At 38.1% G+C, this 69259-nt stretch overlaps 11 protein-coding genes across 18 annotated transcripts in view; 6 read left to right on the top strand and 5 right to left on the bottom strand.

Moving 5' to 3' along the window:
- Tpst (tyrosylprotein sulfotransferase) overlaps positions 1–16154 on the bottom strand; it is a 72567-nt gene extending 56413 nt beyond the window's left edge. For both annotated transcript variants that reach the window (XM_089083019.1, XM_089083021.1), the window contains exon 1: positions 15806–16154. The gene's annotated coding sequence lies outside the window, so the exon portion shown is untranslated. The remainder of the gene's footprint in view (positions 1–15805) is intronic.
- Positions 16155–17029: 875 nt separating this feature from the next.
- Positions 17030–20947, top strand: LOC105432757 (gephyrin-like). 2 transcript variants are annotated; one of them, XM_089083364.1, is made up of 12 exons: positions 17030–17207; positions 17461–17612; positions 17687–17877; positions 17942–18113; positions 18232–18297; positions 18362–18634; positions 18719–18791; positions 18865–18976; positions 19065–19340; positions 19522–19655; positions 19746–19933; positions 20001–20947. In XM_089083364.1, exons 1-12 carry the CDS (start codon positions 17180–17182, stop codon positions 20268–20270), a joined length of 1935 nt encoding a protein of 644 aa, XP_088939490.1. In that variant the 5' UTR covers positions 17030–17179; the 3' UTR covers positions 20271–20947. The 2 variants fall into 2 exon arrangements, with proteins under 2 accessions (XP_088939490.1, XP_088939491.1); XM_089083365.1 differs by lacking the exon at positions 17030–17207 and having other exon boundaries at positions 17480–17612; positions 17781–17877.
- Positions 20948–21136: 189 nt separating this feature from the next.
- Positions 21137–25211, top strand: LOC105432716 (gephyrin-like). The gene is made up of 12 exons (XM_011647646.2): positions 21137–21764; positions 22148–22287; positions 22372–22559; positions 22636–22825; positions 22906–22989; positions 23062–23331; positions 23430–23496; positions 23568–23679; positions 23767–24042; positions 24200–24330; positions 24415–24608; positions 24677–25211. The coding sequence occupies exons 1-12, from the start codon at positions 21737–21739 to the stop codon at positions 24950–24952; spliced, it is 1956 nt and encodes a 651-aa protein (XP_011645948.2). The 5' UTR covers positions 21137–21736; the 3' UTR covers positions 24953–25211.
- Positions 25212–26351: 1140 nt separating this feature from the next.
- LOC105432717 (gephyrin-like) lies at positions 26352–30131 on the top strand. Its single transcript, XM_011647647.3, has 12 exons — positions 26352–26597; positions 26872–26990; positions 27071–27276; positions 27351–27540; positions 27621–27686; positions 27774–28052; positions 28116–28182; positions 28260–28380; positions 28513–28788; positions 28879–29012; positions 29094–29284; positions 29362–30131. Exons 1-12 carry the CDS (start codon positions 26570–26572, stop codon positions 29617–29619), a joined length of 1935 nt encoding a protein of 644 aa, XP_011645949.3. The 5' UTR covers positions 26352–26569; the 3' UTR covers positions 29620–30131.
- Positions 30132–30748: 617 nt separating this feature from the next.
- On the top strand, positions 30749–35180 carry rb (adaptor related protein complex 3 subunit ruby). The gene is made up of 10 exons (XM_011647650.3): positions 30749–31053; positions 31241–31316; positions 31401–31982; positions 32058–32351; positions 32454–32721; positions 32801–33505; positions 33569–33877; positions 33956–34227; positions 34316–34680; positions 34792–35180. Exons 1-10 carry the CDS (start codon positions 30920–30922, stop codon positions 34937–34939), a joined length of 3153 nt encoding a protein of 1050 aa, XP_011645952.2. The 5' UTR covers positions 30749–30919; the 3' UTR covers positions 34940–35180.
- Positions 34892–36335, bottom strand: LOC105432719 (soluble lamin-associated protein of 75 kDa-like). The gene is made up of 4 exons (XM_011647649.3): positions 36196–36335; positions 35606–35967; positions 35359–35535; positions 34892–35296 (listed from the first exon to the last, which is right to left on the bottom strand). The coding sequence occupies exons 1-4, from the start codon at positions 36207–36209 to the stop codon at positions 35175–35177; spliced, it is 675 nt and encodes a 224-aa protein (XP_011645951.2). The 5' UTR covers positions 36210–36335; the 3' UTR covers positions 34892–35174.
- A 1276-nt stretch (positions 36336–37611) lies between these two features.
- On the top strand, positions 37612–42852 carry Tpcn1 (two pore segment channel 1). The gene is made up of 9 exons (XM_011647648.3): positions 37612–37945; positions 38322–38530; positions 38871–39035; positions 39104–39229; positions 39719–40026; positions 40102–40382; positions 40518–40736; positions 40809–40928; positions 41012–42852. Exons 1-9 carry the CDS (start codon positions 37612–37614, stop codon positions 41995–41997), a joined length of 2748 nt encoding a protein of 915 aa, XP_011645950.3. The 3' UTR covers positions 41998–42852.
- LOC105432724 (mevalonate kinase-like) lies at positions 42709–44518 on the bottom strand. The gene is made up of 3 exons (XM_011647655.3): positions 44375–44518; positions 43257–44288; positions 42709–43138 (listed from the first exon to the last, which is right to left on the bottom strand). Exons 2-3 carry the CDS (start codon positions 44181–44183, stop codon positions 42878–42880), a joined length of 1188 nt encoding a protein of 395 aa, XP_011645957.2. The 5' UTR covers positions 44184–44288; positions 44375–44518; the 3' UTR covers positions 42709–42877.
- On the bottom strand, positions 44509–47958 carry LOC105432723 (putative dolichyl pyrophosphate Man9GlcNAc2 alpha-1,3-glucosyltransferase). 2 transcript variants are annotated; one of them, XR_016140851.1, is made up of 4 exons: positions 47712–47955; positions 47367–47619; positions 44690–44784; positions 44509–44563 (listed from the first exon to the last, which is right to left on the bottom strand). XR_016140851.1 is itself a non-coding variant. In XM_011647651.3 (2 exons), the coding sequence occupies exon 2, from the start codon at positions 47531–47533 to the stop codon at positions 45935–45937; it is 1599 nt and encodes a 532-aa protein (XP_011645953.2). In that variant the 5' UTR covers positions 47534–47619; positions 47712–47958; the 3' UTR covers positions 45832–45934. The 2 variants fall into 2 exon arrangements, 1 of the variants encoding a protein (XP_011645953.2); XM_011647651.3 differs by lacking the exons at positions 44509–44563; positions 44690–44784 and having other exon boundaries at positions 45832–47619; positions 47712–47958.
- Positions 47959–48721: 763 nt separating this feature from the next.
- slgA (proline dehydrogenase slgA) lies at positions 48722–65312 on the top strand. The gene is made up of 11 exons (XM_011647656.2): positions 48722–49979; positions 59046–59254; positions 59680–59861; positions 61238–61302; positions 61382–61566; positions 61658–61832; positions 61907–62017; positions 62114–62245; positions 62321–62520; positions 62632–62720; positions 62795–65312. The coding sequence occupies exons 1-11, from the start codon at positions 49548–49550 to the stop codon at positions 62998–63000; spliced, it is 1986 nt and encodes a 661-aa protein (XP_011645958.2). The 5' UTR covers positions 48722–49547; the 3' UTR covers positions 63001–65312.
- Positions 65313–69077: 3765 nt separating this feature from the next.
- The window catches only part of LOC105432726 (UNC93-like protein), a 7855-nt gene continuing 7673 nt past the window's right edge, over positions 69078–69259 (bottom strand). For all 5 annotated transcript variants that reach the window (XM_089083195.1, XM_089083196.1, XM_089083197.1 and 2 more), the window contains one exon: positions 69078–69259. This exon is cut by the window's right edge and continues 127 nt beyond it. In XM_089083195.1, the coding sequence (XP_088939321.1) occupies positions 69166–69259 (94 nt within the window). In that variant the 3' untranslated portion in view covers positions 69078–69165.

Here is a 69259-nt window from a genome sequence, read left to right as displayed (position 1 = left end):
GTTAGCGCGACGAGCGAGCGAAACTCTAATACTCTCGACATCGGGGGATTCCAATTAGCCACTTTAGCCATTTCGCGAGATCGAACTCTACCGATCCCCATCTCGTCCCCGCTTCCTCTTTCTTCTCTCCCTCGTCACCGAATTTCGGGAGCGTTGCCATCTCGGCGATCATGGCATTCCCGATACTCCTCGAGTACTTTGCCCTCGAACACCCGGTTATATCGAGCGTTACGGGTATTAAACGCTTACTAATTCGATATCTACGATAATGTAGTATAATAGAATCTTCATCATTTCCATTATCCCAATGTTCTATCATTTCCACACGGCAGAATATTCCAAGTGTAGAACATTTCTTCTTCTTCCATTGAAGTATGGAAAATACTTTACTTCTCCAAGGCGCGAGAGACGCTCCTCGATGGTGGAACGGTTAAACGTTCAAAATGCTTTAAAAGGTGGCAGAAAATTAACTTGACTTTACGCTGTTCGAGCTACGCTAACAGACTTATACGGTTTAACAGACGTGAGATCCACGAACGAGCCGCCAGTTTCGTACTATTCCCAAATAGTTCTTCTCTTTGAGATAAATACAGTTAAGCGTCGGGAAAGTAATTGCTCTCGAAACGATAAGTCGAAATAGAAACGGCAAGACAATTTAGGTAATTTTATCGAATCCGTATTCTCACTCCCGCGCGGCGGGCGTTAGAAAAGCGAGCCAGATCGTGTCGTCGTTGCACGAACTCGTCGTATTGACTTGTTCCACGGGGATGGAATTCCGGCGGACGGAATTCTCTCGACGATGCGATTTCCGTCCGTGCAGCCGAGTGCAATCGTTACGCGTGTACACATAAAATAATAACGAAGAGGCGCGAAAAGCCCGTTTCGCATGTGTTCGCCATTCTTTTTTTCTTTTTCCCTTTTTCCCTTCTTCTACTTCTTCTTCTTCTTCTTCTTCTTCTTCTTCGCCTATGACTTCTGAAGATATTTCGCCTTTACATTCCCGCGCAATAACGAAATGTTGCTGCGTTTCACTCTTCTCTCTCGCTGCTTTCTAGTTTCTAGACGGTGTTTCTTTTCCGTGTCCATCGTCGACTTCCTTAACTTAACTTCGCCTTACAGAGAACGTTCGCCACTGCAACGCATCTTGCGTTTCGTTCCACGAAACGAGCTCGTCGTCGGCGAAAAAAATCCATCTTCACCGTGACGCGAAAGAAACCGGCGACACCAAGTAATTCTTCATCGTAGAATACCGTCGAGCGCAGCATAGGGCACGATGTCGACCAGAGGGGGGGGGGGAGGGGAAGGGAGACATAACACGAATGAAATTGCGAGTCGCGCCACGATATTGAACGTTTCATATTTCAAAAATGTATCTTTTTCCAGAGCATTTCGAAATTTATATTTCGAGCCATGCTTTTCGAAGTAACCTAGTATGATTTGCACTCGGCACGCGAAAAATGTTTTTTACGCCATTTCTCTCGCAGTCTGCCTATAAATAAAATCTACTGCAGCAATCGAGGTGGAAAATTTCATATATCATATGTACATTTTTTTTTTTTTTTTTCAACTAACTCTATCGTTTGATGGATATAGCTTTACAAAAGGCGATATTACAGGCAGATTAATTCTCTTTTAACGAGAGACGATACGTATACATCGTGCGTCATTCGATTACGCGAAGTGTGTCCCGCAGTTTGGTAGCCGCGGTATTGGGCGAAATTGTACGGTACGCGTGCGATTGTACGGACGTAAACTGCGTTTGTTGACGGATGAATTTAGAGCCGTGGCCCGCGAGAGGAGGAGAGGATGTGCCGCACGCACATTGTGTCGCGCGCATACCGCACAGTCGCGTCGCCGTTCATCGTTTTCATTCGGGCTCGTTAACCATCGTTAGCGCTCCCGTCCGTCCCCTTGTCGGCCAAACCGGCCGCGCGCGGCACGCCGCAAAAACCGCGAAACGCGCGCGCGACAAAACTGTCCCGGACGGAAAGCCGCAGCCTTACCAGCAGCCACAACACTCGGGTTCTCTTTCGTAGCGGTGCCAACGTCCGTAACGGTAATATCGCGACCGACCTGCGCTCGCGCGCGGGTACTCGAAAACATCGCGAGACTTGGTCCACCGCGGTTCTTCATTCGGATAGAAGACTTCTTCGGAAGGAAGATTTCTTCTAACGTAACATTCGCGTAATAGTTACGTAATCAATATATATTTTTTTAAATACAAAAGTAGTAATCATCCCCTTTTCGCAGCTCTTTCCAGTTTTCATTTTCATTCTGGGAAAGCGCACGCTCATACACCCTCGCGTTTACGACTCGAAAATCAAAGTCAGGATTAACGCGACACCCGTCCGGGGTCCGACGGTGACTGCTTTGATTAAGTACCTCCTCTCGTATAACACACCCGCGTGTGCTCGTCGACGCGCCGATGTCGGTGTCGTCTCGTTTGCGGTCGCGGGAGACTCTCGCAATCATTGCCCCGCAAATTGCCCCGCAAACGTCTCGCGGGGGCGTCTCTGTAATCTCGCCGGGACACGGTCGTGCACTTGCGTTTGCCGCGCCACGGGGGATCGTAAAGTACGAGAATACGAGGACGTACACATAAGTGCGAAGCCGGGAATGGGGATTTAGGAAAATACACGGGCGCTTTCTCGAGACGGGAGACAGGATCTTGCCGAATTCCCGCTTGTCGCGGTTTGCTCGTTGATAGTTAGCCTCCCGCACGAGTTGTTGTCCCACTGTTAAACAATAATGACTAGAGAGCTCTGATAAATTTATTTTTTTCTTTTCTTGACGAAGATTTCGAGGACAGACATACCTACCGTCGCGGCTCTGTGATCTTTTTTAAATACCTTCGCGTCGTGAAACGTCGAGCTTTAATATTTCGCTTAAGTAAAGCTTTGCTTTAAATTAAACGGGAGAAATGTCGATGATTCTCCGACGTTGAGCACACAACTCCGCTTTTAATATACCTATATTTTTAATTTCAGCTTTATCAACATCTTTTCGCGAGAGAGTAAAAAGAATCAGTGGGACTCTCAAAATCTACTACAGCACAGTTTTCTACGTGTGAGAGATTTTAAAAATACAATTTTCCATGATTTTTCGCAAAAAAAGTATATATTAAACATTTGTTTTATTTTAATCTCGCTTTAATCTCTTTATCTCACAAACCAGGTCGGTATAATGATATAACAAACATTTTAGATTATTTAATTTTATGGAAATCCTACAAATGTAGTTTGCCAACTACAATCGTGCGTCGTTCCGCGTGTTTTGGAGAATTGCGCGGAGGAGATTGCCCTAAAGCGCTATAGTCCGTCGCGGTGGCACCCCCGACGGGTTAATATCACGGGTGGTTCATTATGCTCCCGTACTCCCGGGACGAAAATCAAATTGGCAAGGGTCAGTAGGTGCCGGAGTGTACGACGTCCCTTCGTCCTTTGTCTAATATTTGCCGGGTAACGCGCGGGACATCCGCGGCCGGCGAGGACACCGGAAACGATCTGGCGGCGATCCAACACCAAATCCCGCGCACGTAGCAGTCCTTTCTTGGGGGTGGATGTATATAGTCCGACCGTCGTCCCACCCCGTCATTATCGTTTCAAACCGCCACCGACGACAACGAGGTCGGATACTCGCCGGAAATTTGCCGTCCGCGTGACGTCCATGCTCGGCGATGAGAAAGAGAGAGAAATCGACGGGAATTTCTTCGGGTCTGTCGAAATTCGCCGCGATATTCCGCCGAATCACGAACTTTCCGCATCACGAGGGGTTCTCGGCATTCTACAACCTGCCCGGAATCGATGCCTCCCGTCTATTGGGGTCGTTGCATACGAAATGTCGGAATCCGAAAGTTTCAGTTTTATGAAACGTTCGCTTATAAAGTAGACGTCTTCCGATAATCAAATATCACGTGTCACGTCAGGGAGACGCGATTCTTTTACGGAAGTACGCTGCCAGCTTCCGCGAGGCACTTTTCAGCCGCGATAAAAATGTGCGGGGACGCGTATAGAGAAATAAATAAAAAAAAAAAAAAAAAAAAAGTTCGCAGAAAAATATCACTCTGTGTGATTTTAAAATACAATGTAGAAACAACTGTATAAATTTTGCTTTTAAAAAGAATCATGTATATTTATCAAAAATATGGATACTCTGAATATGCACAAAAATGCATGATACCGCACGATATCGACGTCGATCGAAAATGTATAAGGTGAGTCATTAGAAACAGAATGGTAGGGAATATGTAGGGCATTTTGTACGTAGAAACGATACAGTCTTGTCGATCGTATCATAATAGGGGGTTCGCAATCCAGTCTCGCGCGAGGTCGAGCGCGACGCAAACACAGGCGAACACGATGGATGGATATTGGAACCGTACAGGTTAACGATCGGGCGTTACATCACATCACGTATTGACTCGAGCGTCGGCTCGATCTCGAGTTTAAGGTCAAAGATTTTATTTGCTCCTCTCTCGCCGGTCGGCCGGCGCGTAATGAGCGCTATAGAGCGTGGCCGAGCGAGGCGCCGCGCCTAACAATAAAATCGCGAAAGAGAGAGAGAGAGTTACCTCGAAACGAGATTCGCCGCATTTTCCGGCTCGATCCCTCGTATTCCAATTCGGAATTTTCTCCCTCATTCCTCTCCACGATACGCGCGGCGATAGACGATCCTTCGCCGCGCCGAACAGAATCCAATTATCTCGCTTTTTGCCCATCGAATCACGGTCGTGAGCCGCCGCAGGAAGGCGAATGGTGCCAATTTTCATGCCGCAAAAACATCTCGCTCGTACGTCGTGGAATCGCGGCAACTAGGAGGCGGATAAATCTCCAACTTTCGCGAAATCCGCTAATCCGGACTGTTAATTAAACGGAAAATGGAATAAGAAAATTAGATTTTCCATGTAACCATTACTGAAGCTGGACTCGTTACGGCATTCGTAACGAAGTTCAATAAATCTGCCGTTTGCACGACATTCCCTATAACATTTCAAAAATCGTATCAAACGTAAACGATTCCCTTCTGACTCAAACATATTATTCCAGTCGCAAAGTATTTTTTTTTTTTTTTTAAATTACTCAATTATATATTACTCAATTATATGCGTATATTGACGAAAATCAAGATGACAGATATTTTTTAAATAAATTTACAAGAGTCAAGATCTGTGCAAAAATTCTCTGGCGTCCATTCCTCTCGTCAGGGCGCTTTAAATTTTTACAATATCACGATCTCTCGATCTTATCCGACTCGCTCCCTTCCGTTCGTCATTTGCGAAATCTCGCCTCTCTTCCCGTGGCCGAGATTGAAGGCGCCGTGTCTCGAATAGCTGCTTTCCGGATTATCTCGCACGCATACTAATCCTCCGAATGGCACGATGTATGGAGCCATTATTCCAGCCCCGGTGTAAGGTTGTGCCTCGAGTAAATATATCTTAAAACAAAGGAGCTTCGCAAACACGCGACGTATACACGAAGCGCGAGTCTCTCACGCAGATTTCAGCTTGGCGTGTGTGTGCATTCGCGGAAATCTGTACCAACGACCGTAAACACAGGTCGCTGGTAAAGTTCCGATGAAACTTTAATCAGGTCAAGCGAATTTGCACGCAAAATATTCCGTCGCCAGGAATATAAAGCGCCTTTCTATTTCTTTATAAGACTGTGGATACACTTTTACTCCAGATTACTTCCTCCCGTTTAATAATTCACTAACGCTCATTCAAACGAAACGTCATTCAAATTTATGAAGGGTATTCTTCTGTGGTGGATTTAAAAATAAGAACTAAAAATGCACGCATTTATTACCAATAATATGTAATGTAATAAGAGATATAATAAATTAAAATAATATATAATTCAGAACTATTTTTTTATTTATCTCTATAAAACAAGTAATCAAAACTGTCCTGTTTTTAACTCACTGTTGCGTTTAGTTCACTAATTTAAATTCATTTATGGCTCTTTTCACCCACAGAGATAATAGGATTATATCCGCGTGTGTTCATGCGCCGAAAATTAAAACTCCAAGACATTAATCTCTCACGAGCCATGTTGTCTTGTTGTTTGTATAGCTTAAAATCACGCGGGAGTAAAATGTTTACCGAAATATTTACGAACGCTCCAAATGGTCGTAACTCCGCCTTCTTGCAACGATTATTCATAGCTATGCAACTAGGTGCATTTTTTCCGAGTGCCCGCACTTTGTGTACCTATGTACGCGTATGAAAGTAAAATACTTTCGTGTCGCGACGACGTAAAATTCAAAAATTTTGCAACTCCGGCGAGGCAAAATTCGCGAGAGACGCTAATTCGGACATTTATTTATTCTCTCCGCGTGCGTCTACAGAGAGAGAGAGAGAGGAGGATAAATCAGTTTTTTTTACAACGCAACGCGAGTGCGCTCATAAAACGACGTCAAGTAGACACAAAAAAATGCAGAATTGGCAAAAAAAAAAAAACATTGAAAAAATTTCTATCCTTTATAATTCAATGACTGGTAATCTTTCATTTATCACGCCTAATGTACGTCGCGTTTGCCGTTTTCGCCCGCGTTAAAACAGACTCGCTTTCCCCATTGATGTTTTCATTTCATTACCGCAACGGTAACGAACGAGCGCGATACTTCCACGGTCTTATCTGTAATCCGACACTCTCCGTGTGCTGCAAGAAGAGACCGAGAAACGAAGCAAACCTGCCGCCTGTCGCCCCCTCCTCTCCCCCGCCGTATCTCTCGCGTTTGCATAACATTAACGTTTAAGAGACTTCCTTCGAGGCGAAAATACGAGCTGTCTGTCTCTCGCCAGAAAGAAAACTCCGCGTCTCATATTGCCGCGTTGATATCGTTACATTAACTTCGTACACAGCGTTTCACGACGCAGCAAAAAATGCCCGCGACGCTTCGGAAACCACTCTGACAAGTGTCAGGCGAAATGAATTCGCCACCAATAACAGATCTTTCATGTATGCCCTCTCCTACATTCACACGAATAACCGCTACTATTTTCAGATTGCGAGATATGTCAACGTACACACCTCACTTATTTGCCGACACGTTCGTGACAAAAGAGTCACTCTTTAGAAAATTAAGACCGGAGAAGTGAACAAGACAAGCTAATTCTTTTTGTTAAATTCAGAGTCGAGTTTTCGTTAGCAAGAATGTCGCGACGTTACTGACTTTTCAGTTATAAAACATATAAAATCCTGTTTGATTTTCTACCTTCGGTCAGTCGTCAGAAGTCGAGAGAACGGTACACTTTCGATCGTGGATCTGACGACATAAGTATGTAAAACATTGCCAGGTGGATTTGCGCGAGTTTTCACACATCATTGCTTTTATACAGATTGCACGTATCGAGATGTCGTAAACGCAGTTGTTTTCCTTCGTGACGTTGAAAAAAGTCAATCAATGTGAGACAACTCAACGGTTACTCGGAACGCAATATTACACACGATGCCTCACGATCTATCTCCGTCCATACGTTTGTTCCGCTAAAAGCTTTCCTTTATTAATTCAAAATGGTAAGTTCGACAAGCGAGCGACTCATGAAATGAGTCGGTGAGTTACGAGTCAAAGATGTACTTGAGAACCGCAGGAGAACCTGACTGAAGTGAAACGCAGGTCATTATCGTGAGATAATGACTATCATTGGTCAAGTAATGATCGGCCACAGCCTTTAATACGATGTTGATTAAAGGAGCTTTATTGACGGATCGAGCAAAAATCTCGTTGCGCAAAGTAACGTCGTAATGCATGACCAACATTTCTCCTATGACCATGAACACTTTCGAGCGGAAATTAGTGGAGTGGAAACTGCGCTAGTGGAAACTGGTTTCGATGCGCGATTCGCGGCACGCGCGTCTTGTACACGTAATCAAATTAAGTAACACGAATGCAGTTACACGTTATTGCATTTCGCGTCTACTCGTTGCTGTTGCTTCGAATATATCCCTAATGCGCCTCCTAGTCGACGTATTTAACAATAGTAATCGCATCAATCGAACATTAAATTGCGTACGTCAAAGAAAATAAATTACGCAAAATTACCGATTTTCGTCCTCTTTATAATCGCTAAATCAATAGAGGCAAGCTCTATTAAATTATAATAAAACAAGATAAGCTCTCTGCGAGTTTGTTTCGAACGATCAAAGCGCCAAAATATTGCACGCGATTTTGCATGTGACGTTCAAAAAATATAATCATTTAATTGATAAAAACAAGTTCACTCGTGCATGATAAATTCTCATAATTCTTGCAAATAATTGCAAGTTTATGTAATTTGAACATATTGTAAACAAGAAACTTGAAATATCAACGTGTACAGAAAATGTAAAATGTAGAAAAGAGAATAAAAAATTTAAGAAAATTTAGAATCAAGTTTTTCCCGAGTAAAATTTTAATAAGAAACAATTTTTCTCACAACTTTTTAACATAAAACATAAAATCTCTTGGGTAATTAAAACTTAAATTAAAATTCGAATTAATATAAAATTCAAATCCTTAAAAATTCATATCAATTTAATTTAGTAAAATTAAGTAAAAGCTTATTTTCAATCATGTGTGTAATTAAAAAGCTGAGGACGGTTCAATACTTTTGATAACTTCAAGCTTAATTAGAGAATAAATTAGTCGGAAGATCCGCAAAGAGGTTTAATATTTCTGTCTCTTTGATACGCGTACACTTTTCAAGTATTTTCCGAATAAATTAAGCAAACAAATACGAATGAATTCGACCAGGATGAAAGCGTAAAAAATAATGTGTGACGAGAGAATGTTACGAGGAAAAGAAAAAAAGATTTTTTGGCGTGCCTTTTCATCTCTGGAACATAGAGTTATGACGTGAACGAGACTTTTTTCCGTAGAACTCGACGACGAGGATAAAAATAAATACGTCACGATTCCGCCGTCGCGATGAATATTTCATGACCGTTCTCCGCGGTGACGAGCGGTACATTTAACGCGTATGACCTATTTAACAGAGACGCGCCATACATCGCAACCATTGATTGACGACTTATTAACGAGCTTAATGATCGCCGACACGTTCCGAAGAATTTAAGCGTGGAAAACTAGGCGCGAAGCCTCTTCTATCGCGCCCGAGTATCGGAAAGTCCTATATCTTTCATTTTAATTTCGGCTGCTTGAAGGAAATAGCGGTGAATTAATTAAATTCGACAAAATGAATGATATGGGAAAACGGAGATCCCCCGGCGAATTTAATTAATTTCACCGAGGTTAATTAAATTCGCCGTTTATAAAGCTATTTATTAACGTTAATGTGCCATTTATGAACGTAGTCTATCATTATATTACGTAGATAGAACGATATCCATTCCTGGAAACTAAAATGATCTTTTCTCAACAAAAGCGTCGGGACGGGAAACCTGATTAGCCATCAGAACACTGACCTATTTTCTGGCCCGCACAGTTGAGATGAAAACAAAATCGAGGAGTCCTTTTTTCAAGCGCCATTCACCTTTCTCCAACTTTTTTCATTTAGTACTCGGATGTTTCCAAAGAATGCACAGTCGAACCTTATTGGCGCGTGCTCTCCCGTTCGTATACCGATAAAAAAAAAAAAAAAAAAGATATCGTACAGATATAAACATTGCGCACGAGAAACAGACGTGGCCACGAATTTCCAAAGGATCACGTATTTCTCTACGTTCCTACGGGAGAATTGGAAGAGATTACGAGGGCAGACGGGATCGAAAAATAATGCGGTGCACCTGCCTGCGTCGAAGCAACAACGAGAGACCATCTGTATCTTCGGCGGTACCGTCTAATATCAGCTCGTGCTAAGGCGTTTCCCATCTTACTTAGGCTTAGGGTGCGGCAAAGGCGGCAAAGTTCTCGCAACCCTCTTGTCAAATCACCCTGTGTATACGCCGCCGACTTGGCAACCGGCATGCATGGGAGGTCATTTACCTCTCGTAAATTACGAGATACCGAGATTGCGCCCCGTGATTTACGCCATGTGCGTAAGGCAGGCACAGCGAGTTTAACTATCGGAAACAGAAACTGCCGTGAATGATCGCCGGGCGAATACGCGACGGGCAGAATTCGGAGTTACAAAGCGGCCGGGCGGTTTGCTCTGGGCCGATGCGCGCTCGCGCGATCTCTTTGCCGCAAATTCGCGGATCGCTTTAACCGGGGGGGGGGAGCGATCCGCGAATCGATCGCTAATCGAGAGATTATCCATGCGGAAATCGCGCTTGCCGCTCACCGACCGATGACGATTTCGTTAAAAGGAAGCTCCGAATCGAAACCTGTACTCTGAAAATGAAGAGACGCGACGCGAACAAGAATTTCTCTGTCTCTGCGCTCTCTCTCTCTCTCTCTCTCTCTCTCTCTCTCTCTCTCTCTCCCTCCTCTCTTTATAATTTAATTCTACTAGGATACGAGAGATGTTGCGCTATATACAGTATAACACCGTTCGTTGTGTTCCTCGATCACATCTTCGTTTACTCGGACGTATTCCGCGAGGATAATGGCTAACAGGTGCGCCATTATCTGCCCGAGCGGATAATGGACGTCTCATTGTGCCCTCGAATAATCGGAAGCTACGGTATCTCATCTCTCCGGACGTTGCTACGCTCCTTTCATAGGTAAGATCTGGACAGGCAGATATATATATCGTTAACGCAGAAATACCGGAATACCGCTACGCGAAGCAGTGACATAACGACGTACGCGGCTGACGTTCGTGCCGTCTGAGCGCAGAGAGACGTCGTCGTCACCGCAACAAGTTGCTCGACAAACTCGGTCCCCCGAGGGCCTTCTCGAGAGGAGCCGAGTCCCTCTTCAGACAAGGAGGGGGAGAGGGGGGGGGGGGAGGGGGAGTGCACCGGGAGGTGCGCGTGTATCGAATGCGAAAATCCCGGTTCTCGCGGAGAGGCGACGGCGGTGGTGCACCGTGTCTCGCGTCGGCGACGATCCGGCGATCGGGCTTGATTTATGGGCGGATTCGCTCGCCGGCGTCGTGTTCAAACGTCGGGAACAAGGGACACTGTGGATTTTCGCGTATATACGCGTTAACGATTCAAAATAGCCGGCCACCGTATCCACCGGTCCGACGCGATCGTGTATTTTACCTCGCCGCGCTATCGGATGATCTCTGTATATCACCCCGGAACGATCGCAATCGTCCGCTTATTTCGTACGGCGGAGGAACAACGCTGCCGGCACTAAACACTATTATATCAAACGTTCAGGTAAGATTAATCGAGCTAATTACGGGATGAACGCGAATCTCTTTGACGATAAAACCCAACGGATGTTGCAGATAATCGAGGACAACTGAACGCGTCTGTCTTGAACCGTCTGTTTTTTTTTTTTTTTTTTTTTTTTTTTTTTTTTTTTTCCCCGAGATGTAAGATAAACGGAATTCCTCCGTATTTCCGTAATAATATATCGCTCGGGATGTTACGGCCATTATTTTCAAGTGGTAGTGGAGTAACATGTAACGCGCTCATCCAATTTTCAGAAAACAAATTATTCAAGCCCCGGCAAGAGCAAATTGCCACGAGACACAGATAGGATTTTGTTTCAACGTTTCGTTTTACACATTGTTCGCACGATTAAACGGGTCAATTAGTTACGTATGCTTGCAAGTTTAAATATATCTAGTTAGACATACACTCGTTATTATCGTTGTGACCGTAATAACATTTCAGCGTTATCGACCTAGCAATTATAACAGTTCTACTTCACGATGGATATTATCATATTACGCATATACTGAATTATATGTCGCTGTAAATTATAGCAATGAGTAACGTAGCTTTTTAAACAGTTGGATATGTTTACGATAGCGCATATATAATAAAAATAGCGCATAATTTATCTACAAAGTGAAATCACAATGTAGCCTGCATCGGAACAGTAAAAGATAATTCCCGAGCCACCGTGATAAGCTTTTCGCGGTATAATGAAAGCGTAACTTAATTACTCTTACCGCGAAATAAGAAAGGCGAAAATGTAATAGTAACTTTTATATGTTGAACTTACTTTACAAGCGATATCAAGTTCGAAAGTAAGTCTTTATTCTACGAGAAGCGTCATTAAATTTCTTCTTCCATTACGCGCATCTGGCTTTCCGGGGATGCAAGAGAAAACCGTTAATACAAAACCAACATTTTGTATGCTCGATAGGATGAGAGAGCGACATCAGAAACATCGGGACCGACGAGTTGTGCGGAAGAAAAATAAAAAATAAAAAAAAAAGAAAGAAAGAAAGAAAGAAAAAAATACCGCAGCTCGTTTCGCAAAACGGATGTATAAAGAGCCGGTAAACGCGATTACAGGCTGTCCGTAATCAGGTGGAATATACCTCGTAATTGCGCTTCCTTTGCGGAAAATAATCGCGCGAATTTGTAGATACAAATGCAGATACATTTCCAATAAGTCCGCGGAAAAAACGACTCGGCGGTTTTCCGTTTGGATATTATTTCACTCTTCTTCTTCGCGGGCCGCCGGTCGCTTGGTATTGTCTTCGCTCGCCGGCCCGTATCGCATTTATGATATTACCCGTACCGCAACGCCCGTCGGCGGTGTGCGCCCCGCGTATTTATTTTGCGTAACGTCCGAACTTCATCATGCCTTTCGTACGATATTGCGAGCGCTTGGAGAGACCTGATTAACTCGGCGCGGCGCGGCGCGGCGCGCCGCGAATAATTTACGACGCTCCTTCGGCAACACGCGGGAGATGTGCCAACGAGCTTTTGTTTCGTAAGACGTAAATACACGCGTTTCCAATTAAATTATCCCCTCGCCTTTGACAGTTTAACAGATTGCGGCTTCTCATTTAATTTGTCCTTATCGTTTATAGTTTTTATCGTAATTTCCGACTACGGTGATTTAGTTATATATATTTGCATTTTCGTCCAGCGCGCTCCAGATTTTATATTACGGTTGTTTGTTTGTCCTATTGCACGTTGCTACGTCCGCGTGCCGTGAAACTTGTGAATTTTTACGTCGCAATTTTGAAAAGATTGAAATGGAAATTTCCTTCTTTTGACGCGCGTTGAAATTTTCAACATTAGGGAGCGTTGCATTGCCTCAACTATAAATTACATCGCTGAAAATGGCTTAAAATCGAAGTTTTTTAAATTTGTCATCTACTTTTGTAAATGCATATATATATGTATATATATATATTTCTTTTTAAACAATTTTGTATGCGTATTAATTACCGCTATTTTTTATTGTCTCACTGATTCTTCTTTTAAATTTTAATATCGTCAGTTAAATATCCCCGATCTATAGACTACTGTTTTTTTATTTCACAGTAGTCTTCATCAAGATAAATTAGTAAGATAAATTAATGTATTGTTAATAAATACAGTTCCACAGTGGTGCACCTATTCTTTTTTCATTCCGATTTGTTTAACTTTTAACTTGCATCTTGATAATATCAGTCTGATTGCGAGATGTAACGTATAATTAAATAATTAAATGCAATAAAATTCATCTGTATCTTTTCAAGCTAAATAATGAAATTCTGAAGACATTCCCTGTATGCGAAAGATCACGAAAGCTCTGTGTTTCTGATAAATACGAAGTAACGATACCGTAATAAGTATGCAAATTGTCGACGACGTATTGTTCTCGTTGAACCGAAGCGCCTAGCTTCTGAAATTAATCAATTATTAATTAGACTAATTACAATGTGAATTAACGGATAGCGGGCGTGTAAACATTTTGCTCGTGGTACATAGATTAGCATCGGAACTGCATAATAGCGTGTTGGAATACGCTGTACAAATGTTTATACAAATATCTAAAATGCTCGAAATATTTGCATGAAATTGCTTACAAAATGCTAATGTAATATCACGAAATAACTATTCATATCCCCTCGTTAGAAATTAACTACATTTCAGAATTAGAAAGAGAGAGAAAGAATTTATCTTAGAGTTATTAAATCTTGTTCGTAGGATGTCCCAGTATCGTAATTTTTAATAGCTAGCTTTATTATAGATTCCTCGATAAATTTGAACTTTTTCCTTCCCATTTTTTTTTCCTCTCAAAGAATATCCGAGAGTAGCATCGCTTTTTGCCATAACTGCATAATATTCAACATTAACTATCCCCGTAATTAAACGTTAAATCTGAAGACTTTACTTTAGAAAAGTAAAGTCAATTTAGATGAATAATAAAGTTTCGTTATATTTAATAACGTTTTCAAAAGTTTTGTTCGCTTCTTCATTTACAATCGTTTATATTTCAGAATCTATCACAAACTGCCTCGAGTTGTTTTAATTAAAGCACAATCAATTCTGATCAACAAAGAAATCTTCCACTGAAAAGTATTAAAATTCAAATAATTTTGATATTTATAACTCTTTTCGTTTGTAAGTATTTTATTAATTGTAAGATTTATAATTTCCATATAAAAATTCATAAAAATAATTTATAAATAAAGATCTGTAATTTTCTGCCATAAATTAATGCATATTGTTTCATATAAAAATCAATAATTATTAATTAAATAATCCGCATATTATTAATGAACAATTCATGAACAAAAATTTAATGAAACAAAATTTTAAAATAAACTAGTAAGATATATTTATAATACACAAATTATCGTATTTTTACTATATTATTGTAGTATACGGTGTAAATATGATGTATATATAAATAACATTTTTTAATAACAGTATATACGTTTATTTTCATGATATTGAAAGTGCTTTATGTAAGAAGCCTTGGTTAAGTGATCGATAAGCCGTACATTTGCTTAAGATATGCATGTTAGAATTTAAAATACTATGATACGCACATCACAGTATTTCAAAACAAGAACTTAAAAATAGAATAAAAAATCGTAGAGTCATCATGACAACTCGGCGCGTTCTGTTGTTAAAAAATATATAAAAGTATGTAAAAATTGTATAAAATGTATAAAAAATGTACGAATAACAAGTAACATTTTAAATGTTAAATGTTTAAGCGTATAAAATGCATTAACAAATGTATCAAGCGTATAAAAAAAAAATGTATTTATAATAGCTTTCATATATCAGAATACATAAAATCATTGTTCGTGATTCATAGATATACAGATCGCTCGACGACGCTGCGGTCCAGGAAGCCTCGCGATTCGCCGCGCGAATCGTCCTTCCCGGAAGGACGCGACGCCATCTGACGCTTTCTCTGACGCTCGCGCGTTCTCCCCCGCGCGAAAAAAATGCGTGTTTACGTAACGTCAACAATCGTCCTGTCCGCCGCGATGCGCCGGGGATGCAGCGGGATTCATCGGACGGAAAATAAACGGCGACACACCGTTCTTTTTCCACACGAATGTCCCGCGAGACATCGCCATTCAGTGGACGGATCCTGTATTTCCACGCATGGCATGCGGTCATCGACGCATCAGGTGTCAGTCACCTCGGGAGTCGTGCGAGTTGAGAACGCGAAAGTCTCGTGTGCGCGCGGCTAGTTTGATGCACGCATGCACGCACGCACGCACGCATGCACGCACGCACGTACGAAACGTACGCATGTACGCGGGATTGCGTCGTTACGTCTTCTGTGAAGACGCAACGAGAAACTCTCTCGACGCTACACGGAGTGAAGCGTCGTGCGATCGTACATAAACACCATCTCGCGAACATCATATATAAATAGGACGATTCCATGAAACAGGTTACGGGAAACTTATCGGAGAAAGTTATGTCAAAAACTTTTGCGCGCGGCCCGCGAGATTCCGCGGAGTCGCCGGAGCCGGGCCAGACGCGAAGGTCGGCGACGGCGGCGACGCGATCGCAAACGAGAGAGAAGGAAACGGAAGATCGCTACTCACCCGGCGTTCCGTTGACCGTGGCAATTCCACCCGTCGTAGTCGCCGTCAGCGGCAGCGGCAGCGGCGGCGTTGTCGTCTTCGTCCCGCGTGTCGCGCGCCTTTCACCAGTTTCGCAATTGACGTAGGAGATGCGCGATCCTCGCGAAATCCTCGTGTTTGCCGCGGCACCCGCTTTAACTTTTTCCGAATCACACACGACGCGCGGCGGCCAACGTGAAGTGATCGACAGACCGCCGAACGATGCACGAGGTTACGCGGACACGCACGAGCGCGGGGACTGCGAGGCTGAGTACAGAAGAGACCGGTCCGAACGCTCCCATCGGTCAGCTGCTACTGGCCGCCCGCGTCAGCGTGACGTGAGAGGGCGGACGAGGGCGAATCACGCGCCGCTTCGTGGCGCCACGCGGAACTTCGACTGCGCCTCCGGACCGACGGATGGCGCTGTCTTGCACTCGCGCGCTTCCCTCCGATGTTTATCGTGTTCCTACCACAATTCTACAAAACGAACTCTATATTTCTTTCTCTTTTTCTTTTCTCTTCCCTTCTACATACTCTTTATCACGCGAGCGATCCCGATGCGAACGAAATAATTTTACGATAAAATCTTTTCAGATTTAATTTTTCTGCGGTTTTTGAAATTTTACATCTTTTTGTAATCTCTTCTCTAAAAGCGTCCTTTCTTCACGAGAAAACAATATAATATATCATGTAATTTATGCGTATTTTTATTATAATAAATAAATTAAATTTTATTATAATAAATAAATAAAAATGTTTTTAATTGATTACGAATTCGTTTTCCAGTTCCTTTTTTATTTTCTACAACGTATTTTAATATCAAATTGTTTGTTTAATTATTGCCAATACCATTTAATAGATTATTTTATTACATTATAGATTTTATAACAATTTCAAATAATTGAATTAGCACAACATATTTGGCAGTTTTATTAGGCTTTCAATTTGTTGTCGTATATTCTCATGGTATACATTAGTCGGCAAATTTTTGATGTTATATACTTTATAATCAATTTAAATTTAATTATTTTTTATTATTCTTTTTTCGCAAGATTCTTATGAGATTTTAAAATACTCTGCATAATTTGGTAGAATTAGTTTTTTAGAATATAAGGATTCAGAGTAAAGTATGTCACAAAACTAACATTTGTTGAATACAATCTCGACATTAAGAAACAAGAAAAAAAATATAAACATGGTCTCATCACGAAACATTTCTATATATTATTTCCACTGTCGGGTAAAGTTCAGTCCGACAGACGTGACGTGGAAGTAAATGTGCGGAAGAATCGACGAAAGTAGAGCGATAAATATTAGCAGACATAAGAATACGAAAGAATATTAAAAAAAATTGAAATGACGATGAATGTTCAAATTATAATTAGTAAGTATTATAATCTAATATTTTCCGCATATGGTGTGTGTGTGTGTGTGTGTGTGTGTGTGTGTGTGTGTGTGTGTGTGTGTGTGTGTGTGTGTGTGTGTGTGTGTGTGTGTGTGTGTGTGTGTGTGTGTGTGTGTATTATTTACTGTAAATATCAAATTAATTACGATAAAAAATATATTTAAACGTAAATAACGTTAATAACATTATTATAATTTCAAAAATCTAATAATTTTACTTTGCGTTTACTTAGTGTATAAAGATGCAAAAGAAAATAAAGGCGCTTTAGAAACATTGCTAACTGAACCAGATAACAATGAAGAAATTTTTAAAGTGTTAACAAATTTAAATAATATACAAATATATAATGTAACATTTGCAACTCCAGTTTCAGTCCCTTTAATGGTAATTATAAATGTTTTAAATACTTTCTTTAAAGATTTCCAATTTTACATTATTATATGCTTAATATATTGTAGCAAAAAATAATTAAAATATGCTTAAATTATAAAATTGATCTTATTCTTATTATTGGTGATATTGAATTTACTGATCGAGATCTTGTTAATGAAGTGGTTGAAGTTGTGACCGATTGCAAAAATCTTTCTGGAAATGTGGTTAATGGCATAAAAAAGATATCAAAAATACTAGAGGATGTCTCAGGTTATGAGTAAGTGTTTTCATTTTTATTATAGATTTTAAAATAAGAATTCCTACAATTGATTTTTCTTTAGAGCTAAATGTGGAATGCGAAATGAGACGCTGATCATTAATTTGTCTGGCCCACATAGAAATAAAAAACAATGTTTAAAAGCAATTTTAGAAAATCTAATAATTTTAATGCTTTCAATACATGATATGAAGAATTCAATCGTTCGGAAAAATGACACTTCATCAGAAAATAAGGTGAGAGAAAGTAAAGTTTATGTTAAAATCCAAAATATGTAATAAATTTATATTATGATTGTCTATTAAATTTGATTGATTACTAAATCTGTTTGCATATACAAAAAAATATAAAAAGGAAAATACAAAACCAAAGGAACTTGAGGGATCCTCCTCGACGTCTGAAGAAGAATTATTTGAAGAAGTAAGATACATTTTATATAATAAATAATTTACGATATTATATATGAGATTAAATATCTTTACAGGACGACGATAATTCAAACAATGATAATATGGTGTTTCCTATAATTTCTTTACATATCGCAATGTCGCTATTGCAAGAGATAACAAAAAAAGGTTCCAAAGAAAGAGAACCTGAAATAATAAAAGTAACTAATGCTTGTGGCAGAATATTGTTCGAAGACATAGACTCAAATCTCAATGTACCATCATGTAGAACTTCTACCAAACACGGATACGCGGTGATAGCAGCTGAAGGGGAAGGTTTAAGAAAGGTGTTGAATGATGTAAAAGATACGGTAAGTTAGATCAGATCATATTTATACAAGAATATATGCAACAAATAAAAGTGTATGCGCGTTAAATTAAATTTCTTCTTTCAGCTTTCAGCTTCAGTAATTTCGCTTGAACCTGGGACCTGCATTTGGGTCAACAGTGGAGCACCTATTCCCAATAGTAAATAATTAAATATCCATCACTTTGTTCTCCACATATAGTATAAAAAACTTTTATTTCTATTCGATTGCAGAAGCAACAGCGATTATACCAGAACAGTATACAAACCCAGTAGAAAAATTGGAAGACAAGGAAAATACGTATATTGAGATAAAAATTAAGCCACAACACGGACAAAACATTAAGTAGAAAACTTTATATCTTTAATAAGCGCTATATGTTCTTTTTATTTATTAAAATAACTAATTTATTTCCTGTTTATTTTCATTAAAGACCAATTGGTTACGACATAAGGAGAGGAAATACTGTTATAAATAAATATACTCTTATTGGCCCAGAGGAGATAGGGATTCTGACATCTATAGGTCGCAGAAGTGTTGTAGTTTCTTCACGTTTGTCTATAGGTATATTGTCTATCGGAAATAATTTAGAAGAACCAGGAAATCCTTTAAAACCAGGATATGTCTACGATATTAATAGAATAACTTTAATTTCTCTACTAAAACGTAATTATTTACGTCCTATAGATTTTGGAATTGTGGATAATAAGTAAGCGCAATTAAAATTTATTATTATTTTAAATACACCAACTACTATTATATTTACAATATTTTGCTTTTATTATACAATTATTAATAATTAATACTTCTATTATTTTATTGCGTAACTAAATAATTCAATTAATTTAATTGATTAACTATTTCGTACGTAATAATTACTATTTTTGCAGATTTTTATCTATAAGAAATAAAATTGAAAAAGCCTTAAAAACAGTTGAGGTTATTGTGACAATAGGTTCTGCTAGCGATAAAGATTTATTAAAGAAAATTTTGATAAAAGATTTTAATGCCACGATACATTTCGGTATTTTTTATTCTTCTTTATATTGATCTCCCGTATGTGTCAAAAGAAAAAATATATATTTTCTATACGACTATACGCATTATATTTTAGGTAATGTAAATATGAAACCTGGCAAATCGACAACATTAGCAACTTGCAAGATCAATGGCAAGACGCAGTATTTCTTCTGTTTGCCGGGAAACCCGACGTCTGCTTTCATCGCCGCGCATATGTTCCTCCTGCCATTTCTGAATAGGCTGTGTTCCTTGACAATAGATGCCGCAATAATACCAGCTGAGGTAAGATTGTATCTCGTATTGTAAAACATGTTTACAAAATTATATAATGTTGCTGGTAACATTGCAGGTAGATGTTCCGTACATGTTGCATTCTCGGCCTAGACTCTCATGGGTATCTTTAAAATGGTCGAATACAGGAACTGTCGCACACTCTGTCAGTTCAGGTAACCTTATCGCTGATAAGCTGAATAATATCGTAGGCTCAAACGCACTTGTATTATTGCCGGAAAAGACAGAGGAGCAACACGTACTGACCAAACAGACTTTACCAATTTTAATGATTAACAATCCCACAAGGACTTTTGGGAACATATCCAGTATAACTTTTCCAATATAACTTTTTCATAATATTTATACCGGAAATTCGTATGCGTATATCCCACAAATAAAAAAATTTTGATACATTATTGTTAAAATATATGAACAGATTGAATAAGTTCTTAGCTAAATTAATGAGCTATCAATTTTTTCAAATGTCTTTACTATACAATTTAATTTTATAACTTCATTTCAAAATTTTTGAAAAATTTTATTAAATACCATTAAATTAATGGTATTTAAAAGTCTCTCTATCTTATAAATAACTAATCAGCTATTTTTCTTTCGGAGATTGAAATCGTATAAATCCTTTTATTTTAAACGATTTTCAATAATATTTTTATTAAAGAAAAATCCTAAATTTCAAAAATATTGTATGACTATCGCATTCATTAATCCTAACTTTATAGCTCTTAACATAATTTTAGGTTTATAATGCGTGCTGTAACAATATTTCAGTTAAAATAGCATTTTAGTTTTATAGCACAATTAATATTAAAATGTGCTATTTTTAATGTTAAATGTTTTTATAAATTTAGAATTGGATAGTAATTATTTTTTAATGTAAATGCCATTAAATTATTGTATTCGTAATTTGCACAAATATAATATATGTAAAATATTGTTCTTTTTTTCACAAATAATCTTGTATCATTAAAATTATTTTTATTAAAAACAAACTTTTTATCATTTAAACAGTGTCTACATAAAATATCATTAGATATCTTATAATTTGATAAGATGATAAGAACATTATTAATATTATTAACTACATATTAAATAAACAATAATAATATGATATAGTTGTAAATTTAATTATGACTATGGAACATTACTTTATTGGTTGTGTCGTCTAAAAAAAATCTATCTAGGTAAAAAATTTGCGATTTTCACAGTGCCAAAGAGTCATGATATCGAAACAATTTTTCACGTGTCTAAAGATAAAGAAAGTTAGTTTTTTTGAGAATCGAGACCCGGAAGTTTCCCTTCCGGTGCGAGATATACATGCGTTTTTTATCCCTCTTATCCCAAAAAAGTAGAAGATGTAAGATCGATTACTTTCGAAGTTTATTATTGCCGCCTTTTCCACGATGCCGATTGGTTCTTTTGCTGCGTTAACTTGATGGAACAGTTGTCATCGTGAAGATCGTTTTGACATTGTGTTTGTTGAGTGTATCAAAAGGTTAATTAGTATATCATATTAATTTCTACTCCTTCTGTTTAAAAAATATGTAGCGCGCGCGTCGCATTGGTTTGTTTAGTACATTTTAAATATAACTGACATTGTCGATTTATTAAGAAAATCGATTGTCGAAATATTAAGAAAAATGTAAATAGCCTCATGATAAAATGTCATGTTATTACGACACTAGACAAAGTTCGTCCATCTGCTGAACGTGGCAGATCGAATCAAATATTCGAACGAAACAATAAAAATACTTTGGTGACTGTTGGTAGATTTAGCAACGTGATCCGAAAGCTAAAATGACAATAAGAGTTCAAATTGTAATTTGTAAGTATCAAAATATATGTATATTTCTGCGTTATATTATACTTATAAATAAGTATCATATTTGTAGTTTAGCAAAATCTTTTTTAGAATACAAGAATGCAATCAGAAATGTTTTAGTAAATGTATGTTATAAAAACAATCTACCTATATATATAAAAATTAGATAAAGAATCTGTAATATCTGTAAAATAAACCTTAAATATAAAATTAAAGATAATTTTTATTTATTTCATCTTCAGTCTTATCATTTAACAGCTATTTGTAAATTATTTGTTGAATTAAAATGTAACAAAATACGTTTAAAACACGTTTAAATATGATGACATTATTATTTTATAAACTTGTATAAGCTAAATAATTCTATTGTGTTCACTTTTTGTTAGTACATACATCTAATATAACAGATGAAAGTGTGTACATACCAGAAAATGAAAATGAAAATTTCTTCGAGGCCTTAAAACAAATAAATGATATCAAGATAAGTAATTTGTCTGTTACAAGCCCAGTTAAAACTGTATTAACGGTAATTATAAATGTTTCAAATATTTTCTTTAAATTATTAATATTTCATTTTAATATAATATATTTTATTGTTAATACAATACAGAATAAATTGCTTGCGATATGCGATTGCGAAGAAATTGATCTTATTTTTATTATTGGTAACGTTGAAGCTTCTAAAAAGGATAGTGCAAATGAAGCAATTAGTGCGATTATGGATCACAGACCACGTAGTAATATAGCATTTTTCATAAGACAAATAGAAACAATATTGAAGAATGTCTTGCAATCTGAGTAAACTTTTATTTTTTAGTTATATCATTAAATCTTTAAAGCAATAATTTTTACAATTTTTATAATTTCTTCTTAGCGCTAAATGTGGAATACGAAACGAGAAATTGATCATTAATTTGTCTGGTCCACACAAAAATAAAAAGGAATGCTTGAACGCAATTGCACATTCAGTAGGATTTACAATATTTGTGATACGTAATGAAAACAATACATATGACTCGCTAATTGACATTGCATCCTCTCTACATAATATTTCTTTAGAAAAGGTAAAGTATCGTCTATCTTGAAATAAAAAATTTATAAAATTACAAATTTATAAAATTCTACGTACTATTCGTTTATATAGGAAGAAAGTAAGAATGAAACTGATAGTGAGGTAATGAAATTGGAGACGACATTTTCCTCGCACGATTTATCATCTACAGATGAAGTAAGATATGTTTTACATAATAAATAGTGATAATTTATAATAATAAATATGTGATTAAATTAATTTTTACAGTGTACAAGAAGCAATAGGAACAATTACGAGCGATTTCCTATGGTTTCTTTACATGAAGCATTGACAACATTGAACAAAATATCACAGGAACGTTTAAATGAACAATATTTTGAGCAAATAAAGATAAATAATGCTTCTGGCAGAATATTATGCGAAAATGTAAAATCGGAGTATGACATACCATCATTTAGAATTTCCACTAAACATGGATATGCCGTATTGGCAGCTTCAGGAAAAGGTTTCAAAAAGGTGTTGAACGTAAAAAATACAGTAAGTTGTATTAAAAATGCATATACACACATATATATATATATATATATATATATATATATCCAATAAGATAAAATTATGAGGGAAAACTTTTTCAGTTACATCCAGTTTCTCTTACATCTGGGACATGCGTATGGGTGAACAGTGGAGCGCCTGTTCCCAATGGTAAATAACCGTATATCGCATTGATCTCTTTACAATAAAGAATCAGAATTGTCATTTCCATTTGATTGCAGAAGCAACAGCAGTTGTAGCGGTAAAGGATACAAAGCCGGTAGAAGAAATGTCAAACGAGGAAGTTAAATATATTGAGATATTAACTGAACCACTAAACGGACAAAACATTAAGTACGAAATTTAATATTTTTATTTTTAAACAACTAGGATACAGCTTTCGTGCGATAAAATTTATTTTCTTGAATATCTATTTTAAAGATTTATTGGAAGCGAATTAATGAAAGGAGCAACGGTTGTATTTGCACCCACGCGCATTGGCCCGGGGGAGATGGCACTTATAGCAGCTTCGGGCCGCAAAGAAGTTACAGTCTCTTCCAAGTTATCTTTGGGTGTATTGTCTATTGGGGATAATTTGGAGGAATCGGGAGAACCTTTGAAACCGGGATATGTCTACGACACTAATAGACTAACTTTAATCTCTCTACTACAATGTGATAATTTCTTTCCCTTGGATTTCGGAATCGTGAAAAATAAGTAAGTGTTTGAAATTTATGTTCACACTCACATACGCTTTAAATACGCAAACTGTTATATTACTATAATTACATTTTTCACTTTCAAAAATATAATATATTTTTGCAACTTTGTAATGAATTAAATAATTAATACTTAATAATTAATTATTTTGAAGATTGTCAACTATACGGAACAAAATTGAAAAGGCTCTGGAGAAAGTAGATGTACTTGTGACAACGGGTTCTATTAATGACAAAGATGTATTGAAGCAAGTTTTAATGACATTTAAAGCCACAATACATTTCGGTATTCTTGATTTTGTATATTAATTATCTATATGTGAAAAAAGAAGTAGGTATGCCTCCTATATAACTATATGCATTGTTTTAGGTAATGTAAATATAAAACCAGGAAAATCAACGACTTTAGCTACTTGTAAAATCAATAATAGGATGAAATATTTCTTGTGTTTGTCGGGAAATCCAATATCCGCTTATATTACAGCTAATGTGTTCCTTGTACCTTTCGTGAGCTGGCTGAGTTACAATTTTACCATACCTTATCTCACAGTACCACTAACACAAGTAAGATTGTCTTTACGTATTACAAAATTATAAACTTGCAATATTGTAATATTATTCTAACATTTTAGTTGAGTACCCTATTTATATTGCATAGTCGACCTAGATTCGCATTGACACGTTTACATTGGAAGGATGGAGAATACAATGTAAACACTTTCAATATGGGTAATGTCTTCACTGATAAGTTGTATAATATTATAGGTTCAAATGCACTTGTACTTTTACCGTCAAAAACAGATAACCCGACATCGCGTATAGTAGCAACAATGATCAAATATCCCGAAAAGTTTAATTTGCCACCTACTTTTAACAAAAAAAAGAAGAAAAAAAAATTGTCCAAGTAATATTTATCAGTAGAGTTATACATACAAGGCACTTGATAAAAGAAAGAAAAACAATAAATCGTATTGTTTAATGAAGTATTTTGAAGATTTGTATTTTTTCGATATTTGACTAATGCTTATTTTTTAATTATTTAAATTAACGTTTTAAAAATTGCTGTGTTTTTGCATTTTTTACGTCGGACTTTATTAAAAAATCTGCAATTTTTAATAATATTTATTAATGTATTGAAATTAAGTTAATAATATAAAAAATTGAAAGTTTATTGATGCATTATTAATTTTTCCCTCGAAGATCAAAATTCTGAAACTCTCATTATTTTAAACAATTTTATGCTTCTTTTTTACATTTCTTTATTTTCACTTTTTTCTGTCATCTTTTTGTATCATATAAATTTCCTATTTAAAAAATTTAATTTTTTCAATAATTTTAAAAGTATGCTATAATTTTTCTTATTGATTTTATAGCTAAGTTTCTAATAATTATTGAAAAAGATTTTTATCTAAATATCACCTTAAAATTCTATTAAATGTCAAGGTAAAGACATTGAACTAAAGTTAATATTTTATTTTTTAATTTTTTAAATTTGTTTCTGATATTTAGTTTATGTGAAACTTGTTATTTTCAATAATTTGTTTTCTAAAAGCTACATTTGACACTATTGCCAAAATATATTATGAAATTATATTATGAAAATATATAAAATATATTATGGATATACAGTAACTCCATCATGTAATCGTTTTTATTCTTTTCCTATTTCATTATTTTTTAAAAAAAGATATAATAAAAAAGAAAAAATTAATGAAAGAAAAGAAAAGAAAAAATTATGAAAATAAAAAAAAATCGAAAAACAAAAATTTCCATGCATTTTATATTATTATTTCTGTTTTTACTTCTTTTTCTATTTAACTAACGTATAAGTATTTTTTTTAATCGTCTGATGAAATGCTGATGTATAGGAACAATTTTTTTACTGATAAATAATTTAAAATCTACTTTTTTTAAAAGAATAAAAATTTTCTTCCAATCAAATGTCATACATATATAAACTAGACCATTTTAATCGTAATGTAGCCAGTTTAATCGTTAATAGACAATAAAGAGAAACCAGAAAGAGAATCCCATAAAGAGAGAGACACATAGGTCGAGCAAGATCTTGAGTGCTTATTTTTATAAATACTTATTGTTTCTTCATATTTTTTTTATTATTTTTCTAGTTGTGAAAAATAGATAATAAGCTTATTCGAACATTCCTCACTTGTCCCTCTACCCCCATTTGTAAAAATTTAAATGACAAATTTGCAAGATCTGTTTCGCGATAGAATTTGTTATTCGAATCGTAAACAAAGAAATACGCAGTACACTCAAAACATAATTAGCGTTGTCCGTTTACAATATCAATATTAAGAAAATCGAAAATATGTAAACAACTTATTATTATAAAAGTTTTCTGTGAACTATTTCGATAGTTAGTTCCAAAGATAACCAATGCAAAGTTTAACACACGTGGTAATTGGAGCAAAACATATATACGAATCGGTAAAGTTTTCTACGGTTAAACATTAGCATACAGCAAGTGAATAGAATCATACGATATTAAGTTAAAAGAAGTTAAAATGTCAATAAAATTGGAAATATTATTAAGTATGTATATTTTTCATATGTATTATATCATTTTTGACAATTATACACATCCTTAAATAAAAGTTATTTCCCTAAGTAAGAAATTATAATAAATAAAAATAGAAATGTAACTTTTTGCGACAATTTCTTTGATCATCAATTTGATTTGATTCTTTGTAGTGCATAAACGGAAATAATTTTTATTTCCGTTTTACTTCATAATCTTCATTTAATGCATAGACTTAATTTTCTTATCAAAATTCAAAAAATTTTAATAATTATATCTTATATTCAGTAGATACACGGAACGCAAATGACTTAAGCAAAAGTGAAAATATCCAAGGCATGCTTGCAACTAAGCTTGATGTACAAATAACTGACGTGACAAAAACAAACTTAAGAACTGATATAATCGTAACTATATAAATATTTTAAAAATCTCTTTTCGTTGATATTGGTCGTTAAATTTTTTTTTTATTTATTATGTAATATAGGAAAAATTAATCTCTGCGTGCATCGAGAATAAAAATGACGCTATTCTCATTATTGGTGACGTTGAATCCCATGAGAAACTATTTGTAGCTATAGCAATCGAGACAATCGTAAATTTTAAAAATATTAACGGACGTTTACAGAAACAAAGAATAACGATGTCGCTGTTAAATTTAGAATCGAAACTGGACAAAATTATGGATCATAAGTATAAACTTTCATTTTTACTTGCGCTTTGAAGTTTTTAAAATTTTACGACTCTTACAATTAATTTATTTTTAGAGTTAAGTGCGGATTACGAAATCAAGTAATAATCGTCGATTTGTCTAATTCAATCGAAAATGTAAAACAGCACTTTGAAGCGATTGTGAATGCGATACTGCATACGATACATTTGACACGTACGATCACGAATGAAAACGTATCTCCATGTGACGTTTCATCTACTTCTGGTGATAATTCTATGACGCAAGTAAGATTTTATTAAAAAATAATAGTAATATGTAATCTACCTTACAAAATTATAATGTGCCTTTAAATCTCCTTATGCAGACGAATGACGAAATTGCCGTGAAGCGTCGCAGGAAATATCCTCCTCCGTTGGATATATCACCTTCTGCAAGTTATTTAAAATAGTTTTTCATATTAATAATAAAACAAAGATTTTATGAAATTATTGTATTTAAATTATTGTGCAATTAAATCTTTTTACAGAGCGCAGTCAAATGCTATAAAAAATCATTTCCTTTGGTTCCCTTTGAAGAAGCAATACTACTGATGCGTAAGGTAGTAAATGAAGCTTTACACTACATAGGAAGAGAGTGTGAAGTAGTGAAGTTGAGTGATGCCTGTGGCAGAATATTGTGCCAAAAGATAATCTCCCGATACGACGTGCCGTCATTTAAATCCGCTACTAAATCTGGATATGCAGTTTTGATAACTGATGGGAAGGGCTTAAGAAGAGTGTTGAACGTGAAAAATGTAGTAAGTTCTAATCGTAGACTCATATCAACGATGTTGAAATTATTAAGACAAAACTTTTTTCAGTTTCCTTCGTTGTCGCTTAAACCAGGAACATGTGTCTGGGTGAACAAAGGAGAGCCCATTCCCGATGGTAAACATATTTAAATTACTGATTACTTGATATGATGACAAAGAAAGAATTAACTGCCATTTCCGTTTCGATTGCAGCAGCAACTGCGGTTGTACAGGAACAGGATACACGGCTGATGAAAATATTAGTAAATAGTAACGAAAATGACGATTTATATATCAAGATAATGATTGAACCAAAAGACGGAGAAAACATCAAGTATGATTACGAAATTTACAATATTTTCAATATGGAAGATGAAATAATACAGATTTTATCTCTTCATCAAATTATATCTCTCTCTCTCTCTCTTTCTCTGTTAATTTATCTCTCTGTTTATTTATTTCAAAGACCTATCGGTTACGATTTACCGAAAGGAACTATCGTTGCATTTGAAAACACGCGTATTAGTCCACTGGAGATGGGACTTTTGGCAGCTTCGGGCTGCCAAATGATTCCAGTCGTTAAGCCCATATCTATTGGCCTGTTGTCTATCGGAGATAATTTAGAAGAATCTGGAAAATCTTTAAAACCAGGACATATGTACGACATTAACAGGATAACTCTAACGTTGTTACTAAAAGAGAAGGGTTTTGACTCTGTAGATTTCGGAATCGTGAACAACAAGTAATGGCGTTTAAAATTTATAATTTCCAATATGCACGCTATAATTTATATTAATGTTAATTTAATAAATAATAATTTATATTTTTGCAGTTTGCAATCTATACGGAATAAAATACGAGAAGCTTTAAAGAAAGTAGATGTACTTGTGACAACAGGCTCGAGCAACGACAAAGATTTATTAAAGACTATTTTGGTGGACGACTATAAAGCTACAATACATTTTGGTAACTTTTGTTCTTATTAATTACTGATGTACCAAATGATGATAGGCATGCCTCTTTTACAACTAAGTGCACTTCCTTTAGGAAACGTAGATATAAAACCGGGAAAGTCGACGGCACTCGCAACGTGCCAAATCGATGGAGTACGAAAATATTTCTTTTGTTTCTCGGGTAATCCAGCATCTGCTGTCATTGCCGCACAGTTATTCCTTCTGCCCTTTGTAAATGAAATCTGCTATAATTTCCGATCGAATTATGTCGAAATAAAAAGTCTGGTAAGTTTATCCTCCGTAAATGTTATCGCGGAAAATGGAATGTAACAATGTATCATTGTGATTTTATAACATTGCAGATGAAGTATCAGTATACCCAGCACACTCGTGCCAGAATTGCATGGACGCTTTTGGAGTGGACCAATGAGGAGGAGCACGCACTGGCTTTCGGCAGGGGGAACGCCATCAATGACAAGTTCATTAGTTCCGCAGGTGCTAACGCTCTTGTAATACTGCCGAAGAAAGAGGAGACCAAGGTGCCACCTGGCACATATTTAGTAGCGAAACTTATCAACTTTCCTAAAAGATTTAATGAAAAGGATCCTATCGTCAAGTAGTCTTTCGTCAAGTGGTCCTTGACATTTATGTATGGTACATGTATATCTGATAACTGAAGAAAAAAAATCTGAATGCTACCATTTTACAATGATCTTTTTTAAACTCAATTGTATTGTTGACTGATTAATTATATACAACCATTAAGAACTTTATTTTTATATTATTAATGCAATGTAATCACTCGATTTGTCTTTTCTCTTTAATATCAACTCACTTCTCATCCTTTATTTTTAGAGAAATAAAATAATAAAATAATATATGATTTATAATCATGTGAAAATTATTTTATTATTATTATTTATTTATTGCATATATGTTGCGTAACACTAGAATATATTTTACAATATCTTAGTGTAATCATATGTAAAATAAAAAATTAAATTAATAGATAATATATATACATTAGATTTGTTAGATAAATATGTATAACGCTTTCTCCTCCGATTGTTCTGTATTTTAATAAATTTCTTTATTCTCAAATGTAAAATATATTCTGAGAAGGCAAATCAAGTCGCTCAAGTCTCATTTTTTTCTCATTTCAAAGTCATTTCCTGTTTGAACTTCAATTCATATAAAAGGAATGAAAAAGATAAAAATTTTGAATTAAACTATTTTCTATAATTAATTTAAATAATATAAGAAAACTAATTTGTATTATTAATTAAAGTAGAAAAAAAATATATATGATAAGTGTGCAGCCAAAGATCATTGCATTATCATTTTCTAACTTATCAACGTCAAAAAATAAAAATAAAAAAAAAAATCAGGATTTTTCTTTTCAGATATATATATTTTATGCATGAAAATACAAATTTACAAAATTACAGGAAAATCGGAGGAAAGAACGTTATACCGCATATTTACCATTTATTATATTAATATTAGAAATTAATCGATCAAATTTTAACAGTTAGAACTTTTTTAAACTTGACTGCTTTATACCGCCTTTACGTCGTCGGTGCTCCACTTTAGGAAAGTGTAGTATGGTGCAATTACACTTTCGTTGTAATACGAGCTTTTGTTCGCGTGGCTTGCACTCGCGTGCTTCTTGTTCTTCCTTCCTCTAATACCCGCGTATAAGTCTATCTCGTTTTAAGTGCAAAAATAGTATGGAATACGAGCAACGCGACTATAAATCTATGATGTGGAAGCGGAAAACAACATGGCCTCACGCTAAGGACGGCTGTCAAAAATTTGGAAGCGAGTGTCCTGGCGCGCGGATAATCTCCGGATATCTGGGTTTCTCCTTTTTCATTCGGAAGAGGATTCGTCGTACCTCGGGCGAGATAGTGCGAGAGAATGTTGACGGCAGCGGCAAATACGTTGTCCAACAATGGTGGCTCCTACAGCAACGAGAGGCCGTCCAGTGCGGGCGATGCGGATCTCGCGACAGATCCCGCCTCCGGTGGATTCTTTCACTCGGATTACAAGAAGTAATTAGCTTAAACATGATCCAGCCTTGCTCGTACGAGCAATCATTCCTTTCGAGCTTTCGTTAATAAATATCGAATGATCATCCTCATTATTATCCGTTCGAACGTGATAGAAACACATTTGTGTTTTCCTTTCTGTTTACAACACGCAACAGGGTATTTTTACGAAGGTATTCGTACGTTTCAGGCACGACGACCTCAAGGAGATGTTGGATAGTAACAAAGATGGACTCAAGTTGGAAGCCATGAAACGTATAATTGGGGTAGCTATGTTTCGGATCTAATTGGCAGTAATATTATATTTTATAATAATATCGCAGTAAATAATATATTTTTTTTTCCTTTAGATGGTGGCCAAAGGAAGGGATGCGTCGGAACTGTTTCCAGCTGTTGTAAAAAATGTGGTATCCAAGAATATCGAAGTGAAGAAGCTAGTATATGTTTACCTAGTTCGTTACGCAGAGGATCAACAAGATCTGGCACTTCTGTCTATATCAACATTTCAAAGAGCATTGAAAGATCCTAATCAATTGATAAGAGCAAGCGCTCTAAGGGTATTATCTAGTATACGAGTTTCCATGATAGTGCCTATTGTGATGCTGGCCATCAAAGACTCGGCTAGCGATATGTCACCATATGTGCGAAAAACAGCTGCTCATGCCATTCCTAAGTTATACTCATTGGATCCTGAACAGAAAGAGGAATTGATAAGCGTACTTGAAAAATTGCTATCTGACAAAACTACTCTTGTGGTGGGCTCGGCAGTGATGGCTTTTGAAGAGGTGTGCCCAGATAGAATAGATCTTATTCATAAGAATTATAGGAAATTGTGTAATTTATTAGTGGACGTTGACGAATGGGGCCAAGTGGTTATTGTTAACATGCTCACTAGATACGCTAGAACACAATTTGTTAATCCAAACACAGATGTAAGTATATTATGGAGAATGTGTAACACGGTAAATAAATTTAATTCAAATAATAATTTGAAAAAAAATCTGTAGATTATAGAAGACGAAAATCGGCCATTTTACGACTCCGATTCCGATTCTTCCAATACAAAGAAACCAAAGTTTATGTTAGATCCCGATCATCGTTTGCTGTTGAGGAACACGAAACCTTTGTTACAAAGTCGAAACGCATCTGTAGTGATGGCAGTTGCTCAGTTATATCATCACGCAGCACCCAGAAGCGAAGTCATGACTGCTGCAAAGGCACTAATAAGATTACTGAGATGTCACAGAGAAGTGCAGAGTATTGTGCTTCACTGTATCGCCAGCATATCAATTACAAGAAAGGTAATGTAAGTATGGCATCGAAACAGGATGCAAATTAATTTCTAGGTAATTCAATTGATATTTATCATATAATTAGCATACTCATTCTGTGTTCAATAACAGGGAATGTTTGAGCCCTTTTTGAAATCGTTCTTCGTGCGGACTTCCGATCCCACTCACATAAAACTTTTGAAGCTTGACATATTGACGAATCTGGCGACCGAAACTAGCATTAGCGTAATACTCAGAGAGTTTCAAACGTACATTTCTAGTAGCGACAAGGAATTTGTCGGTGCCAGCATTCAGGCAATCGGCAGATGCGCAAGTAACATCAAAGAAGTGACCGATATGTGTCTCAATGGATTGGTATCGCTATTAAGCAATAGAGATGGTAAGTTTCTATTATAGTCTGCTATATTTTATATCTTATATATTATGTATGCGTCAAACATTACGTTTCTTCTCCACAGAGGCTATCGTGGCGGAAAGTGTCGTAGTAATAAAAAAGCTTTTACAAACGCAGCCGAATGAGCACAAAGACATAATCGCTCATATGGCAAAATTAATGGATTTTATTACGGTACCACAAGCCAGAGCTTCTATTCTCTGGCTCTTAGGCGAATATTCTGACAGAGTTCCTAAAATAGCGCCAGATGTACTTCGAAAAATGGCGAAAAGTTTCGTAAATGAACAGGATATAGTGAAACTGCAAACTTTGAATTTGGCCGTGAAATTATGCTTGAACAATCCCACGCAAACAAAACCGTTTTGCCAATATGTCTTTCAACTCGCCAAATACGATCAGAATTACGACATTAGAGACCGAGCGCGTTTCCTACGGCATTTTATTTTCGAAGAAGGTGATGCAAAGAAGCTTCCGCAGTTCGCAAAGAGAGTTTTCCTTGCACCGAAACCAGCACCAACTTTAACCTCCAGATTCAAAGACTCGGAATATCAATTGGGTACTCTATCTCACTATCTGGACATGCCATGCGCGGGATACCGGCCTTTACCGCCTTTTCCGGAAGTTACGCAAGATCCATCTGTGCGAGATGTTGCACCACCTATCGCGCAAGAACTGAGAGAAGAGCGCCATAATAGAAAGGAAAAGGAAAAGAAAAAGAAAGAAAAGGAAAAACCGTTTTATAGTGACGAAGAAAGCACTCCTGCTGAAGGTATTGTTCAATAATAATTAAATTTGCACATGTACTGTGAATTAAAAATTTTTTTAATTTCAGAATCAGAGAATCAGTCCGAGTCTTCGTCCAGCGAGTCTTCGGACGAAGATAGCGATTCTTCCGAATATACGAGCGAATCAGATAAATCTGAAACAGGCAGCGGAAAGAAAAATGCAACGAAATCCGATGATTCCGAAAGTGAATCTTCGAGCAGTGAAGAATCAGATTCTGAAGATGAGGAAGAAGAAGAAGAAGAAGAAGAAGAGAGCGAGTCTCAAGAAAGTGAAGAAGAGAAATCGAAAGTTGTTGAGCAAGAAGTGAAAGAGAAGCCAAAAAGTAACTTTGATCTGCTATTGGATCTGGATGACGGTTAGTTTAACAAATCTGATAAGAAATGGACTTTGAAAGATTGATATTTATGCATTCATTATATCTTTTTTTATGCAGTTGTTCCAATGACTCCTGTGATGACACCTAGTTTGGGTGGTTTTCTTACTCCAATTAATTCAGCAATTATAGATAATGTTCGAGAAGTATCGACATCATACGTTCCATTAAAAAAAACTATTTTATTAAATAGTATCATAGGACATGGTTTAAAAATTGAATATAGATTTACGAGGTCGCAGCATTTAGTTAGCTCCAATTTGGTTAATATCGAATTAACATTCGCTAACGAAAGCAACGATGTCATCAAGGAGATTCAAATAGGAAACAAAGTGAGAAATATTCCAATTATTGTGAAACATGATTATTATATCAATATGATCATTGTCATAAAATATTTCCTTTGTATTTTTTTTTTAGAATTTTCAAAAAGGTATGTTTATTCACGATTTTACGCGAATATCGTCGCTCGATGCAAACGCAACGTTATCTTCGACATTGGGCGTTAATTTTAATGATTCCACACAACCGGCTAATTTTAACATCGACTTTTCAATCAACGACGAGAAATATTCATGTTCGGTCAGTATCAAACCACCAATCGGAGAGATAATAAGATCTGTGATCTTGCCTGAAAGTATGTTCAACGCGGAAAAATCTAAACTAAAAGGTATGAACGAGCATATAGCGAAAATACCGTACTCTGGGAACAAAAACACTCTTCCTCAAAAAGTGTTCGAGACTGCAAACGTCGCAAGAATAGCTGATGAGGATGAAGTTATGCGGTAAGAGATACATTTATTGTAAATTTAAATATAATTCTAAATATTGATATATGTTTTCAATTTTTTTATCATGAGACAATTGAAAAAGTTAACCTTTGCGAATATTTACAGGTTTGCCGCTCATACTTTAGCATCTAAATCATTGGTGTTGGTGACAATAAAATTTATTGACGCTGGGCAGCTGGAAGTTTGCGTAAATTGTGAAAAAATGGTTATAGGATCGATTTTATTGAATGAATTTAAGAGTAATTTAAAATAGAACAAATGTATGTATGCTATTTACGAAATTAAGTATAACAGATAACAGATACGTTTGCGAGGCAATTTGAATACTTCTTCCTTCGTAACGCGAAGGTAAATTTTTTCAAATAATATATATTCCATGTTTAATTTCTATACATGTATGTACAAAAATGCAAATAAGTATGATGTATGATGCAAATATATAAATATCCTGTTATGCGATTTTTGTAATAAATTCTAATTGCTTTTTGTCATAAGGCTGCTCTTTTCAAACTGCACCATATCAGTTGCTGAGATCCATCAATATCGCAGTCCGCGATCTCCCAGAAACGCAATCGGTACTCCTTGCGACTCGTCAGGAATGCTTTTAGTACTGCGTAAAAAAAAATCCACGTGTGTTATTATAAGTATAACACATCAAAATTAGATACTCACTTTTTAACATTCCACTGGATATCGGCTTCGAGAAGCCGATATCTTCGTTCGGGAAGCGCGTTATCACGTCGGATAGGATCCCCGTCCCGAAACCCTGGTTCCTAAATTCCGAACGAATATACGCCGTGTCTACTACAGGCATCATGTATCTTTCTTTCGTTGAAAATATTTCCGTACCTAGACAAATCATTAAGAACGTTATACATGTATGTTTTTCTCCTGAATTTTTCTAACATCATGCAATTACCTGTAGGTTTAACGGTATAAAATCCGATCGCTTTGCCTCCTTGCCATCTTAGCATTACAACGTCGGGCTCGTCCACCAGAGCATACAACGTTTCAAGCCTTTCTGGCCTTGGCGTGTCAAACTCTGGATAAACAATTTGGCTCAATGTGTAAAAGAGAACCTTATCGCGATCTGTTTGGACTTCCCGCCAACCATCCTCCAGTCGATCGCAATAAGTATCGTTAATGTCGATGATCTTATCATTTAATGTTACAGCTATAAAGTGATTGCCGTCGATGCAATCTAAACGACTGACGTCGCCCTGAATATTCAAACTCCATAAATCGAGTCGGGTCATCCGCGTTCGTACGCATTTTTTGCATCTATAAATCGACCACGTTAGTGCATCACGTATTGCACGTAAAAATATTTTTCTTACATAAAAAAATTGCGCGAATGATAATTGCGCTAACAATGTCTATTTTACAGACGAAATTCAGAAGCAGGTATGACGAAGAGGTCATTATATAATCAATCAGTTTAGTGTTGACAATGTGAGGCAAGTTAAACGAGAAACGTGACGTGAATTCGGAGGAAAACAAATTCATCACCTCGAGCATATCATCTTGAACAGACGGAATGAAGAGCCGGATAATCGTCGTGATAAGCGAGGAATATTCGACCAGATTGCTCGGTAGAAAAGTGAAACTTATTAACTAGCAATAAGAACAATAATTCAGTTGTAACTCTTGGACTGCTTTATCGATGAAGTATGCACACGTGACGAGTACGAATGGGTACCGTACATCGTAATTTGCAACTGCGATATATACAACGTGGAAAGCAGTTCTCAAATTCGACGCAGAAACGTATATATGCACAAATCAGTTACATTAATTTTGTAGCACAAAATGTACATTCGCTAGTTTGACAGCCATCATGGAAGTTATGTTTAAACATATGCAGGTACGACTAATGTGATATCTAAAGAATTATCTGTATTTAAAGAATTTGAAAAGATGTTGAGAACGACTTGAGTCAGGGAACCGATCATATAACTTTTTCCCTAGGATGAACATGTGAAAAGTGAAGTGATTTTTACTATGGAATGGAAAACTTTCACTTTTCACATTTTCACCCTAGAGAAAAAGTTACGTGATCAGAATATTTGAAAGAAAGAATTATTTAATAATCACAAAGTTAATTAAAATTCTGATGGCATGTTAATTATGTATAAAATTATCCATGTTTATAATTTTTGTAAATTGTAAATGAATATGAATAATTAGTGATGATTAATATTATTATTTTACGATAAAGGCGTGATTCCCCTAATTGCCTGGCGTGTTTATCAATGAGGCTGATAAGTCAGCCGAGTGTACAATTATAAAACCGATTGAGCGCACAAATCACACGTAATCTTAGACGTAAGTGCATAAGGAATGCAGGAAGAATTTATCCGTCGTTATCGGAAGACAAAAAAAGTTGCAGTTTTCTTATATCTTTCATTACGTGACAAGGGACAGTGAACCCTGTTGTCGGAGACTAGCATTTTGTGTATGATTTTTCACGATACAATTATTTACAATCGAAACCACAAACATATTGACATCTATTCATGATTCTATATACATTTTGAAATTCGCGTTTTACTTCTGCAGGGGGGGGAAAGAGATTAATCTACCTTTGCATGGATTTTAATTACATTTAATTACAATTTGGAAAGGAAGTCTGCCTCTTATCACGCCGGACAAACACAGCGTATCAGAAGAGAGAGATCTGCCTTATTGAAGAATTGTCATCGCGCGATTATCTCTCATTCGCTTCGAGGCTCGTCGATAAATCGTCATTAGATAGCAGTGACATAATTATAGTCCGTGACCTGTCAAGAGTGCGACACTTCTCACACCGTGTGCTGACGCGTGCGCGCGTCTGTCACTTGATAACAGGGATGTCTCGTTGAGAGAAATGCGCTTTGATAGCAGGAGCATGGAGCGTGTCACGCATCCGCCTATATACGCCCGCGTATGCGAGTCGCGTCGCCCAGTCCGAATCGGACGGCGTCGCGGTGGAGTCGCCGGATGGTGCACGTCGACGGTGCGCGCCAGCGCGTGAGAGCGAAAGCGAGCGCGACCGAGATCGACCCGGGGAAGCTGCCGACGCGTCGATGTTGCAAGTGCAGGCGCGGTGCAACCGGTGCAGTCGCGCGTCAACCGGTCGACTCGCGGGCGGGACGCTTTGTCCGCGTCCTAATGTCTTCGTCGCGGCTCAACGAGCACGACGCGCCCGATTATCAGCGATTTCATGATGACGAGACAAGCCTGCCACTCGACCAGGAGATCACCAACGGCTCGAGCCGACGTAAGTCCGTCCGCAGTATTCCCCGCTGTCCCAGATCCCCATCTAGATTTCCCGCTAATGTGTCTGCGTTACGAAATGGCTGCGACGACCTCGCGGACCGCGGTGATAGAAAGGATATTTATCTATGAATGCCAGTCTCTTTCTCTCTCAGATGAGTTGAGTCACGATTCCTGTTGAAGACTCGTGACTCTTTGAGTTGATAACATGTTGTTGTCAGAAATGGTGTTCCTTCCTCAGCAAATATATCAAATTGTACTTTATTACGATTTGAAAGTATATCGATTGCAATATTTATTTCTAGAGATATGATTATTTTAAAAGTATAATGTTTGTATATGTGTTTAGCAAGATAAGAAATAATTTCTGTTTCTTGCAGAATATGGTTCCATTCTGTCTTCACCTACTTCAGAGAATCATGTAAGGTCATCATTTGGCAATGCTAATAACACTAATCAGCTGAATCATAAGTACGAGGCAAGCGAAACGGGGATTGGAAACATGATTGAAAACACAGCGCGCAACGCAGTTCTTGACGTGGACTTGCACTGGGAAATGAATTATCACGAAGCCGCAATATTTTTAGAGGTAACTGTATTATGGAAGTCTATCTAAAGTAATAATAATCAATAGAACACAAAAATATAAATGTGTGTGTGTGTGTGTGCGAGAGGAAGATCTCCAGCAACCAATTATCTTTTTTTCAAGGATATCCATTGTGTTCTATGCGATATTATCTACAGACTGTATCCTGTTATATAACATATAGAGATGTATAGTTAATCATTTTTCACATTGTAAGGAATGCACGTATGAATGCACAAAATTTAAATTATATTAATTTGTAATGATTTACTTTTACTATTGAAAAGAACATGTAATTATACTCTTATATCATCTTCTTATATTATCACAATCATTTTTTCAGGAAGGTAGGAACAATGAGAAATTTGATTCTCATCCGAGACATCCTGAAGATTTACCGGCGTATCTCTTAGTCCACAACAGTTGGTACAATGGATTGGATTTACTGACTTCATTAATCCTGCTGTCTCTGGCATTTGTAGAGGAACCTGCCCTACCACTATTCAAAGTACCCATAAATAATTAGTATATCATTTTCTTTTGTCAATATCTTTTACATATATGTTTTTGCTATAGGTACCAGTATGGGTACACGGCACGGTAGAATTGCTCGCGTTAATTACCATCGGCGTGGAATTAGCTTTGAAACTGAGATGGACTGGCTGGGCGCCTATGCTGAGACACAAACGTACCATGCTAAAGGTGAGATACCCCTTCTAATTTGAATATGTTATATCTATATAAAAATTATATATCTATATATACATTATATTTATGCAAACGGAAAAAGCAAAATGCGATATTATGATTTATTGAAAACACATGTCGATAGAAAAACAATAGATAATTAGCATAATCAGATCATCCGAATAGTTGCTCGTCCATACACTTGTGACCGATAATTATTATGCAATGTGTAAGAGTATCAGACGTGTATTCATTAACGATCAACGGCCGCGTTGTCCGGTATGAGTAATGAGTGCTGCAACGAATCTATAATGTCTTATTAACTTACTTATATAATGAGTTAAATGCAATGTCAGACGCGTCGCAATATTCCTCATGAAATTCAAATGAATGGAGGATGACGTGCTATTTGAAATGATTATGAAAAACACGTGGCTGTCGATCATCGCGCCCGGGTTGTTGACCTCTTTCGGCTACTTCTACTTGTATCGATTTCTGTTACAGTGCATCACCCTGGCGATCATGTTTCTCGAAGCTATGACAATCCTGGTGCGACAATCCTCACATTTCCGCGTGACGCGCGCCCTAAGACCAATATTCCTAATAGATACGAAATATTGTGGCGGCGTAAGGAGATTCATAAGACAGATACTTCTCACGCTACCACCGATTCTGGACATGCTGGGACTTCTTTTCTTTTTGATTATTGTCTACACTGTATTAGGCTATTACATGTTCAGTGAAATGAACAGGAATTTTTCCACTATGCAAGATAGTTTCGTCAGTCTGTTTGTTCTTCTTACCACTGCTAAGTAAGTATGTGTAGTCCGATATAATTTAACAATACATTTAACAAATATTTTATTCATTAACAATGCATCTTGTAGTTTTCCAGACGTAATGATGCCGTCATATTCTCAAAATAAGTGGTACGCGATATACTTTGTCTCTTATTTGTGTACCATGCTATACGTGATGATGAACTTGATGCTGGCGGTAGTAAACGAGACGTTTACGTCGCGCGAGCGTGACAAATTCAAGAAATTGTTCCTGCACAAAAGGAAAGCCTGTCAGCACGCTTTTAAGCTCTTGGTTTCCAAGCAAGATCCCGAAAAGATGCGATTCCGTCAGTTCGAGGGTTTAATGCGATATTATACTCCAAATAAATGTATGTATAGAAAATCACATTTTTCTTCGAAAAATTTTAGTAATTATTCTGTCAAATACACAGACAATATGTTAATTAAAAAATAAAAGAAATTACTTTTACGTATAAAACGATAATGCTACATGCTTTTTACAGCCATACGCGACATTGTTTTAATGTTTTGTCATATGAACACATCGGGAAGTGGTGCCTTAAATTGCGAGGAATTCTTATCGATTTACGATGCCACGATGCTTCAATGGGATTTGCAATACTCCAATATTCCATGGTATCGCACTGCATGGTGGCCCTTGCAAACTCTATGCATAGGTGCTCATACTGTTATTAGATGGTCGTATTTCGAAACGTTGGTGTGTAAGTAAATGACGCGTATAAATGATTGTATACACGAGAAAGTCTTGTATTTCATCGTTCATAATTTCATAGGTATAATCATCACCAGTAATTGCATCGCTATGATAATAAGAATTCTCGAACCGAGTAACAGTCTCGAGGAATCGGCGCATGGATTCGCTGCATGTTGGGACACTTTTCTGTTCGGAGGACGTGAGTGAAAATTATTTAAAAATAAAGTAGTTATTTCAAAAGGAAAGATTTTACGATTGAAAAATATACAAATAAATTTACAGTTTTCGTGGCCGAGGCATTGTCAAAAGTATTAGCTCTTGGTATCAGATGTTACCTGAGCTCTGGATGGAATCTTTTTGACTTGGGAACATCAATAATGACTATCGTCGCCGCGTGTGCTCTCATCTTATTCCCATCGACTACATTTCTCGTTCTGTTCCGTCCTCTTAGAACGTTGAGACTATTTAAGATCAAAAAACGCTATCGAGACGTTTTCGGCACCCTCGTAATTTTGTCTCCTCAGATGTGTTCAACGGCGATTGTCATGCTGGTTTTGTATTATTTTTTCGCGATCATAGGAATGGAACTGTTTGCCGGATACGATATGCGCAATTGCTGCAAGAATACGACTGTTGAAGATTTTTATGAATATTCAGTCAACGGTAGTACAGCATTGGGATATTACTATCTTAATACTTTCGACAATCTCATAGCGAGCGGCATTACATTATTCGAATTAACTGTTGTTAATAATTGGTTCATACAAATGAATGCATACGCGTTTACCGCGGGTATGTACACGAGGATATATTTCATGATATTTTATCTGGTGACTATGATCGTATTGACTATCGTGGTATCCAGTTTCCTGGAAGCTTTTCGATTTAGAATACAATATAAAAAGTCAACTTCAAAACACGATGAGGAAAAAATGCTTCACGAAGAGGTGGAATTAAAATGGGATGAATTACAATGTATAATCGAAGATTTTCAAACTTTGGAAAATTTGCGCAACTCTTTAGTCGTTGGAGGAAGCACTCTCTTCATCGGGTCACGGCCACGAACGCGGGAAGTTTTACAAAGGAAGATGTACACGCATGAAATAAACGAATGGATAGCCGAAGCAAAGTCAGAAGAAAAGCACCTTGTATCTAAAGCAGCTCATAGTACAGAAGATGGAAGCGGCGATAGTACCTCCGACATTGATCATCTTGTATTAAACGGCAATTTACGTCATCAACAAAATAATAGCTTAACTACTCGGTAAAAGTGACTTAATCGCATTCCGAAAATTAATTTATAATTTATAATTACTACTTACATTTGTATGTAAGTGCATTTATCAAATAACATAGCTTCCTTAGACTCTAACGAATATATTTTCATAGTAGAGAAAGATGTATCATGCTACATTGAAAATTTTTTAGGTAAATCGATAGAGTTTTAGAAGATAAAAATCTACGATTAATTAATAAAATTTTAACGTAAACGAATTACTTTCTTTATATATTTTGATATTGCAAACTAGTCACGAATATTATAAAAAGATGTTATTTTATTTAGAAAATAATCATTGTTTTGAATTTGTGTTGTTGTCTCACGATGTATAATAACTTATGTTATCCGTGCAGCAAATATATTTCGACATTGATAATTATATCATAAAACGTTTCGTACATCAGATAGAAATATTTTGATATCATTTTCATATAGAAGATAAATGTCTTCATTATTTTATATATTGCATTGCGAAAAACTTAATTCGACTAAGATGAATCGCTAGAGACTCGAGAATAACACGAGATTCAGAGCAGAATCTTGTTTATTTATTAACTTTTTTTAGGTAACGAACCAATTTTATTCTTCAAAATTGAATGTGCAAAAGAAATAAAAATAAATACTCTCATCTCGGGTCGAATCAGCGTGTCGCGCAAATACAATAATAAATTATAATAGATATATATTTAATATTGTTACGTTATTAGCGTGAAAGAATATTTTATTGTTATTTTTTTCATTTGCAATGTGATAATTCGTGTATTTAACAAATACATGCTTTATTCCCTGTCATCCCTGTTAAATGTACAAAAGATAAAAAATTTTACTTTCTTCTTTTATCAAAGACGTCATTTAATTTTTATTTTAAATTAATATTCAAGTTTTACTCCGTCACCACCTATTTTGGCCATCTTGACATTGAAGTCTTGTTCTGCTAATTGATCTATTAAAGGCCCGAGGTTTGCCATTTCAGTATGCGGTTTTAACATAATGTATGCAAAGCCACCTCCACCAGCACCTGTGAGCTTCCCCGCGTATCCGTTCAACCATGCGGTTGCACAAATCATCTCTAACTTCGGATGTGACACGTCTAATGCATTTAATAATCCTTGATTCATGTGAACTAAAATCTGAAAAGTATATATGTAAACGTCAAGAGATAACTATAAGTCTCAGTGGATTAATATATGTAAATCTTAAACAATACTAAAATATGTAACAAAATAATATTCACAGACTGAAACTTACCGATAATTTATCGCACCAATTTGCCGCAGTACTACCCGTACTTGTAGATGGAAGGTCTGGACTATTCGCTTCATTAAGTATATTCCAAGCCTTTTCCGCTATAATATCCATGCTGTCCAATATGGGCTGGATGATCAATGGATATAAACTCTTCAATCTCGCTGCTTTCATCACTTGAACTTTTGTATCTCGTATAATTTTCGTATTAACCAGCAAAAGGTTTACATCTGGTACACAAGTTAATTTCTCCTTCTTGTCTTCCCTGAATTTTATTATCGAGCCGTACGTGCATACAGTATTATCAATCCCGGATGGAGTCTCGTGCGTGACTCTCTCGCAGTTTTTAGCATAATTCGAGATTTTTTCGAGGTCCTCATTGTCGAATGCATTTTTTTGAATGTTCTTTTGTAATTGCGCCCAACGTAGAAGGCATCCTGCGAGACTTACCGCAAACGCTGCTGAACTGCCCAAACCAGCACCAAGTTCCAAACTCGAGGATACATGCACTTTAAAAGCAGTTTTTGTCAAATCTATTTGTTCCATATGACCAATATAAACGAGCGAGAAGAAGAATGCTTCTAAACTTGTCTTTTGGTTTTTATAATCAGTAGTATCCCTTTGCAATAAAGGATCCAGCGTGTTGACAAATTGACTTACAGAATGAAGCAATTCGTTTATCTTGGTATCACAATTAACATGGCTAGCAGTAAAGAAACAATCTAGAATTTGTTGTATAGGCAGACTAATGGATAAGTTAATATTAGAGAAGTCTAGTTGAATGATCTTCTCGTTGCTTTCAGGCAGTTCGGTCAATTCGGCATTCGTACGCAAACTTAAGCTACTCGCTACAGCAGTTTTTCCATACACCACCGCATGTTCTCCGTATAAAATCACTTTGCCCGGTGCAGATACTTTGATTTGGGCCATCTTTCTTATGAGTGAAAATTATTTATATTCGGAAAATAACGTTAAATAATAAAATGTACAAAAGGTCAAATTTGGTCAAATTTTTACCACAGAACTTCCAGGTTTCTAGAAAAAATAATTTATCTATTATTTATCTAAGAAATTTATGTAAGAGATATCTATATAAGAAAGGTCATCCAGATAATACTTACCGTATTTGTATAAAATAAAACTACAAGTAATACTAGCTGTATTTTTTCAGCACGTTATGGATTTTTCAAAGGAATTTAACAAATTTCAACAATTAGCTCTTCGTTTTTTCCCACTGCTCTGGCGTTAATGTCGTCAACGAAATGGCGTGAATCGTCTTTAATTCTTCTTCCAAAATTCCATACACAAGTCTGCATGAATTATTAATGATATAATAAATTTTTAATTTTCGAAACTTCATTCCATGAATTTTATTGATATCTTAATGAGAGGACCAAACTAAAATATACATTTATGCATAATTTCAGAATTATTACCTGTGACGTAGGAGCAAAGGTTTTCCTTGAAATAAATCGGAGACGACAAGCACCGAAAATTTGGCACCGCAACCATCGGATTGATCTACCACCTCCTGTAACACACAACGTACTGCAAACACTTTTCTAAAGTTACCAATAGGCGCTTGACAAACACGTGATAAAAAATTTCTTTTTCTATCATCAATATTCAACGGATGTTGTGAAATGTGTCGGACACACGATCAGGACGCACGTCTATACACAATCCAAATATAAACATGCTTTTATAATATTTGAGCCAATAATTGATGGCATTCAAAACGAGTAACTTAAATATTTTATCTATTTACAATAACGAGAAAAGTAATTATGGAGTAACGCTCTGTAACTGAAGCTTGCTGTGATAAAACTAAAATCGTCGCTCTCTGACGTTGATGTAAATCAAAGTAGAAAAGACTAGGATTTTAGAGCAAAGTTCAAGACTGCATAGATACATATCTTTTCTCTCCAAATATTGTCATAAAATTTAGTTTGATAATGGGGTAAAATATGTTACCAATGATACAGGTCTTTAAAAAAAATCAGAGATTTTTCAATTTTTTTAGACTAACATTATTAAATTCTCGATTTACTTGATATTTATTCGACAATATTAAAAAGTTACATTAACAAAAATATAAATATAAATATGGCATATTGTGTAGAATTTTATTTTTTGTAAAAATAATATAAATGAGATACGTAATTATGGATCATCTATTACATTACTTTACATATATTATTTTACAAAATATTTTAATATTTTTTTAAATTAAAATCAAAATGCTATTATAAAAATATATCAAGGTCTGCAATACTTTCCAAAATATGCGATTAAAGATAAATATTAACATACAATTCGCATATTCAGAAATCATGAATATAATTATGCATACATGTGTACGCTCTTGATTAATTTTCATATTCAATTGATATTAATCTTTTATTATCTGTAAGTCCTGTAAAGGCTGTCATAAATTAAAATGAAATTCAAATTTTTCATCTGCATTCATACATTTTGATGACTGCTCGCAGAAGCTTGAGAGACTCTGAAATCCTGTTCTACTTGTTGACAGTTCCAGACAGAAGATGTAGAATGCACAATAAGGTCAATAATAAAATTTGATTTGACTTTAAATTTTTTAAGAAATTTATTTAACAAATTTATTTATTATTTACAACAAATTATAACAAATTACACATTCTTTCAACTAGCTAGACCGTTTAATGTGACTTGACTTTACTTGCAATGCTCTCTTCTCTGAATACTAATTGAACATAATTAAAATATATAAAAAAAATTACGAAATGCCCGCATGAGTATACCGATATTAAAAGTGGAAACAGATCGGGATATCTTTCAGGAGGTTTCACAAATTGACTAATAATGGAGAGAAGCAATGCACTTGAAATGGATACATAGAACATAACGAAGAGCCAAGACTTCTTATTGTAATTTAACAAATCCAAGAGAAGAGATCCATTGCTTTTCTTATGTTGTTTTACTCTGCCTCTCGATTTTGATTTGTTTAATGAACCACTTGTTCTATCATTATAAAATAGACCGGGATACATCCAAAAAACAGCACAAAAGTAAAGAATCATAGTGCCAAAGTAAGCGAGATTCAGCTCGTCTTTTATGAATAATGGCAGCATACTAAAATGTGAGATGATCAAGAACCAGAAGCAAGGAAGGGGATCATCGTGAAAGTGCAATAAGACCGGAACTGCGACCAAAAGAATGGACTTCTCGTGAACCTGAAACGAAAAAAGAAAGAACGCCAGGGCAGAGTTTATTAGCGACAGTATAAATGTATTTTTCGTAGGTGATAGGAATAAACTGACACAACTCGGAAGAATCGCGCATGTTGTCATCATCAGACAGATCCTAGTCAATTGCACATTTGTAAAAATCTGCCGTAATTTACAGATGACGTTGATCGCACACCAGATATTGGCGACTTTGTCCTCGAATATACCTCTGGAAAATGGGAATAATCGAAATACCGTGTTGTAAAGTAGATCCCTGCTCTTGAGAAATGGCATCCAGATTACATAAAACATTAGTAATACCGTCAAAGAGACACATGTTAGTGTGCGAATACAATGAGACCAGGAATTAGTCTTGCTGGGTCTGTGACGTCCCAATATGTAGAAAAAAAATGGCAAGGCATGGTATAGTTCCATCTGTTTGTAATTCAATGCTAGGACAAATAAAGCTGAACTAAGGACGAACGAATCTTGCACTATAGCAGATACAGCGGCAACGAAGAAACCGAGTGATACACAATTATACTGAAAATGTCCATGATCTATTAATATCAATCCAGGATAGATCAATGCTATCAAAACAGTAACATCTCTCTTTGTAAAGTTAAATATATTGGATTTTTCGAACTGATAACTACCCCATGAACGTGAATTGATAATAAAGTATATAATCGCTGGTAAGTAAATCAGAATGTCTGCAATCAAGACTGTCAGTCTCATGAAATGTTTATGCGCTGCACTCTCGAGTCCCCGGGATTCCCATAGTTTTACAAAGGAAGGATCTATCCTGTTGGCAATGTGACCTAATAGAAGGCTGTGGTATGCCGTTAGAGGTGGATAATCTAAGCCCCAATACTGCAGATTATTATCTGTGGTATTGATGTACCATTCGTCAGAAAGCAAGTTCAGGGTGATCTCCTGCCAGTGTCGCTGGGCCTCGTAATCTCCATACATAGGAGGTTTGCCCTCGCCGCTGTGAGAATGGTAAGTCACGCAGCATCTCAAGAGAATGGCAAAGGAGGTGATCAAAGCGAGCTGCAATTTTCCCTGCATTCTCCCTTATACAAGTAGTCTTGTTTAGCGTTCCGAATAGCTATCCTCGGATCGAAACTAATCAGCAAATATTTCGACAGGAGTTCCTAACAAAATGGCAAGTCATCGTGCACTTTTATTTCACAACTAAATATAAAACAAAATGAAATGAAAGGGGAGAAAAAAATCGTCTACGTACCACGTGTGAAGCTTTCAATTCCGTGGTCACTTTATCTTTAATGTATTCTTCGTTATATGGCATATTCAGCCGTAATTTCTCTTTAACAGCAAACACCTGCTGTTAAATGATATTCGGATACGTAAGTATCGTACTGAGTATCTCTTTGCCTCTTACCAACGCCTGTCACCGGCCTACTTTTACATTTATAGAAATTTGTCCGCAACCTTCCTCGACTCCGGCATCAATACCAACAATAGAATTTACTTTTTATCGACCATCGATATAATTACTAGGTTGTATATATGCCATCGTGTATGCACTTTTGGAATTATTTGCGTCTATTTTTTTTTTTTAAAGATAACTCTGTCGGTAATAAATAGCTTGTTTCGAATCGTGCCCAAATGTCTATCGCAAATTATCAAATTTTTATGCGGTCAATTTTTTTATGAAAAAATAAAGATAAATGCAGTGCAGTATAACATTTTTTCCTCCAATTTTCAAATTTTGTAAATTTGTGTAATTTTATGCGTAAAATATATCCTGAAAACAAACAGTATTGCTCCGATTTTTTTTTATTTTCAAAGTTTTTGACGTTGATAAGTTAGAAAATAATAATTTATAGCTGGTTTATACCATATTCTCCGTTTGAATTAATTAAAAACAAATTATTTTTTTATATAATTTAATTTGCATATTTATCAAGATGAATAATATGTTCTGTATATTTTTTTCATATGTATATTGTAAGAGCCGATTCTTTCTTTTAATTATTTCTACAAAATGTCAATCTTTCAATAGCCACATGCTTCGACGCCACTGTGCGCGGTGCGCGATCGCGCACGAATCGGCGATTTTGCGTGGGAGAGGGAAACGCGTGGAACCAATCTGAGTCGCGGTCGCGGCGCACGCCTCTGTCGGCGAGCCAATCGACGGCCGCAAGATCGCGGCGGCGTCGGCGGCGCGCTAATCGGGGGAACGAGGCGCGTCGACGAATTCCGGCCGACGCGGCGCGTTATATTTAAGCCGTCCGCGGACCCGGTACCTACGGTACGTAAGTCGGAACGTGGTGTCCCCGGCGAACGAAAATCAATATTTCCGTCGCGTCGCGAGACAGAGGAGAGCAGAGCGGCCAGTCGCCATTTGCCGTGCTATTTCACGCGCGCTTCCCCACGTCGCCGGGCAATTTTCTCTCACGTCGACGGCATCACGACGACGGAGTCATTGCCGCTGTCCACCGTCGTCACCGGTCAGTCGCGCCGCGTCGTCGCCTCGCTCCGTGTCTCTTGTGCACGTTACGCACGTCGACTGGACACGCGTACGTCGAGTGTGTCAGAAAGAGAGAGAGTGAGAGAGAAAGGAAACCGAGCCAACGTCAATCAGCAGCAGTAATAGCGGTAGGAGGAAGATCCAATCGTCGCACCCCGCACGGAAATCTTGTCCGGCTCCTATACCTAGATTCCTGACTCGGTCTCGGTAGGTTTCGATTTACTCCGAGCATCGTCGTCGGCGAGCCGATCATCCGCACGAACGTCGCGATTCGTCCTTTGCTTTCTCTTCTCCCACGTCCCTCTTTCACACACATTCTCTCTCTCTCTCTCTCTCTCTCTCTCTCTCTCTCTCTCTCTCTCTCTCTCTGTCTGTCTTTCTTTCTCGTCCCTCAAACGCTCCGTCCGTCAATCTGAGGGAGAGCCAAACCAGCCTCGGTGAAAAGGCGATATCCCGTTCTGGTGGCGCGGAAGCCGCGTCGCCGACGGTCTCTCTCGCTCGCCAATAATTCACTCTTCCCTCCCTTCCTTCCTCCCCCGTCCCTCCTTTCTCCTTCGTCTCCCGTTTCGCTGCCGCGCGCCGAAAACGATGGCGTTTCTGAGAAGCGTGCCGCGACGATGCTGCGCCGGCAAGAAGCTGGCCAAGTGCGGCGCGCCGCCGCTGGCCGTGGTCGGCCTCCTGGAGAACGCCACGGCGACGACGACAGCGACGGCAGCGGCGGCGACTGCAGCGGTTACCAAGGCACCGCCGCCGCCGCCGCCGTCGTCGCGGCTGGTTGCACAGGTGCGTGGCTACGCCACCACCTCCTCCTCTTTCTCCGCCGCCGCCGCCTCTTTCTCCACTGACGTCAAGAAGCAACGACAGCAACAACCAGCGGCGCCTCGGCAGATCGACCCGCTCGATTTGAAGTTTAACGACCCGATCGCCGCGTTCAAGAGCAAGACCACCTTGGAACTGATGCGCGCCTACATCGTTTATCAGATGTGCTCCATCGAGTACATCGTGGAGAACAACATGAAGGTGAGGAGGACTCGGTTGCCCAGTTAGGTCTAAGCTTAAAGGTTTTTAGGTTTAGACCTAAACCATCGATTGATCGATGATTCATTTGTCAGCCGATATCTACCTATCTTCGTTAATATGGGTAAATTTCATTTCTCATTGAAAAGATTGGATTACTAAAGATTACTAATTATATTATAAGAGAATTTTGTATCCTAATGGCCAGTTGAGTTAATTGGCGTTTGATGAATCTTTGTCACCCTTAGCAATTATTCCATTAAACTATTTCGGAGATAGTTGAAATAACTTTTATTCGTTGTACTTCCTTTTTTTCTAATTTAAATTTATTTCTATTCTTTTTTTTTTAAGTATAATATTTTTTTTTCCCCTTATAGAAAGAGCTAAAAATACAATGCGAATTTAATAATACTTGTCTTAAAATCCTTAAAAGATATTTATAATGTGGAATTTCTGGATGATAATCGATTTAGAAATAATTAGAAATTTTTTCAGCAATTTAACTAAACGCAATAAATTTTTAATTGATATTAGATATAAATTTATTATTTATTCGACGATTTAATAACAATGTTTCTCTTGAAAAGATTGGCGCAGGTGCAATCCCTATATACACATCCAGCAGATTGTGAGCTCTGACTATCACGATCCTTCATCCAGTGGGCCAATTGGTTCTCTCTATTCAATTCAAAAAGTATCGCAATACAAGCACCGAACGCTCCAAGGAAAATCGTGCAAACGAACGAACAGTCTCAATTAATCGTCGCGTCAATCGTCGCTAGTCCATCAGGATGCACTAATTATTCAAAGAGCTTCGAGCGGCGCGAGTACCGCGCATAGATTATGTCATAATCTTCGCGAGAGAATAAATAGCCTACGACAGAAGCTAGGTTGCTAGGATAGGATTAGCACTAACTTTGGTGAAAGCGCTTCACCTATTCTGCATTACGGATTATCTTGGGAAGGATAACGCCAGCTAGCTCTAGCGTAGTGATCGGGTGATCCGAAAAGCGGGTTGACGCACCAAGGTCGATTGCGCTATCGCAGTCGTGATTCCAATAGGACAGGACTGCCGCGAGGATCGCTGAGGGTGTCATCCCTCCTCCGGCGAAACCTGGATTGTGTTTCGCTTTTGTGTGTGTGTGTGTGGGGAGGGGAGGGGGTGCGAGAGAGAGAGAGAGAGAGAGAGAGAGAGAGAGAGAGAGAGAGAGAGAGAGAGAGAGAGAGAGAGAGAGACCGATTCGGGGAGGACTCCCAGGATTCCCAGGGGAAGGCCGAGTATCGATTCCGAGTATCGATTACAGTTTTTTTTAATCGCGTCGATTAAGTCACACTCAATCTGCCGCGATCGCGCGATAATTCCGGCTTAGTGTACAACTCGTGACTATGATACTGTATTACTATAATCGTGACTATAATTACTTTCAACTGTAATGGCCTTGGCTCCTCCTAGGCAAGACGCGATGCGTCTCGAATACAGAATCGAAAAGTTGGATCAGAAGCTAAAGTCAGAATTTAACAAAGGCGGAAACGCATGATAACGCGATACAAAAATTGTCTAAAAAATAAAACGTTCTAACACGATGGAAACGATTATTTCTATCGCGATAACCGTGATCTTGAATGTTAACTTGAATGATAACGCCGCTAGCTGAGGAGAAAACCTCGGGAGAAAAGTCGAAGGGAGAGAAAAAGGATTTACGAGGATTCCGTTTGGCCTGTCGCTCCTTCGTCTCCTCGCCGGAACTTACGTAAAACGTTTTCTTCCGCGCGCGATTTTCCGTTAAGCCGCACCGCCGACGGTGTGGCCGCACGACGCGACGTTATTGATTTCGCCGTTGCCGGACACACATCGGATCGACCTAGGAATTTTGCCGCAAACCATCACCGCCGTCGTCGCCGTGCAATTACATAACCGCCTAAGGATAGACATGCAGTTCGCTCTGATACGCGGAATTTCAATCGCGTTTTCCTTAATCGGTCATTCAGAGAATCCACCGATTTTTTTTTTTTTTTTACAATTACGATAACGCCGTAATTTCTATGCGCCGTGTACGCCGCTAATTAATGCGCGCGACATTGCTGACTATTTTACTTAAGACCGATCGTCAACGACGATATATCGTTGAGAAACGCTCATTCCTGTAGCATTACTGGTTAAACGTTGTAATTGCTTCTTTTTTCTCAATTTGTGGCTAGAACGTGGACATATCTCTTCTTGCCGTAATTACTCGTATTCGTCTCGAATCCATAAATCATGCGGCATCTAAAATATTCACTCGTAATTCACTCGTATTTCTAAGAAATAAACACCGACACGGTTTAAATTTGCATTGATGTTCTGACAAATATCGCGCCCAGATATTCATCTTAATTATGTGCGCGAGCTTATGAATAATGTAATTATAAAAAGTGTTGACATATGTCGCTAACGTTCTGACGTAAAGATAGCACGATGTAAAAACTTTCATAAAAGCGTTTCCAATCGGTGCAAATGCCCTCTCGAGAACTTTGCAAAAACGAGAAATACCATCCAGATGTTTACCCTAATTGGACATAATTACGTGTTTATCTCGTGTAATTGCGGGAAGATAATCAACCGTGCCTAATTCACTTGGCCTTTTTTTTATCGCGTTCGAAATATACGCAAAAATGTACAACGATTGTTATCGATGATACTCCGCAAGAAAATGTCATACAAAAGCGAATCGCGCCTTTTTATGAATTTTCGTCTCGAGTTAACAAAGCCGAGCGTGTCGCGTTGCAGATTTTTCACGATTCAAATGCAAAGCACTTCTGCCGCGGCGGGATGCGTCTTGGCATCCTCGTCGCGAACGCCAGGAAATTCACCTGCACGGCTGTCGAACTTTACGTAACGTAAAATTCGTTCCGTCGACCGCACGCAATCGCGCGCGGTAAATCATCCCACCGGATGTGAATGTTGCGCCGTAGTTTGATTAACGTCTCGGTCGTTACGACGCGGCATAATTTAGACGGGCACGACGCTGATTGTAAAACGTTGCGCTTTAGGATAACAATCGAACGGGAATCGTACGTTTTCTCCCTCGGAAATCGCGATCCCTCGCTGCCCGCATTCGATGCGAGCGCAAACTCTACTTTTCTCCTGTTCTTCTTCTTGATACTTCCATATCGATCGTGCCCGTTCCGTCGTGTCGGTTTCCCCGGTGTCGGCTCGTCGTAATAATTCTCGTCGCAGACGAGAACGATATATCGGGCCGAATCGGGTAATTCTTGACTTGACGGATTACGAGGAAGCCATAAACGCGTAATGTAAATAAAAATGGCTCGGTTTCCCGCGACAATCGCGCCGAGCTGTGACAATTAGCGCGGATGCACTTTGCGTGATTTTGTGGTCACGGCGGTTTTGCCACGCTCGTCTTCTTCATGTATCGCGAAAGATACGAATCTCCTCTCCTCGTATCCTCGCGTTTTGCGTACAGACGTCCAAGAAAGGATTAATATCGATAGAAAGTGAAATGGGAAGAGAGAAAAGGTTTTTTTTTTTCAGATTCAAAATTCGGATCGAGAGATCAGATTGATCGGATAAAAGGACGCGGAGAAAAGGAGGCACTCGGTTACTTCGGGTAATTCCGAAGCCATGAGAAATAAAAAGGGATTCGCGTGCGGATCTTCGTGAATCTTCGCGGAGAAAACTACACGAGAACCTCGCGATGCGAAGTCGCGCATCGCTCGCCGACATCGGCACAACCCTGAGAACGTGACCTGACCTCAGGGAGGAGGGACGTTGGCTCTTTTTCTCTCTCTCTCTCTCTCTCTCTCTCTCGTTCTCGAGCCAGACTCCACTCAGACGGCATGCCAGACCAGGCGGCATCTCCCATGCGCCTTCCATAAATATTGCACAAGGCAACCCGACAACAACCGAATCGGAAAGCGATATTTTGGGGAAGTGATCTTGAAAGTTGTCAATTTTAACAAAGCTGAAGGCAAAAATCTAGCCTCTATTAGGGACAAGCGATCCAATGTGATTCGAATCATCGTGGTCCAGTTCTTTGATTAAATGCCAAGGCAAACTTCGTCGTTGCAACTTTCTCGATTCATATCAAGGTTAGATCGAGAATCATTTTTTCTCACTCGTAATTATCTATTATTTTCTCGTACACGTTTTCCGACAGAAAGAAGCGGCTACGTGCGAGATCGATATCAGGTCTTTGCACATCGCTGAATGCCGAAGAATAACTCGGCTTATCGCACGCTAAACTGATGGCGAGATCTTGGAACGTACTTTTTAGAGTCGAAGTTGAAGAGAGGGTCGAGGGGTCTGGGTGAGCGGTTCGATAATATCGGACTTGGCAACTTGCTGGACACTAATCCATCGATTCGTCCTTGTGATTCTCACATCTCTCGCGGATTATTACGCATTTGCGGTGCTCTCGTCTTATGCAACTCGTTTTTCCAATGCGATTTTGACCACAGGCGTCAGCGCGTCTGTTGCTCTCGTTTTTCGCTCATTGATTAGATTTCCAGTCGTCGAGCCGCCTTCTCGAACTCTTTGGCGCCCCGTCTTCGAGAAACGGAGACTTCGGAGACTTTTTAAATGGAAATCCTCGTCTCCTTTTTTTGTTTGCAATTATTGTCTCACGATATTAAATTGCGTGTTTTATCTCTCACGTGATTCGTTTGAAAATCGAAGCAGCTGAGATTCCCAAGGGTGAAACTCGCTCAGAGCGAGTTTTCTCAATCTCTTTAACCGCGAGATTTTCGATCGCTTATTTTGCGAACTCTATCGAAAAATTTCCGCCAAATTCTTCTCAAAACTGTTGTTACATTCGCCTTTGTGTTATTTCGAAATTCAGCTGTCTCTGACGCGACAGGTCTATCAGGATAAACAGACTGATAGACAGACGTTATTTCTTTCCCTATACTCTTTTGAATAACCTCATTCAAAGAATTTTCTATCGTTGAGACGTTTTTACAAAATTTTCACGTCATGCTCGTGACCATGCTTGGATTTCGGTCAGCCCCCTGCACGCACATTGTACTTTTCGGCTACTGTGCGATGTGGCAACGTTTCGAGATTGATGTCGTATCGATTACATGAGATGTTTCACACGTGTGAGAAACGCTCGATCAGTGTAACAACACGTATAAGTAATCCCAAGGTTGTCCAGTTGGTCGGATGCCTCCTTGTGCAATCAAGGTTGGATGGATTGGTCTCCATGGAGTCACTAATTCGATCCTATTGAATCGCTCGCCTAAATGCCAGCTCACAATTCTATAATGTCCTCCTCTTATTTCTTTTCAATTCTCTAAGACATGATCTTCACATAACAAGATCTCACCGCCAACGTGTAACAACAATCGAAAAGGAGAAAAGAAAGCAAAGAACGAAAAGCGATGGCATTATATCTCAAACTTACAGAGATACTCATTGAAAAAATTAAAATTATGATGTTAAATTGGAGTCAGAATCATCAAGAAGATCATTTTTAAATCTGTTTTGATAATCAAAGGAACTTGAAACTTTAAATTGTTATTTAATAAGGTGTCTCATATATATATATATATATATATATATATATATATATATATAAAATATGTTCTTTTTTATCTTCTTCATTACAATTCTCATTATTCTCATTATTCTTTTACATTATGAATAATAAGAAATTCCGAATTAGCTATCGAAATATATTTATTCGATTTTTATCTTATAAGAAAAAAGGACAAGTGCAAGATTAAAACTTAATAAAGCTTAATAAAATTTAGAAGTTAAAATCCACATTAGTATCTACGATAATTCACATTTTTACTTTTTTATTGGAGATTGATGAATCATCGTTCATCAGTGAAAAATTCCGTCTCGATGGAATGCACTGCCTGGATTTAAATGGCTAGCAGAAATTTAAAAATAGATACTTTCGTCGATCGACAAAACGAATCGCTATTATCAGCATCATCTCAAGTATATACGTCATCTCTTATCTGCCGCAGGTTTTTCCCCTATTTATTTGCAAATGCACAATGCGATGCTCACGTGTCATTTTATAAGTTGGCCGATCTTTGGCCGATCTCACTCTCCACGTCTCAGAGTCGTCGAAATTCAAGTGCGAAAGAATGAATCCCCGAAATTGACCGATATCTCGTTAATAAATCGCGGTGTTGACGTCAGAGCATTATTAAAAAATATCGAGAGATGCACTTGATTTCCGAGGTGATTCGCGGCCGGGAATTTTTCTAGATCGATTGTCAGCTCGAATCGCACTCTGCGTATCATCACATTGCGTTCTCCAATTGCACCATCAAGACACAGACAATACAGTTCAACGATCCGTGCGGCTGCCAAGAGGTGCGGTTCATCACTGTCAAACCGTGATAACAAATGCGTGTGTCGTCCGCAATAGAATAATGTTTCGTTTGGATTAAACTTAGGTCAAACTGAGTGGTCCGACTAGTCATATAGTATCTATAGTAACATTGCTTTTGAACAATGTTTGTGTCGAGGATACGAGCTGGTCCAACTGGTTTTGGCACACACAGTAGCGAATTTGATTAATCTCATGCAGGGCGAGCCACGTAATCGTGACAAAGTCGACATTCATAAATACTTCGGAATTCGCATAGAGGCCAGAGATGAATTGAGATACACGTCTATTGTAATTCTACTCGCTCTTGTGTGTAAAATCGTAATTATATCATTTACGTACATACACAAAGAGAGAGAGAGAGAGAGAGAGAGAGAGAGAGAGAATTCATCACGTGGCAGACACACGAGAAAGTTGATCAAGTTGATTTGTGCAGACACGCATTCTGTTTAGGCTTATCAATAGGTATATTTAATGTTGGCAAACATTTCGGTGAGCTCCTCAGCTCAGAGTTTGACAAACATAACAATGACTTAAGTGGCGACGTTAAGCATATACTGTACTCGCCCATATAACGTGTATCGACCTGTCCATCTGTTTGCCTAGCACTTAAGAACTTCCAGCTTACTCTGAATTATCTCTTCGATTACGATTAGCTATCCCTATTAATTACAACCGTGAATATACTGTATTCGTGAATATACTGCATTCGCATTGCACCTAATGATTCTCTAAATTATCTTTAAATAATTCGCTCAATTTTCACTCCGTGATTAACGTGTGATTTATAAAGCGAATGAAATGGGAGGATATATCACTTGGCTGCAATTGTTATTGCAGACGTTACGTTTTAAATATAGGAAAAGTTTTCCGGAGCAAAGAAGATGAAGTCCTACGAATGATGATAAAATTAAAGTCGCCGTGATTTTCGCCGTCTCCCGTCTTGCATCCCAATTTTACTTCTACGATTTCATCTGGCCGGAAACCCGACCGGATCGATAAGGCGAACGATCGCAATCGACTGCTCGTCGCAAGATTGCTTTTATTTCAACAGCCTGACTAATCATACTTCCTCCCACTTGAACTCGCGTTACGCGTTGCGTTACAGAATATCTCTCCTGCTTATCTCCCATCATCAGATTTGGCAAACCGTTAATGTACATCTCGCCAATTTAATCGCAAAAGCTTCTGAGCTTATCGTCATCCGGAAATTCCTTCGTTCGCGGATTCAATCGTCGCCTCTCTTGAAGAAACGACAAATTCTTTTATACATTTTTTTTAAAGGATTTTTTTTCTTAATTTCACGCCCATTTTTCTACATTAAGTGAGACGAGACGAGCGATATATACGTGCGTATGTAAGAGAAAAAAAAATAATATCGAGCAACAAACAAGACCGAAGAGTCAATTCGACACGCCGACGAAACGGCAGCTTTGGCGATTTCCATGCCTATTACATCCAATAAAATGTATTTGACTGACGTGTCGTGATGCCATGATCTACGATCGTAGTATACAAATCGCGAGGCTACGAATCACGGGGTGTAAATTATGACGGATTATTGTTAGGACACGGTCGGTGTTGTTAGCGAGCAATTAACATCGAGCTTCAGCTCTCGTAAATACTCGTAAATATTCACGCAGAACGTGTTTATATTCGTCTATACACATAGACCGTGTATCTCCACATGAAAATTCATTAATATGTTTGTCACCGCAATTTGTATTTTTCTCTTCTCCCACCTAACCCGTACGTTATTATTTCTCCCTTTCTCTCTGCACGCAGGTAAAATATTCGTTATTGATCCCATATGAAAATTACAGAAATTGTTTTCCTCCATAAATAGATATTGGATTTTATTTCCAAGTTATCTAAAATATTACGTACGAATTAAATATATTATTTTTCTCTCGCACCTCATTGTATTTTGAGGTTCTCAACCACTTCTCTCATATATTTGATCTTTGTCCCCCCACCCCCTTTTTTTTTATTCGGCTGTAACTTTTAATGGCAGGCGGAATGAAGGGATCAATGACGTATTCTCGAGTGCATTTCGTTCCTCGGCAGATCGATATTCGCATCTTACGTAGCCATTAGGCGCAGCGTAACCCACATTTTTATTGCGAGGGCGTACTGCCTACGGCAACATTTTCGTTTCTCCTCGCGGTTACGTAACACTCGCTCCAAAGCCGAATCTCGAACGAAGAATTAGCTGCGACTTTATTTTTATATTTTTTTCTTCGCCCTCGTTAAGTTATGTTACGTTATGCTCGCGTCACTCTCGCAATTGTGGTTTCCTCCGAGAATAATAAATTTCGCTGGAACAGAGAACTGATGATTTAACTTCTCGATTGTTGCCGTCGTGATTTATTCTCTCGCCTAATTTAATAGTCTTCTCAAAAGGATATTCGACATAGTATGCTAATAAACAAAAATATTTTAATTTACGGGAAAAGCGGGCGCGAAGTCATTTCCATATCTAAGTCCAAACCATAAAGATCAAGGTAATGGTATAAAGACCAAGTCTACTTAGACTTAACTTTCTAATTTAAAACTACAAATTTCCGCAGGAATATATTTGCATTCAGTTTTTTTTTTTTTTTTTTGTTTATCAAGAATTCTCTTTTGCATTGTTAAACGTCAGTTTTAAAATGCATGACCCACGCTGCTTTGACAGAATAGAGATATCAAGTCTCACATAAGTATGTGATTGAATTTTCAACAGTTTATGAAACTGGCAAAGGCGTTGCTGGGCGAGAAGCTGTTCTCGAGGCTCATGAAGGCGACGTTTTACGGTCACTTCGTCGCCGGCGAAGACGAAGTGCAGATTACACCTGTCTTAGATAGGCTGCGACAATTCGGCGTTAAACCGATCCTCGATTATTCCGTCGAGGAGGACATTTCCCAGGAGGAGGCCGAGCGGCGCGAGCTTCAGTAAGTACTCGCTTTGCGTATTCTCGTAGCGCATTCTCGCGACGATTCGACGTATTCCGATAATTTTTTTTTATTTTTCGTCCAATGTCCTTGCAAAAGCAGCACGCTGCTTGAATTTCTCCTCGAGTCAAGTATGAAATTTAAGCTCGCGTATCACTTTATGCCGCGCCTTTCGCTGACCTAATATTGCGTGGATATACGGTTCTCTATTTACGTTTGCTTGTATCTTTGTTTCTATGCACGAAGAGCAGACTGGACTTTACTTCCATCGGTATACTTTATACCATCGGTATAAAGGGAAAAAAAAACCGAGGGAAAGACGGGAGATCTAAGTAGAAATGCAAGTCGAAGTCGCGGGCGCGGGTTGCGATGTTAATAAGCCGGCCCAAACAGCAGGCCGAATATTCGGTATTCTTCCATTCCAGGGCCTCGGTGTCGGAAGCGGGCGACGAGAAGAGGGAGGGCCCGTTGAAGAAGTATCACGTGGAGAAGTCGTTCGCCGATCGGCGATACAAGGTGTCGTCGGCCAGAACGTATTTCTACCTGAACGAAGCGTCCTGCGAGCGAAACATGGACATATTTATCAGGTGTCTGGAGGCTGTGGCGAGTGAGTCACGGACTTTATTTTTGGATCTCCGTAACATTTTAAAGTCCCTTCCTAATCCCCGACCGGCTCTCTTTGGCGACGCGACATTAAGCTATGCAGAATGTACCGTAATCCTATCTGGAGCTAATTTTTTCGCTCAAGTCTTTTGAACTTGAAGTTAAATAACTCCACGATAATTTCAGACCTCTTGTAAAATGCCTCTTGATCCTACCTCGGATGCTCGAACGGTGCAAGTAATCGAATCTTATCTTAGCTTCCAAACAAAAATCAATCTGCTCCATCTATCTAAGCTTATTACATTAATATTATTATAACACTTGATCTTCACGTGATTATTATTTTGCGAGCTTGATTATCATCACTTTGATTACGCGGGAATTAACATATGCCGCGTGATATTTATTCACGAATGTAAGCAATGAATAATCAAATGCAAGCAGAAAGTGCACAAAAATTAACAAATTGATGAGTTAAATGCAAAGTTACATTTAATCGAACTAGTAAAATCTATATATGACGGAGAGGCTATTTCCCAGGGGGATAATAGCGTAATTAGCGGGGGCGCGATTCCTACGTCACGAAGTCGCGTGCAACATCGATCGTCGCTTTCTGCGAATTTTCGGCTCTCGCTGACGCGAGAGAGAGCACACGCCTCCTTCTGGCAATATCACGTTCAACAGCATTTATGAAACGTTGTCGAATTATTGCCAGTACGCGAAAGGGGGGGGAAAACAACACGTGCTCTCGCTCGTCGACAGTGACGGCGATAGATCTTTCGAAATTCCGCGAGTCAGGCACACTCGGTCAGTCTTCTACTCGGCTATAAATATCGGTACGTGAGCGAATCACCGTTCGCGCTTTCCACCCAAATTATGTGACGTAACATGTCGGGGACGTTTGACGGACAAAAGACTGTCACAGTTGATTAATATTAGAGATAAAGGGAAAGATAAAAGATATATCGGGATAACATGGATCCTACATAAAGAGAGCCTCCTTGCTTTGTGAACTTTACAGAGGATGAAATTAAGACTCTGAAACTGAAATACCCCTGTCAGAATATTACCAATGCCCAAGCTGATCTCTATCCTGGTAAGCTACTTCCCCTCTCTTCCTTGAAATCTTCTTTATCTTTTTATTGTCCCGAATTACATTTCAAAACATCTCCTTTGGGGAAGAAAAAGAAAATTTTATTCAATGTAATATGGTATACGTTACATATACTATATATTTCAAGTAAAATTTTCCTTAGAAAGGACATTTTAAAATGTAGCCCTGTAAAATAACATTCTTCTATATACGTTTCTTTTTTTTTCACAGAAGAATAATCGATTTAATTGATATTGTATATGATATAACATCATATATCTTCGCAGGTGCTTCAATGGGAATGGGTATCACAGCTGTTAAATTAACAGCACTTGGTCGGCCGCAGCTTCTGGTTGGTAGCTTCATTTTTATTGCTGACTTTCATTGTCTATTTCTTATAACTATAATCTATGAGATAATTTATGTTTCAGTTGCAATTGTCAGAGGTAATTATGCGCGCACGACAATACACATCGGATGTTATCGGTGGTGAGGGTGCCGTTCTGGCTCATCACGCGAAGCCTGATGATTTTAGAAAAAAGTTCGAGGAAGCACACATCAAAGACGAGGAATCGGTGCAAAAGTTCCTTCAAAAAATTCAATCAGATAAGGAAGGGTACGTCCGATTAGAATCATGAATTTTAATGACATTTCAATATTCATATCTGATAGTATCGCAAGCACAATGGATATTTTTGTTCACGCAGTGTGATTCACCTCTTTCCGTGGAGCGGTATTCTAGATGAGAATTACGAACTGAGCGAAACGTTCCAAGTACCTGATATTAAGACGGGCAAAATGGTTAGATTAATGTCGCAACTCACACCCAAGGAAGAGGAAATGTTCAGGAATATGATCAGACGTCTAAATAATATTGTCACGGTATGCACAAGCGATGAAAGCCCATTAATTTCCAGGTTCATGATCAATAAATAAATATTCTTCTCTTTCATCAGGTGGCTGATAGTCTGGACGTCCGTATTATGATAGACGCGGAACAAACATACTTCCAACCGGCCATTTCTCGCCTGACGCTGGAGATGATGCGCAAGTACAATACGAAAAAGGTAACGTCCTAACGTTCTCAGAGGATCGCGACGTTATCACTTAGCTACTTTTCAGTGAATGATATTCTCACTGCCAAATATCGGTCTACTTCTCAGGCTGTGGTATTCAACACTTACCAGACGTATCTACAAGACGCGTTTAACGAAGTGAAAACGGACCTCGAACAGGCGGAACGCCAAAACTTTTATTTCGGCGCTAAACTCGTTCGTGGCGCATACATTGAGCAGGTTGGTGAATATTTCTTATATTTCTTGAATAAAATTCGCCGAACGGTAACTAAATATTGAAGAGTTCTTATTCAGGAGAGGGCGAGGGCGGCAGCTATGGGTTATCCAGACCCTACGAATCCAACGTACGAAGCGACAACCGAATCTTATCATAAGACGCTCATGGAATGCCTGAGGCGAATGAAACAATACAAGGACAAAGGTGAAGATCCTAAAAAAATAGGAATTATGGTTGCCTCGCACAATGAGGACACTGTGCGTTTTGCGATTGAAAAGTAAGTGCTGCTTATTTATCTCGAATAGGATTCATTTTTATATTGATTCTTCCTGCAAAAAATGAATGTGTGTCTATATATATACAAAATAATTTTTTACATTTTCTGTAGAATGAAGGAAATCGGAATTTCACCTGAGGACAAAGTTATATGTTTCGGCCAGTTGTTAGGAATGTGCGACTACATAACATTTCCATTAGGTATGTAATTTTTACATTCTTATTTCTCTTACGATAAAATATATACATGCAACGACTTTGAATGAAATTTTCAGGTCAATCTGGTTACTCTGCGTATAAGTACATCCCGTATGGTCCGGTTAAAGAAGTGTTGCCGTATTTGTCACGGCGTGCCCAAGAAAACCGGGGCATATTGAAAAAGATCAAGAAAGAGAAACGCCTGCTATTGAATGAAATCACGAGACGTATAGTGCGCGGCAAGATCTTTTATAAACCCAAGGGCAATTACACTCCGGTTTGAACAGTCGATCCGTTTAGTTGCACACAGACAGAATTTTAAGTATCAAATTTTTAAGTAGTGATTGTAAATTATCCGAGAACTTTCATGAAAGAACTTGATGCGAGTACTTCGGATTGAAATAACTAATTAAAGGTAACTTGACGGACCTGTTACTGTAGTACTTGGAAGAGAGAAAAAGCGGCGCGCGCATCCGCACGCGAGTGTGTGCGTGAGACTTAAGGGTATATACGCAGTGTTATCTATTACATAAAAATCGCCTTAGTATGTTGTATTGTCGAATGTACCGATGCTCAAAGCTGCTAATAGAATTACAACATATTCGTTGCTCGTTTCGTTCATCGTTGTTAAAAGGGGATGCCAATAATTGTGCTGTAATTTAATTTTACTCGTGCATATGTTTTTCATGAAGATCATTCATGAACAAAGAGAACTAAAATCAATCTCTTTCCACCTAACGTTACCAAAATTTAACGACGGTTTCTTTAACGACAGTTCATATATTATTAATTGTGCACGGTATTAAAAAAATCGACCGATAGTCTTTTCACTATGAAACGCAACGACGATGACGATTGGCAGAAATCGTACGTTTTTTTAGCACTCGTTTGCATGCTTTTCAAATTTTACAATTTTTTGAGAATCTCGTCGAATATTTTTCATATATATGTAATACACGCGCGCGTATCGATTATTTATAATTCGTGTTCACCTAAACGTCCATAGTATCGGTAACATTTAAAAAAAGAAAGAAAAGAAAGAAAAAACGAAAGACATCGCACATAAATATCTAGGTGTAACTGTATAATTTGCTATTATCTCAACAATCGTGGCTTGCAGTGAACGTAGAACACCAGCCACCAGAATTGTTTAAAATATTCGCAATATATATAGTTACCAAGAAGGAACGAATATCAATTGCATCGTGCGTTTTATTAAACGTATAACACGTCAGCCGTTAGCGTTTTAATACACGATGTATAAAAGCGATCACATCCGGGTAAAAACAGAAATGAATAACGTGCATATTACAAAAAAAAAAAGGATTTTTAAGAGGGCGAGGGTGAACAGGGTGAAAGTACGATGAGATTCGGAGGTATCTTAGCGAAAGATAGATTTCTGAATGCTCTCGGCAGCATGAAGCAGAAGAGAGAGAAAGAGAGAGTCGTTTTTCGTAACGCGTGTCGAATCGCGATACAAAAATGTTCTTGGGCTGATAGGCGATAACGAAAGCCGGAGAGATCTGCGAGAAACGCGATATTTCTTTTGTGATACGTTAATAGCCGTAGTTAAGTCACACATATACGTACATGAGATATTAGTCCCACTTCGCTTCAGCCTAAAATTGCTTCTCGCGTTACAGAATAATCCATAAGGATATCTAAGGAAAGCATACGGCGTTCTTGGAGAACACCGCAAGTATTATCGATTTAAAAAAAATGTATGTATGACCCTTGCACTCCACTACCCTCTTTATTTCTTTTCGAGGAAAAAAAACGAAAGAGAGGCCGATTTAGAAATAATAAATTTTCATGCCGTGATTTGAATAAGATATTTTAAGTATTAACGAACCCTTTTTGCATCCGTCACGAGAGAAATTATACCGCGTAGAAAGGAAATTTATCGTGAAGATTAAGCGATGATCTGATGGAAAAGGAAAAATCACGTATAATCTGATGTCTTTCGTGTAATTCAGCGTTGCTCGTCGATCACACAATCAACGATCAGCAAGTTACGATATAATTTAGTCTATAAGATTATACAAACGTGTCCGAAAAGGTTGCGTAGCGCACTTTCTGATATTCTCAGGCCAGTATTTCCTTTATACTCGTGATAAATGACTCGATAATGCACTTCGCCAATCGGCGAATATTATTCTTTCTTCTTTGTTTTTTTCTTTTTCTTTTTTTTTTTTTTTTAAATGTCGAGTTCACAGGTTTTCACGATACTCAACGCATTTCATTTCGTTTCTCTTAGCAATCTGTACGCAAGTGCAGTCACTTGTGATCTGTTTCAATATATGTTATGCGAGAGCGATTTATGTTCAAAGTATGTATGTATGTAGCCTACATTTATATACGACTGTAATAATATAAACGAGATATGTTTGCGTAGAGCATTTACTCGCTTCGTAGAGACGCACTGCGCGATATTGATCCGCGGAGAAAAGGAAAGAAGAAGAAAGAAGCGTTGTAGAGCGAGTCAAAAAATCTCTCTGTGAATGTGTTAAAACGCAAATGCTGGATAAAAACGGAATAAGAAAATGAGAAATTTGATCGATGAAGAAATAAATAAAGGGGCATTGTTACAAGTTACACGGGCTAATAGCTAAAATGTTTCCATGTGTCTATGTGGTATATTCTGGATGTATTTTCTCCATGAGTGCGTGCATGTGTGCGTGTATATATGTATGTGTGTGCGTGTGTATGCTTAAACGTTATGCATTGACAATTTGAGATCCAGGGTTCTCTTACAGCCAGTTAATTCGTGCCCCTTCATGCTTTCGCGAGAATTAACTTTCCACTCGCGATCCTGTTAAGACGTAAGATGCTGACAATAATTTAGATAGACAATGTTGACATATGCATATATATATATATATATATATATATATATAGAGACATATAATAGATGTGTGAGTCCTGTTACTTGCATTTATGTCACTCTTTACAAGTTTGAATAGAGCGCAAGACCGATGATACGTCTCGGGAATGGAGATTTTATCGGAAACCGATGAAGAACCGAAAAGTTCCAAGTACTTTAACAAGTATTTTACTGCTAAAATGATGACGAGATTGGTCCATTTTCGCTGTCCTTTTTAGTCAAATTCTCTAATAGTTTTGCGTTCTAAGAGTTGGAGCTGATTTCGCCGATCTTCTTTTTTTCTTCATTTTACTCCTTGATGAGCACTTTCTCTTTACGTGCAATTCTCTCTTTTTAGTTAATATTTACAAACACAAACGAATAGTTGACTAATTTACTAATCGTAACAAATCCTTAGACGTTACATTGTCAAGTCAATGTTCGTAAACGAATACTGGAAAGAAGATCGGTAAAATCTGTCAGTCTTTGACGATTAGCGCTTTTAGTGTATTAGTTTACAAAGTACAAAAACGAATGAACAACTAACGATCTCTACGATGAAAGTAATTCCATTATTAAATATAGAAGAGATGAGGAGTAGGAGAAAGAATAAATGCGTGCGATTCCGGAGGGATAGTTGAGCGTGTTTTCTTTTTCCTCGGAGATGTTTGTAGGCGGTCGAGGGATCTCGGGAAATGGCGATTTTTGCGCATCGTGCACACGAAAGTGAATTAAAGCGTCAATCGATATAAAATAAGATAATATTTATTATTTCATGAAATACAGATAATATATGCCTTTCCCCAATGCCACTGACGATATATATTCCTTGCTCCGCGCCTCGCTAGGACACTGAACGTTCTATTCGCTTCCTCTTTTCTCCCGTCCCCCCCCTCCCCTCATGCCTCCCACGTTTTTCTTCTCGCTCCGCGGGCAATCGGACACGATCCTCTATGAATCGGAAATGAGCAAGTTTATTGCTGAATAAAAAGTACGGATTTGCCTTGCGAGCCTTTTTTTCGCCGTTTTCCCTCCTTTCACCTCGTCGTTCTCTTCTCTTTTTATTCTATCGTCATCCTGCGATCCTTACGCTTGATCAAGCGTAATACGATTAACTCGAACATCGGAAAACATGTATGAGGCGCATAAAAAACTTTACCGTAAAATGGGATAAAGGATTATATCGACGGAGGCAGGTATCCCGGAATCCCGGAACTTATCTCGGAAGCGTGAATGATCAGACGTTCTATTTCTGATTTGTAAAATTATTATTAATCCGAATGTAATCAACGCAATACGCCTATGTGTTTCATTTCGAAATTATTTGCATAAATCTGATCGGGTAAAAAAGTGTGACGTAAACTGTGTGAAAAAAAATAGATAAAATAAGTTAAAGATGAAATTCGAGGAGATTATTTCGTTCATGGGATTTGAAAACTACTGTGCTTTCACCGCGTTCATCGGGATTTTCCGCGATGCGGTGGGGTCGTACAAACAGTACGCCACGTCCCCGTTGTGGGGGAAGCAGATGGAAACCAGACTCCGTTTCCGTCGGATGTGATGTACGTCAGTGATATGTTACCCCGATCGTTCTAATTTAACGTTTCGACTCGCCTACACTTGTAACATTAAACGAGATAACACTTATTAATCACCCTTAAACTTTACGCGATTACAATGCTTTTTCGCATTGCTTAACTCCTAAGATTCGTAACAAAAACGTCAACTGACGGTCTGCGAACCGGGTAGACGATCACAATTGCCGGTAACACAATCAGGGAAGATACCCTTAAACATCTAAACGCCTCGAACGGGCGATGATATTTCCGCGACTCGTCCGCGCGAACGAGCGTTTCTTGCCTTATTATTATCTATCGGGAGATTAGTGGTAGTTTCGCTCTCTCGTTAGTCTTTCCGAGGAGAGGTAATCTTCCTCCTCATCGTCGCGCGCGATTCTCGACGAATTGTCGTCATAAAAAATCTTACCCGAATACTTAAGTCGTTAACAGCGCTTACGATTATCGCTTACGACTCACCCCTAGGCGTCGACTTGTCTTCGATCGTCTGACGCCGCGATCGCGAGTCCGATTTCGCGAATCAGCTCGTCATTTTTCGAATGTGATCGGTATACAAAAGGACAGGAGTCAGTTTCGCTCAAAAAAATCAATATGCCCGTAAAGCTCGCACACGAGCATCTATACGATAGATAAAGAGGTGATGTGTTATGTGTGTATGTATGTATGTATGTATGTATGTATGTATGTATGTATGTATGTATGTATGTGTGTTTTGTGTATGTATGTGTATATATATATATATATATTCTTTTTTTATAATTATCAGGAATTTCGCGTGGAGTGATTATACTTTGTGTATTTTGGCTTGAAGATATCAGGTACATCTCGACGTTTCGTTACGTCAAACAGCGATTCGTTCGAGTGATACAAAATGGTACGCTCGATATTAGAATACGATATATACGTAGATTTATGTACATGTGTATGCGCGTGTCGTTTCCCCGCTATTCAGTCGTGTGCACCGATCGCACCGTAGCGGGAAAACATATATGTATACATATACATATATATATATATATATATATATATATATACATACACGTGCACATGTACATATACGTATGCATATAGTGTCCGTATACACAGCCGTTCCATCCAGCTTCGGAAGAGCGAGTCTCATTAATCGCGGCTCAAACACGCCTGGAGAGAGCTTTAAAGCGCCCATCGATCGTCCTCGCCGTCCTCGCTCCAAATTCGCTGTAGAGCGAGACAGACGGAGAGACAGAACTTTCTCCCGAGAGTCAAGTGCTAAATAGGACACTGCGATGTTTCCGCACTCGCACGAGACGCACCGGACATCGCATCGAGATTGGGGTGTAAACTGTATTACAGGTTCCTGCGACTAACTCGAATTTTTGGTCGCGAGCACGAGATTTCATTCTTCATCGATCCTATGGTTTCGTGATAGAGGAAGAGAAATTCTCGATGCGTTATCCGAAAAACGTATCGCTCGGGGTGCGTCCTACTTCCTTCCCGTCTATCGAACGGCACGATGACGTCTGGGAAGCAGCGCGCTCGGGAGAGGACGTCTTCCTCACGACAGGGTGAAGATCGAGGAGGCGCGCTCCTTGGATCCCTCCGCGGTGTCTATGGCGCTCCTGCGACGTTCCGGTTCCGCGACGAGCAGCACCGGGTTCTTTGGCGGGCTGTTGTCGTCGCTGTCATCCGGCAGGCCGTAGTCGGTGCGGCAGGCGAACGCGACGCTGTTCGCCCTACGTCGCGTCTTGACCTTTAACGTCGCGCCGCTGCCGACCTGATGCTGCTGCTGCTGCTGCTGCTGCTGCTGCTGTTGCTGCTGCTGTTGCTGCTGCTGCTGCTGCTGCTGTTCTTGCAGCTGCGTCGTCAGGCCGCTGCTTACGCGACTACCGCGTCTCGGTATCCCGGTCCACGATCTCGTCGCGGTGCTGGATGGAACGGCTCGCTCTCAGTCGCCCCGGTGTCTGACTTCGATCGTCGTCGCCGTCTCGACGCTGGTGGACCCGCGCTCGCTCGCGGTCGAGTCGCCTGGTCATAAGGGCGCGAGGGTCTTGCCACGTCGCGCGAGACGACTCTCCAGCCACAGGTACGGCACCACTGCCAGCAGCAAGGTCACAGCGAGGCCC

The sequence above is a fragment of the Pogonomyrmex barbatus genome, unplaced genomic scaffold (assembly GCF_055798465.1).
Source record: "Pogonomyrmex barbatus isolate J1 unplaced genomic scaffold, ASM5579846v1 scaffold7, whole genome shotgun sequence".
NCBI lineage: Eukaryota > Metazoa > Arthropoda > Insecta > Hymenoptera > Formicidae > Pogonomyrmex > Pogonomyrmex barbatus.
Note: the sequence above shows the minus strand (reverse complement) of the source record. Positions and strands in the feature narration are given on the sequence as shown.

Excerpts from the sequence above, each read along its gene's own strand:
- LOC105432757 (XM_089083364.1), top strand. The coding sequence starts at position 17,180 with ATGACGATGAATGTTCAAATTATAATTA. Across the intron at positions 17,208-17,460 it reads GAATGTTCAAATTATAATTA|TGTATAAAGATGCAAAAGAA; the intron begins GTAAGTATTATA and ends GCGTTTACTTAG. Across the intron at positions 18,977-19,064 it reads CAACACGGACAAAACATTAA|ACCAATTGGTTACGACATAA; the intron begins GTAGAAAACTTT and ends TTTTCATTAAAG.
- LOC105432716 (XM_011647646.2), top strand. The coding sequence starts at position 21,737 with ATGACAATAAGAGTTCAAATTGTAATTT. Across the intron at positions 24,043-24,199 it reads TTCGGAATCGTGAAAAATAA|ATTGTCAACTATACGGAACA; the intron begins GTAAGTGTTTGA and ends ATTATTTTGAAG. Across the intron at positions 24,609-24,676 it reads TCACAGTACCACTAACACAA|TTGAGTACCCTATTTATATT; the intron begins GTAAGATTGTCT and ends CTAACATTTTAG.
- LOC105432717 (XM_011647647.3), top strand. The coding sequence starts at position 26,570 with ATGTCAATAAAATTGGAAATATTATTAA. Across the intron at positions 28,789-28,878 it reads TTCGGAATCGTGAACAACAA|TTTGCAATCTATACGGAATA; the intron begins GTAATGGCGTTT and ends ATATTTTTGCAG. Across the intron at positions 29,013-29,093 it reads TAAAGCTACAATACATTTTG|GAAACGTAGATATAAAACCG; the intron begins GTAACTTTTGTT and ends CACTTCCTTTAG.
- rb (XM_011647650.3), top strand. The coding sequence starts at position 30,920 with ATGTTGACGGCAGCGGCAAATACGTTGTCCAACAATGGTGGCTCCTAC. Across the intron at positions 32,722-32,800 it reads GCTATTAAGCAATAGAGATG|AGGCTATCGTGGCGGAAAGT; the intron begins GTAAGTTTCTAT and ends TCTTCTCCACAG. Across the intron at positions 33,506-33,568 it reads AGAAAGCACTCCTGCTGAAG|AATCAGAGAATCAGTCCGAG; the intron begins GTATTGTTCAAT and ends TTTTAATTTCAG.
- LOC105432719 (XM_011647649.3), bottom strand. Across the intron at positions 35,536-35,605 it reads TTATACCGTTAAACCTACAG|GTACGGAAATATTTTCAACG; the intron begins GTAATTGCATGA and ends TGATTTGTCTAG. Across the intron at positions 35,297-35,358 it reads ATCCAGTGGAATGTTAAAAA|TACTAAAAGCATTCCTGACG; the intron begins GTGAGTATCTAA and ends TTTTTTACGCAG.
- Tpcn1 (XM_011647648.3), top strand. The coding sequence starts at position 37,612 with ATGCGAGTCGCGTCGCCCAGTCCGAATCGGACGGCGTCGCGGTGGAGT. Across the intron at positions 37,946-38,321 it reads CACCAACGGCTCGAGCCGAC|AATATGGTTCCATTCTGTCT; the intron begins GTAAGTCCGTCC and ends TGTTTCTTGCAG. Across the intron at positions 39,036-39,103 it reads CTGCCCTACCACTATTCAAA|GTACCAGTATGGGTACACGG; the intron begins GTACCCATAAAT and ends TTTTTGCTATAG.
- LOC105432724 (XM_011647655.3), bottom strand. The coding sequence starts at position 44,183 with ATGGCCCAAATCAAAGTATCTGCACCGGGCAAAGTGATTTTATACGGA. Across the intron at positions 43,139-43,256 it reads ATTGGTGCGATAAATTATCG|ATTTTAGTTCACATGAATCA; the intron begins GTAAGTTTCAGT and ends TATACTTTTCAG.
- LOC105432723 (XM_011647651.3), bottom strand. The coding sequence starts at position 47,533 with ATGCAGGGAAAATTGCAGCTCGCTTTGATCACCTCCTTTGCCATTCTC.
- slgA (XM_011647656.2), top strand. The coding sequence starts at position 49,548 with ATGGCGTTTCTGAGAAGCGTGCCGCGACGATGCTGCGCCGGCAAGAAG. Across the intron at positions 59,862-61,237 it reads GTGTCTGGAGGCTGTGGCGA|GTGCTTCAATGGGAATGGGT; the intron begins GTGAGTCACGGA and ends ATATCTTCGCAG. Across the intron at positions 62,246-62,320 it reads GTGGCGCATACATTGAGCAG|GAGAGGGCGAGGGCGGCAGC; the intron begins GTTGGTGAATAT and ends GTTCTTATTCAG.